We start from the raw sequence: 72,089 nt of genomic DNA, 5'->3' as shown, positions 1-72,089 counted from the left end.
TCAGTATCACTACTGACACTTGGACATCCCTTCAGAATATAAATTATATGGTTGTCACTGCACATTTTCTGGATAATGATTGGAAGTTGCATAAAAGAATTATCAACTTCACTAAAATCACAAGCCACGTAGGGGAAGAAATTGGAAAGTTGATTGAGATCTGTTTAAGGGAATGGGGAATAGAGAAATTGTTTTCAATCGTAGTTGATAATGCATCGTCTAATGATACTGCGATTGAATACTTGAAAAGTAGAATGAGGATTGATAAAACTTTGATGTTCGATGGGAAGTATTTGCATTTAAGATGTGCATGCCATATACTTAACTTGATTGTTAAAGATGGTTTGAAAGAGCTGAAATCTTCAATTAAGCCTATAAGGAAAGCTGTTTTGTTTCTTCATTCTTCGCCTGGAAGATTGAACAAATTTAGGGAGTTTGCTATACTAAGTTTTCTAGTACATCAACCGTTCCCATGGATGTGAAAACTAGGTGGAATTCTACCTATAAAATGCTTGATATTGCATTAAATTATAGAATTGTGTTTGAGAGAATGGCTGAAGAATGTGTTCCTTTCATAAAATACATCCGTGAGAATGATGAAAAGGGTAGGGCGATGATGCTTCCAAGTTCAGAAGATTGGGATAATGCAAAAGCATTTGTACACTTCCTCAAAAGTTTATATGACCTGACTTTACAGCTAAGTGCTTCTAAAACTCCTACGTCCCATTTGATTGCACTTTCAATGTTTGCTTTACAAATTGAGATTGAGAAAAAGTGTGGTGATTCAGATTTCACTCTCTCAAAGGTTGCAAAAGCAATGAAACTGAAATTTGAAAAATATTGGGAGGATTGGAGTAAAATGAATCCACTGATTTTTATTTCTAATGTCTTGGATCCGAGGAACAAGCTTCAAATGCTTAAAGTTAGTGTCAAAAAACTGAAAGTCAGGAGCTTAACAAATGTCGATCAAGACCAACAGCTTCAACACTTATGTGATCGATTTAAAAATGACTTGGTCAGTTTGTGGGGAGAATATAAGGGAGTAAATGATACCGTGTTGAATCAGAGGCCACTTCTAGAATGTGAGGATGTTGGAGACAATATTGGCCAAGGTGGATTGTATCTCTTTGATGAATTGTATAATGGAGTGCAAGAGGAAATTGAACAAGACCAACTGAATCAAATATCAAATGAAGTGGATAAGTACCTAGCTGATGAGATGGAGAAGAGGTCTAATCATACTTTTGATCTTTTGGAGTGGTGGAAATTAAATGCATCCAGGTATCCAATCCTTTCACTAATTGCGAAGGATATATTTGCAATTCCAAGCTCAAAGGTTGCAAGTGATTATGCTTTTAGCTTAGGTAAAAGGGTTGTGGATTCTTTTAGAACGTGTTTGAGTCCAAAAATGGTAGAGGCATTGGTGTGCACAAGTGATTGGCTTAGAGCTGAAAATTTTAGCTTATATAACGATCACATTGATGACGACCTTGAATTTTATAGAGAAATTGAAGAAATAGAAAAGAGTATGTTGCTTTACTCTTTAGTATCAATTATTAGCTTTATATCCTTATAGATGTTAATTATCCTTTTGTGTTTCTTTTGTAGATCAAAACATGGGCCAAGATGCTTCTCAAGTAACACCTCTACTTGAACTAATCCTTTGCCTATCACAATTCACAAGCACAAGAATTGCAATTCACAATCCTTTGCCTAATCCTTTGTGAGTTGTTACAGTCTGAAATCAGCTTGCAATTAGATGGGTGATGATCTTTGTGAGTAGTTACAGTCTTAGCACAAGAATTGAAAACCATAGTTGTATTAATTCTGTTCATAGGTCTTTTTGCAATGTTTTCATTTTTGTGTTATTTAGAGTTTATTTTCATGTTATTTCCAATGAGATTGTTTACATTTTATTCATTTTAATTTCTAGTATTATTCTAAAGTATGTGCTTTTAAACATTATCTACTCTCTGTTGACTGTTGAGAAACATTATCTATCTTTAGTCGCATCTTTTTACAATAATTCAACACTAGACCTGATTGGTAGTTTTGGCATGTGGTTTATGAGAAATCATTGCTTATTGTTTTGAACAGAGTATATTTTGCTTCTAAGTTGGTCTTGAATGAGCTTGAGAAAAGCCAATTTATCTTTCTGATATGGCTTGAGAAGAGTAGTATGTTATGCTTCATGTTTTCTATCAATGCTTTGGTATTTATCTTTCTGATATGAGCTTTCCATGTTTGTTATTTAATCTCGAACAGGTGTTGATGATGAATTGATGATTGATGCATAATGGAATGGCATCTTCTTTGAAGCTCAAGCATCACTTTCTCTACCCAAACCATGTTATTTAACCTTTTGGAAGTTGTATGAATATTGATGAACTATGTTTTGAATGTATGAACTATGTTTTGATTTTTGAATGACATGAATTATGTTTGATTGTGATGGAATTTTATATTTTGGACATTTTCTAGATAGATAAAATGTTATTTTCAATATTTTATAAATCAAACAGGTATGATTTGCTGTATACCGCAACACGGTACGGTATACCGAAATGTCGGTAAGGTAAAGGTTTTCAAAGATTGACATACCGAATTTTTTGTATACCGCAATGCGGTATACCGAAAGAATCTGTAAGGTATAGGTATGGCATTTTCTCATACCACAAATTGTGGTACGATATGCGGTATGACATTTTCGGTGCGGTATACCGTACCGTGCCACCCTTAATTTTATCTATCCATTCCATGTTTGTTTCATGTCTTTTATTCCCTTAATCAAATTCTAAGTTATTATTTCCACTAGTTACTTTATACTCCGTAATTACTAATCTTACTTAGTAAATCCTCAAATTTAGTTTAACATCCACAGTCATTCTAAATCATATTTCTTTTACCAAATCTTATAAATAAAACTCATTAACCTTATCAACTAAATTTCTTTAATCTCAATTATTTGCAATCGTTAGAATATGCTTCAATCATCAATTCTAGTCTCATTTCTATGGTTAATCCACTCACATAATCACACTTAGTTATTAGTCATTACCATATTCAATTCCTTACTCATAAAAAAGATCTTTCACTTCAATATTCCAGTCAATTTTCCAAAATATGTCAAATGACCATTATAAATTCTAATAAATTTATTTTAGTCACTAAATAAGATATATTATTCATTTTCAACAACCATTTGACCAATTAAGATTCATGGATTATTGCACTAAGATAGTCAGTTCATACCCAAAATCATACATAAGTTCAACTCAATTTAGTTCAATGGAAAAACTTATGTTTCCGACGTCTACGGACAAGGATTGATAGATAAACTCAAAAAGTAACACACACATTATTTGACAACCAACGAGGTCAGAAAATTTTTACCTCATAACCAATCATAAGTTTCAAATAAAAGAAAAATAGGATAAAAGAGAGCCCTACCTTGATAACCATACGTTGGTTCGACTGGTTCAAAGCCTCAACACAAATTAAGTGAAACTTTCATAGATTGCAACTTCTTCTTCCTCATTTGATTACTAATCGGTTGATTCTCCAAAGTGAGGTGAATAGTAGGCTTGTAGCTATATTTGATTTTATAGCAAGAGTCGCATTATTTAATTAATTATGAATAGTAAATGACAAATGGCACTATTTTGATCATTCATATTCTTTCTAGATGATTCCATGTATAATTGTCTTGATTGTAGTAAAAATAAAAATTAGAAACCTAAAAAAACCGTGCCTCTCGATGTTTTTTGGAGATAAAAATAAATATAGCATCTTTTATGCAAAATGACAATTTCTCCCTTCTATTATATACGCTATATAATTTCCGATTTAATTCTATTTTCTTGCTCAATCTTACTGACACGATACTTGTGTTACCCCAATACTATATAAAATAACATTCAGTGTTGTGCACAAATTATAAGAATTTCACCCTAAATTGACAAATTTGTGTAGAAAGGAATTTTCCAACTAAACCCTGATTTGGGGTGTTACAATTATGTCTTGAACTAGTCTTTTCAGCACAACTTTCTCGAAGCGGACTGCTATTTGTTCAACAATCGTTGGCCGCCAGCGGTCCGCTGGGCGGGTAGAATGCTCCAGATTTTCATCTTCGACTTTTAGCTATCTTTTTAGGCTCAAATTTGCACATTTCTTACAAAACACGTCAAAATACGAAAACAAATAAAATATGTAATTATTGGACATGTATTGCAACATTGATACTCAAAATGGACCAAATAAATGCCCTAAAATAGTGCATAAAGGCCATAAAATAGTGCAAAAACCGAGCGTATCAAAGAGTATGACTCCCATTTCATTAATATTTTCAATTCACTTTCTATTAACATTTTTTAAAATTCGTGGCGGATAAAGTGTGACTTTAAATAGCTAACGTAGGTTGTAGGATTTTCTTGTGGCGGCTTTTTCAAAATTTCATAGTTATGAGTTGATAAAATATGTAGATATTAAAAGCATGGAAAAAGAGAAAATGAAATACAGAGATATATAGTAGGAGGATAGAAATTTATTTTAGTAAACATGAAAGTAAAACACGCATTCCCAAGTTAATAGTAGATCAATTGTCATTGTTGCGGCTATAGTTGATCAATTGTCATTGTTGCGGAGCAAATACTTAGCACAGAGTAGCATGAGGCCAGTGAATGGTTTAATGGAAGCGATTTCAACATTCGTTGCAGCTTCCTCTTTGAGCTCGTACTCGATCGTAGATCGAGTTATACACTGCTTCTCGTTTCCCTCCACCTCGGTTCATTTTTACTATAAATGATAACAGGGTCCCACATTCTACCAACTTATTCCACCAACATTGCAATTAAAACTAATATATACAAATGAGACTTATATTCCCCTAACTTTTTTCCACCCACTTTTCTTAACATTTTCCGTAAAACATGATGACGGACGAAGAAGTAATTTATAAAGTATTATTTCAATTTTCTTTACAAATGATCCATGCAAACTCAAGTTTTGTTTTCTTAGTGAATTTAAACCACATGTTAAATATTTTTTTTTCTTTTCAATTTCTATGCGCATATTTTTTGTATTTTTACGAATATTTATCTCTTTTTATATTCGATGTCATTTGTATTAATGGAAACTTTTCACCCTTTTTTCTTTTTCCTTCCCTCTTGTAATTTACAGTTATCCTTTGTTTCTCTCTCTTTGTTACATTAACAATACGCTTTAAAACTTGTTTCGCTTACAAATGAGACTATTTTTCGTTGACAATGCTAATATACATAGTAGAGCTCCTTACCAAGAAAAACTCCTGTAGTAATTAAGTATGCCTTGACCTTCGTGTTGATCGTATTTGATGGTAATTTATAGTGTTAGCTTTTATATATACCGGTATCACACTCGTGCAATGCACAAAAGATAGTATTTTCAATTCGATTAGTAGAGGAACTTCCCTCTATAAAAGGCAAGGCCAAGATGCAAGGTATCAACTCAAGCTACAAACATTTTGAAACTCAGAAAAACAACCATGAAAATCGAAACAAGCCTCACCAACAATCTCCCACCATTGCTACTAGCATTGTGCTTAATTTCACTACTCATCTACAAACTTAAATCCACCGAGAAAAGTCCCACGTCCCCGCCTCTTCCTCCGGGCACCACCGCCTACCCGATCGTCGGCAGCCTCCCGGAAATTCTGTCAAACAAGCCAGCATTCCGATGGATACACAACCTCATGCAAGACCTCAACACCGAAATCTCTTGCATCAAGCACGGCAGAGTCCACGTCATCACTGTCACTTCTCCCGAACTTTCCAGAGAGTTCTTGAAGAAGCAGGAGCCGTATTTGACTCCCGGCCTGACGCCATATCAGCCCAGATCACCAGCGACGGCTACCTGACGCTGGCTCTGTCGCCTTCGGGCGACCAGTGGGCTAAAATGAGGAGGGTTATGAGGTCGGGCGTGCTATCAAATGCAGTGTTTCAATGGCTACACGAGAAGAGACGCGAGGAAGCCGATCACCTCGTCAGATATGTGTACAAACAGTGCAAGAATCCGGACAGCAACAGAAGTGTGAATGTGAGAGATACGGCGCGCCATTACTGTGGCAATGTGATAAGAAAAATGGTGTTTGGTGAGAGGTTTTTTGGGTCCGGAATGGCGGACGGGGGGGCGGGGGTTGAAGAGAGAGAGCATGTGGATGGATTGTTCGCGATTCTTTCGTGCCTCTATGGATTCGCCATTGCTGATTTTTTGCCGTGGCTGGAGGTTTCGGATTTGGATGGGCATAAAAAGAAGATAACGAATGCGATTAAGAATGTGAGAAGGTATCAAGATCCGGAAATCAAAAAGAGAATAGAGATGTGGGAGAAGGGCCTCAAGAGTGAGGAAGATGATATTCTTAATCTTTTGATTAACCTCAAGAAGTCAGGAAATGAGCCGCTTCTGTCCATTTGAGAGATCAAAGCATTAATTGTTGTATGTTTTTAGTATCTAAAAGATTGTGTACTCAACCGTTTTTATAAAAGCATAATAATCAGGAACGATTGATTTTACAGGAAATAATGATTGAGACGGTTGATAATCCATCAAATGCAGTTGAGTGGGCGTTGGCAGAAATCGATATTCTTGCTAAGGCATCTGAAGAATTGGATCGAGTGGTAGGTAAAGATAGGCTTGTTCAAGAATTTGATTTGCCTAAATTAAATTATGTGATGACTTGTTTGAAAGAGTCATTTCGGATACATCCATTAGCACCTTTCCATGTCCCACATGTTTCAAGCAAAGATACAGTGGTGTGTGGGTACTTTATCCCAAAGGGGAGCCAAGTGTTGCTTAGCCGTCCTGGCCTAGGGCGGAACCCTAGGGTTTGGGATGAGCCTCTCCGCTTTAGGCCTGAGAGACACGTTCATGATGAAGACTCAGTAGTCGTGCTTACGGATCCGGAGTTGCACATGTTGTCGTTTAGTACTGGAAGACGAGGATGCCCTGGAGTCGTTCTTGGTTCTACCCTGAGCACGATGCTTTTGGCTAGACTTATTCAATGTTTTGCATGGAGACCCCCACTTTCTACGAATACTATTGACTTGGCTGAGTCAGAAAATGACTTGGCATTGGCTAAGCTTCTAATTGCTCATGCAGTGCCGCGCTTGAACTTACAAATTTACCTTTAACTCAAACAAAATTAGGATCATATATATGTATTGCATCATATTTATAAGTGTGTGTTATCAATTGTTTTCTTTTCATATTAACTTGTATTTTATCATCTCATGTACTAATCAGCTGTGTGCTGGAAAGTTGAAAGTTTAGTAAGACTACGTTAATTATTGGAAAAATAATTTTGTCATTGCCAATGTAGAAGGTTTCAACTCTTTAAGAAATTTGTAAAAATAAAGTTAATTGGAACATACTACTAAATTAGCTGATTTTTTTCGTATAGTATGCACCTTCCATAATGCAAATTAGCATTTCTAACAAATTTATATTTATATATCAATCCAAATTTAAGTTGACATGGCAACATAGGTACAAGGCTTAGAAAATTCTCACCGTAGTCATTGCCATTCTAGATGAAATTGGTCGAATTTTAAAGCTTAGCAAAACAAAATGTCATAAACCAAATGCCTCATCAATGAGTCATTCTAGCAATTTATTCACATAATGCGCAATACCAGTAACATTATATTTCATCTTCTCATTTAAGTAACATATTTTTTAGAATGTCTAACTATAAATGATACAATTTTTTCATATAAAAACATAACTCTCTCCATTCTCTCTCCACTTAAACTCACAATGCAAAACTACGAAAAATTTTGTGCCGAATGAAAAATACTCAACTTAGAATGAAACAAATACTTTATAGGACAGGTTTGAGACGCAATTAGTTACTATGGAAACTTAAATGATTTAATTTTAATTGTGAGACCAAGATTGAAGACATTTTGTATAGTATAGGTGATGTCTGTAGAAACATTTATTAACGTCAATAATTGACTAAAAATGTGTAATTAGACAATATCTTTTGTGGTGTCTAAATTTATTTTATTTACTCTATTTATTACTACTATAATTTAAGAATTATTACCATGAATTCTACGAGGGGCGAATCTAATTAGCGCTAATTTTGCAACCTAGCAACTGATTAGGCTAGACTTCCCAGTATTGATTTTGTAGCAGTCATTCATTTCTTTTGTTTGCTCGATTCTAATAAAAGAAATAGTACTTTCACTCATTTTTGTGTGTGTACACAACCACACACAATTGTTCTATCTAATAATATGTGGTGTGAATGGTTAACCTTGGTTGAACTGTCTTATTCGTTCAGGAGAAACCATGCACAATTGTTCTAAATGAAAAACGTTACACATGCATCGCCCACAAAATGATCATATTTCTTTTATTTTAGATCGACCATCAAAATTATTCTCATATTCATTTTTTTCCTTTTCCTCTTCTAATTTATCTGTAGATTCTCTTTTTCTTCTACTTTTAAATCACTCTTTATCTTTTCTTATCATACTTTATTAACTTTATATTCCCTCCATTCCATGTTAATAAAGTCATTATTCTATTTTGGGAAATTCCAAGTTAATTGAATCATTTCTATTTTTAGCAAAAAGTAATTCTTATTTTTACTTTATTTTTTCATCTCTCTTACTTTATTTTCTTACTTTTTCCACCATCCATTTAACACACTGAAAGACAGGGATTTGCAGTGTGTTCAGTGTGTTATATCAAGCCTATCGGGTCCAGAGGATTCGCTAGATCACTGGGTCTAGGAACTCAAGGAACTTTCAAAGTCTAGGTCGTCGGACACATAATTTCCCGTTTCAAAACCCTCAACCAGCTATATTATTGGCTAGTACAGGGAAGTAGGGATCGATCCCACGAAGACGGATGCGCTTGGATGCATTTAGAGAGTTTTGGAAAAGGTTTTGGCTGCTGCCACGCAACTTTGGATTTTGAATTTAACTACTAGACTGGAAACGAAATTTACATACCAGCTAGACAAACAGACTGCTTAAACTAGCGAAACAGAGATCAAACATGCAGTAGGGACCATTTTCCCAAAACAGCAAGGTACGGATGAAAAGCTGCACATAACTAACTCTGAAATTTAACCAACAACGACCTTCATATCTTCAAACGATTCAAGCATAAACATGGAGAAAATAGAGCATAAACCCAGATCAAAATAGAGCATGATGATTCGAACGTCGGAAATAGCGATTAACCGGAAATTGAACAGATCTACATCTACTAGACGAAGCAACAGAAAAACAGAAACCAAACATCAGCAACCATGCAGAATTCAACAACTCTGCTCCAGATTCATACGTCGAACGCTTAATCCACTCCGGATCCAAGCAATCTGTCCGATTCAACAAATTCACTCTGATCGACAACAAATTAAACCACAATTCAACTCCAAACCAACAAATCAAGTGCGAATAGCATCCAAACGAGTAAATCAACTTCGAACTTAGAAATTGACATCAAACTCAGAATCAAACATAGCCATAACAGAAAATGAAACTTTCATAACCACGCGAATTAAACTTCACAAAAGCAAGAGGGTCGAGCTTCGAATCGCGAAGTCTCGGACGAAATTCCAAAAGAAATTAACTTCTCCCTTCGTGAGGATGGTGTTACACATCAACTAACTCAAAAACTCCCGATGAACCCCCATGAATTACCTATTGAGTGTGTGGAGAAGTGTGTGGAAAGTGAGCTAAAAGCGAAAATGTGATGCGAGTGATGATATCATGTGTGTCGCGTGCTCTCTATTTATAGATGAGGAGTCGATCTTCTAGAATCTCCTTTTGAATTCTCCACTTTGCCCTCCATCTGGCAATTTATTCATTTTCTGCTCACTTTTCTGCTGAATTCCTTCGCCAGACGATTATCTTCTTCCCCTCCTGGGTCTGGCGATTTTCTCCACACACCTGGCTTAAAACATGTGTTAGACCCTGGAAATCATTAAATTTAACCCCATAACCGATGCATGAAATTAGCCTTATCAAACTGCTCACACTTAAATCATACTTGTCCTCTAGTATAAAGACAAGAAGAAGAAATAAGGTGAATTTCAATGCATGGTTATCCTATGACCGACCCTAAAGACACGTACAAAACACAAACTCCTAGACCTAGACACATAAACTGACTCGACAAAGAAAAACAAACACTTAAAGAAAACAACATATTTGCATGAACTAGCTTCAACTTTTAGGCAGCCATCCCCACAAGCTTAAGGTCAATCTGATTGTCTACAATCTCCAAATCCCCCCTTCCCTTCTTTCACCTAGTTGGTCTGTCAGTTCGTCAAGATAGCCTACAACCTCACCAATTGTTGGATTCGCTCGATCACTCATTCCTCACCAGGGATGTTAGGATCGATCACTCTTCAATTTTTGCCACACCACTGATGCTTCGGGTTATGAGAATTCCCCTTTTAGAGCTTCCTACTTCCCTTAATTCCCGGGTCAGGTTACTATTGCTTCCTGCCCTTGGATTTCTTTTTGCTCCTTCTGGACTTCGGCCAGCTTATACCTCCTAATTTTCCTTGACTTCGTCCAGCTTATACCTCCAAAATTTATTATATATATATATATAAGATTGTGATCAATACCGAACCACTCTTAAACCTTAAACGCCGAACAACATCATTATATGATAACATGGAGATCATTATAATGAACTAATAACAAACATATAATGAACTTCAGATTTCTAAATTATGCATGAAGATGTCATTGTTTTTAAATCTCAGAATTCCCTATAATGAACTACAAATAAAGTTGTAATGAACTCCGCATTATTATATAATGATGTGTTTGGCGTTTAGTGTTTAAAACTAGTTTGGTATATAATACAACCCTATATATATATATATATATATATATATATAGGGTAGTGTTAAACTCCTTTTCTCCCCTTAGATTTAAGTTCCTTCTTAATCTGGACCGTTAGATCTCATTCATCAACGGTCCAGATGATCGCATTATTACACTATAATGGTGCATTATTAGTCGGTGTGCATTATTCAACTGAAAATCTGCATTATTACACTATAACGGTGCATTATTACACTATAACGGTGCATTATTAGTCGGTGTGCATTTCGGTGTGCATTATTCAACTGAAAATCTGCATTATTACACTATAACGGTGCATTATTACACTATAACGATGCATTATTAGTCGGTGTGCATTATTTAACTGAAAATCTGCATTATTAAATGACACGTGGCATCAATCTAACCGTCGGATGACAAAATCGTGGGGCTGAGATTAAGAAGGAGATTGGATTAATAAGGGGAAAAGGATTTGAATACAATCCTATATATATATATATATATATATATATATATTTTAATTCCTCCCGTGGACTTCGTCCAGCTTATACCTCATTTTTCCTGGACTTCTTCTAGCTTATACCTCCAGTACCCTTTTCCCAGGCCCACGAGGTTTTGCTTTTCACCACTATTTTCCTCCTTTCTATATTCTCTCCCTAAGCATCAGATGGCAGCCCCTCTTTTTACATGTTAGAGTAAAGTGTTTAAGCTTATAACTCACTTTTATGGTGGGGACTCACAACTAGGTCAGCTAAGGCATTCTCTATCGTCCTCACTTCATCCAAACCGATTTCAGTTTATTAAGGATAAGGGCCTCAAAGTTGACGTGCATCCTCTCTTCAATTACTCTCACTAAGGGAATCTTGCCTTATTATATTCACCAGCTCATGCTAAAAACACATAATTCCTAAAAAAATGACTCATAGACCTAACAACTTCTACTCATGCTGGACACAGACTGCACTAACTCCCTCCCCCCTCCCACTTCACTCAAGCTTGTCTCCAAGCCATCCTAGTGAAGGGGGGAAACATGGTGGTTGGTGCGCACACAAACCAAATCACAGAATTAAACAAACATGCTACACGAAACATATATGTACAAAACAAACTTCTCCCACTTAGACCGGGTACAGGGCTAAGTGGGAGAAGACACTATTGCTTAACAGAAACCAAACATGCTATATAAACCCAAACTTCTCACACTTAGACCAAGGATTGGGCTAAGTGGGAGATAACACATGTATACATAACAAAACATACTAAACACAAAAACACACATTCACAGACTCAAAAACACAAACATGCAAAATATACAAAAGACAAAATAAAACAAAAATTACTGAAATGTAAATTTACTTGGTCATTGGGGGGTATCAATTCTGAGTCTGGCCCCCACGGGAGCCAGACTTGGGTGGTACATTGGGGCGGTTCATCTTTACTTTCTTCTTAACCGGCGACAACGGTTCCTCTTCCTCGATCTCGGGTTGCTTAGACATGGGCTTTCTCTCGGACAGGGGCGCTACAGGCTTGGACGTGGATGTGGGCTTCTGGAGGGATGAGCTTCCTTGACCAGGTTACCTGGTCATACTGCTGGCTCCAGGAGGTAGCCTTTTCTGGGTCAAGGGAAATTTTTTCTCAAGCTAGTCAGCCATCTTCATCATTATTGTGACCGCATCAGCCATCCGATCGTTCTGCAGGGACGATTTCTCTGCCCAGTCAGCAATGCTTCCTTTCAGCGCTTGTATCTCTCCACGGACTTCAGTAAGTTCTTTACGAACTTCTAGCATCTCTTTCCTCAGCTCTTCACCATCCATACTTGTCGACGCCTCTGCTCCTTCCACCTCGCGCTTCACCACGGGCTCTGCCTTCCCTACTTCATAAAAGCACACATCCGAGCCATCCATGTACAGGAGACCTTTGTTAAAGAAGTACTCCACGCTGAATAGCTCTGGAGCTTCACACATGATCACCTCGGGTGCAGACTTGGCAATTTTCATCACAACATTACACTGGAGGTAGGCACCGAGGATATGGCAGGTGTACATGTGACGAGAAGGGTTTGCGGTCATCTGGTGGCACGCTTGGGCCAACCAGTAGCCTAGGTGAACCTTGATCTTCTTCCCCATACACTAAGTGAAGTAGAGGTCGGGGGTGGTGAGGGCAGAGCTTGCTGTTCCCATCAAATTATACCCGATGAAGACTTGAGCAAATCGGAAGACGCGGTTGATAAGCTAGACGAAGTCCAGAAGAGGGGATGGAAATAGACGGAGTAAGACCTTAAGGAACTAGCCTGCGCCCATGAACTCAAGGCAACAGTGGTATGGCAAAATGAATGAGAGAATGGTCCTAACATCTCTGGTGAGAAATGAGTGACCGAGTGAATCCAACAGTTGGCTGGAGTAGGGGCTGTCTTGACGAATGGACAGGCTGATTAGACTAAGTAAAAGGGGAAGGGAAGAATTTGAGACTGCAGAGTATCTAGAACGACCTTAAGCTTGTGGGGGATGCAGCCTGAAAACAAACCAGTCTCATTCATGAAAATTCATAGATAAGTGTTAATCTTAGGAGTCTGTTTAAGTCAGTGTTGTGAATAGTCGCTAGTCCGTAGAAATTGGTCAGGAATCCATGCATGCATCTTGCCCTTTAATTCTTTTTGATATTTCATATTTGAGGACAAACATGATTTAAGTGTGAGCAGTTTGATGGGGCGCAATACAAGCATGGCTTTATAGGGTTTATTTCACTAATGTTGCTGGTAATGGGCGAAAAGTGTGTTAGATTTGAGTGTGCAGGGCAGCAGCACGAGAAAGCACCAGGTTGAGCAGCAACTTGATCAACTCGGCGAAATGGAGCAGAAAAGAGAAGAATGAGGTCAAGTTGATCCACTGCGCTTGCGATCTGATCAGTTGAGACCCCAGCACTTAGAAGGATGAGTCGCAGGAGAGAGAAAAGACAAAGAGCATCTCAGAAGGGCATAGCGGTAAAAGTGTCATGTGGGCTTGCCCTAGAGATTTGGGCCAAGAAGTTGTCCTATAAATATAGATGAGACGCATTGAAGAACAGACACGTACACTCCTCACTTCAGTTACCTCAAGTCACCACTTTCCTTAGTATGGAGTAGAAGCCATTCGGGAGAGAAGGAGCCACATCTCAGCATGATGTCCTTGCTAGAGGAGGAGTCAAATTCAAGCCACCATCATTTACATCGTTTGCTTTCTTTGTTTCTCGAGGGGTTCAAACACTTAGTTTCTATTTTCGTGCTTAACATTAGTAGTTAGCTACTTATTTCAGTTTGTTCTGTTTTTAAGCTACTCAGGTTTCATTTCTAGTCTACTAGATCGTGCCATTTGAGTTATGAACTTCTGTTTGCTTATTTCCTTTGCCGATCTTGAATGAAATGGAATTTTTAGTTGTAGTCGTGTTGGATCTGTTGATTTCTTTCTTGAAAATCTTGATGCATTTGGTTTCAGCTCTTTTTCTATTCCTTGACTAGGTAGATGGTGTTTAGTTTAGTTTATTTGCAAGAAGAAGTAGTCAAAATTCTCTAGATCTGTCTCTGTTGCTTAAGAATTCATATGATCAGTTTTGAATCGGTGTTGTTTTATGTTTAATGCTTATGCTCTGTTCAGATCTGTCTATTTGTCGTTCAATTTTCATTTCTTAGAGAAGAAGACAATGGTAGTTAGTTATACTGCATGTCCCTGTCACCTTTTCCTAGTTTTCGCAGTTTTTGTAGTTCGCAGGTAGTGTCAGTGGTCCCAAGATGCTTTATGCTTTTTGCTTTCTTAGTTTAGTTGATCAGTTGGTGGTTTACGTTTATAATGTTCACGTTTGATTTGATCAATTTAATTTACCCGTTGAGCAGTTTAAATTCTTAGTTAATCTTAACCCCCTTTTAAAGCATGGCAGCAGCTAAGACCGCCCAAAATGTCTCAACCCCAACTCCATTCGCAACCATCTCTGTGGGATTCGACCCTTACTTCCCTCTACTAAGACGATAGTAGTGCGGGTTAAGGCTTTGAAAGGCATCCCGTGTTTCAATCTGGAACATAAAAGCTACGAGGGGCTGTTGCTCTCTGTTTTTACTTGTGTTTGTGTTTCCGGAAAGTTATAAGGAATTCGCTTATATGACAGCTTTTCATGAATCCACAAGGTTTTGTATGGTCTCAAGCAAAGCTCAAGACAGTGGTATTTGAGATTTGATGAGTGCATTCAGGAATTTGGTTTTGAAAAACCAAGATATTAAAGTTGTATATTCATAAAGAGAAAGGAGAGCATACCAGTAGCCTACCTGCTACTTTGTGTAGATGATATGCTCATTGCAACTCCTGCTACTTTGTGTAGATGATATGTTTCTTCCTTCCTTCTTTCGTTCTTATTCCTTGTAACCCTAGTATCCAATTCCCTCTCCCTCTTTAAATTCTATTTTCTCCACATTATTCACACACCCACATTTCAAATTCACATTTACTCAAAATTCTTAGGATTCTACCAATTGTTCTTTTGCATAACTGTCAATCAACACAAGGAACGTTCTTCTTTTAATTTCTGAGCATTGATCTTGAATTCTTTCATTGGATGACTTTGTTGTTGATATATATTTTGGTAGTTTGGATTGGAGTTTGATGGGGGATGATTTGCACAATGGTTTGCACAAGACCAAATGTGAGCCATGGTGTTGCCACAAATTGGATTTTGAGATATCTAGGAGGGACATCTAATTACAGTATTCTATTCTCAGACACTAAGGGCAGTGATCAAGATCCATTAGTGGGGTTCTGTGACTCTAATTTTGCTGTAATGTTTTGACACGAGAGAGTCACACACCTGACACATCTTTCGTTTATGAAGGAGAATTTTTGGTTGAAGAATCCCTCTCTGATTTTGGGATAAACTAAGAAGTCGTGATTGTTTCCAGTGACTATAGTAGTGCTTATCTGCCTCACCAAACACCAGACCTTCCATGAGAGAAGTAAACATGTGGATGTAAAGTTGCATTTCATTGGATATGAAGTGAAAAGGGGTTCTGAAAGTGATGAAAGTGTCCATAAAAGAGAATGCATGAGATATACTGACTAAGACTTTACCATGTTCCAAGCTCAAGCATTGCTTGAATTTGGTGGTCAGATTATTCAATCATGACCTAGGTGGAGAATTTGTAAGATATGTGGATGCATATTGAATAAGTCATAAACCGAGGACCAAGTTGAAAATGGGAATAAGTTTGAAATTTGTTTCCAACGGCTACTGTAGGCATTTGCAACCGAAGGGTTTGCGAGCTTAGATTGAGCTCAATCTTGTTGGGCGATATGTGTGCTCTCTCAGTTCACATACATATACAGATTCAGTTAGTGATAAGAAAGAGAGCAATAATCATTTCTATGTGAGGAGATTAATATTGTAGTTAAGAGCTCACAAGTTTAAGCGATTGTTTTCTTGAATGATTCTCGAGCGATTCTGACGAGCTTTTTTTTATTGTCATTGAGTGTTGAATAAATTGGTTGATAGCTTCTCTGTGGATGTAGGTCATACGACCGAACCACGGAACTATGTATTTTGCATTAATTCGTTTCTTTGATTTTATTTATTTTTTTCATCGATTACTAACATTTCTCGTGCTAAATTTACAGAACCAACAATAGGTGAGTGTGTGGGAATAGGTATATGTAAAGAACAATTTATTGGAGCTTGACGATAAACTTGCAAAAAACATATTTCATTACGTAAACCATGCACTGTTGATGAAACACAACATTCTCGAGTTATGGGCATGTATCATATGTCCGAGTTATATACTACAACAATCCAATCCTCCTTTCTTAAAAATAGCTATATCACTCAATATGAACTATAAAACCAATTATGTACGACATATTTCTAAACCACCATCATCATGCATGATCATGTGTCATAATATTTCACAGTCTAATGACTTAATTTAGTGTACAAATTATTTCACAACAAATACCTCAAATAAATACATACAACAATATAATACAAATACAAGCATATATTATTATTATTATTTTCACACATGTTGAAGATAAATTTGTGAGTCTAACCGAGGCACTGCATGAGCAATCAAGGGTTTAGCCAACGATAAGTCATGTTTAGACTCAGCCAAGTCAATAGTACTGGTATCAAGTGGTTGCTTCCAGCTAAAACCTTGAATAAGTCTAGCCAAAAGCATGGTTGTTGTGGTAGAACCAAGATCAAGGGCGGGGCATCCTTGTCTTCCGGTACTAAATGACAAAATACGCAAATCGTGATCCACAAGCGATACATTTGAGACTTCATCAACAATGTGTCGTTCTGGCTTGAACCGGAGAGGCTCATCCCAAATCCTAGGGTTCCGACCTAGGCCAGGGCGGCTAAGCACCACATGACTACCCTTTGGGATGAAATAGCCACCCATGACAATGTTTTTGCTTGAAATGTGAGGCAAAGTAAATGGTGATACCGGGTGGATTATCAATTGTTTCCAACATCATTTCCTATAAAATCAACATCATATTATTCCCATGATGAAGTCATAATAATATATTACAAGATTTTAATCAACAACTTTGGCCAAATAAATACTTACAAGAATGACTGCTTTTATCTCTCGAATTGACAATAGGGGCCTATTTTGTGAGTTCTTGAGGTTTATCAAAATACCAAGAATATCATTATCCTCGCTCTTAAGTCCTAGCTTCCACATCTCCATTCTCTTTTCGATTGCTTGATCGTGGTATTTTCTTACATTCTTGATGGCATCTGTGATCATCTTTTTATTTCCATCCAAATCAAAAACCTCCAACCACGGCAAAAAATCAGCAATAGCGAATCCGTAGAGACATGAAAGAATGGTGAACAATCCATCTACATGTTCTCTCTATTCAATTCCCGGGCCTCCGTCATCCATTCCCGACCCGAAAAACCTTTCGCTAAACACCATCTTCCTTATCACATTGCCACAGTAATGCATAGTTACATCTCTCACGTTCACAACTTCACTTTTATGTGGATTGATGCCTTGATTATATACAAATCTCACGAGATGATCGGCTTCCTCTAATCGTTTTGCATGGAGCCGTCTGAACACATCATTTGTGAGCACCTCCGACACCAGCACCCTCCTCATTTTCGTCCACTGGTTACCGGAGGGAGAGAGGGAAGGTGAAAGGTATCCATTGCTGACGAGGCGGGCCGAAGAGATGTAGGGCCGGGAGGCAATGACGCTGTCATGCTTCTTCAAGAACTCGATAGAGAGTTCCGGAGAAGAGACGGTGATGACGTTGACGCGGCCTAGCTTGATGCAGGCAATCTCCGTGTTGAGTTGCTTCATGACATTGTGTATCCACCGGAATGCGGGCTTCTTCCGAAGCATTTCCGGCAGGCTGCCGACGATCGGGTAGGAGGTGGGGCCCGGTGGAAGTGGCGGCACCGTTGAACTTTTGTTAATTGATTTGAGTAAAAAAAATCTTAGTGAAACTAAACATAAAGCTGTTGCTATTAACGAGGGAAGTTCATTGCTAAATCTTGTTTCTACTTTCATGTTAGAGTTTACCATGTTTGAATCTATGAGCTAATGTGTACGTAAGCTCTAAGATTGGGCTTGCAACTTTATAGAGGGAAGTGAGGAATTGGATGCAAATAGCCTTGAGATTAATTTAGACTTGTATTAGGTTTACGTATATTGGTTGAGGCATACGACGAGTAATGAGTTATTATTGAGTTCGGGGTGTGATATTGTAATGCACTGTGTTGACATTGATATTTAAAATGTCAACAAAAATTTGTGTTGACATTGATATGCGATCGTATAGACATTTTTAATATACTGCATCGATGAGTTAACAATTTTAGAAAACGCGCCCCAAGTTTCTGAATATGAATGAAAATTTAGACTATTGTATTGGTGAGTATTTTTATTTAATTCGATACTCATAAATCATAATCCAAATGTGAAAAAATAGGACCGTACATTTATAGCTTCAATTTCAAGTACTTGAATTTGTTGGATGAAATTATAAAATTTAATACTCTTATTAAGCTTGTAAATATCGCAAACAATTTAGTAGTGCTAGTTGTGAACGCAATACGAAAATTATTATTTCTCTGTCATGTTTTTATTTCTCACTTTTTTTCGGCGTCAGGCCACAACTCACACAATAATAACGTCTTTCATACTACCTCCGTCCCCCAAATATTGTTCCACTTTGACCCGACACGGGTTTTAAGAAAATGTAATGGAAAGTGAGTTGAAAAAGTTAGTGGATTATGGGTCTTACTTTAATGTCAGTAGAAATGAGTAAGTGAAATATGGGTCCACTACCAAAAATGGTAAAAAGTGAAATGGGACAAACTTTCTAGGACGGAGGTAGTATTAATAAACATATTACTTGTTTGTTTTTGTTGTAAAATTGAAATACGAGAAATAATAAAAAATTAATTCATTAATAACAGGAATAAAGTAATCCGTTGCTCATTGCTCGTTAAATGAATGGAAATTGACGAGGAAAAAACGAACGACGGAATCATTTATTCACATCCTTATTTATCAATCGTTATAATTGGTTTGTCCGAGACCAATAAGCATTTAATTGATTGCTTAGTTTTACAAAAGAAACCAACAGAGTGTGGCAAGATTCTATAGGAAAGTCGTCAAAAATAGTTCGAATTAAAAAATAGTTGCTATTTCATTTATTAATTCAATTTTTAAAAATTCCGGCGATGTTTTTCGACCCTCTCCTAATAGTTGCTCTAGAATTATGTTTTCTTTATTAATTGGAATTTTTAAATTTTGGGGAGTGTTTTTCGACCCATTCCTAATAGTCGCTATACAATTATATTGATACCTTATATAGGAAGCTAGAAGTTAGGCCATCGGTGTTCATTCTATAAATATTGTGGCTATATATCAAATTACCATAACAAACAAAACTAGATGTAATTATACCAAACATTTAGAGATATTTTCTGTTACCTAATCTAGTAACGGAGCCTTGATTCTCATTCTATATAAGTTATTCTACCACAAAATACTTTAGTAAGAGCCATCATTCCTCACTACGTACCGAGAAGCGCTCCATTTTATCAAGCATTTAGAGCATAAACGACTGGGTCGAAAGAGAGCACAAGTTTGAGAACTTTCCAAGCACGCCTATGCTCGGGTTTCTTCACAAATATCGAGAATGTACCAACCACAATATCATCTTTCAATAGGGATGTCAATGCACACTGAAACCTATAGATCGAATAGCCTGCTAAATTTATGCATTAAATTTTAGGATGTTACCCTCCGTTCAATAAAAATAGAGACTTTGTAGACAGCACGAGTTTTAATGCAAAATTCGTGAAGTATGAGAAATGTAGAAATAAAAGGTGATAAGAGTATTGTTATTGGAGACTGCGTCAGCCATAAAATGACTTTTTTATGGGATGGCATGGAGTTCAAGAAATAGATGTTTAATGTATTAAATAGATAGATAAAAAAGTAAAAGCGAGAAAAAAATATAGAAAATAGAGTAGAAAGTGAATAAAGTAGAGAGGATAAAGTAAGAGAGGGTAAAGTAAGAGTGGGAAAAAGTGTTATATATAGATAGAACTCAACCAACTACGAGAGAACATCCTAAAATGGAAAAATGACTCAACTATGAGGGAACAGAAGAAGTTGAGACGTGTTACTTTTTGGGTTGTCCCAACTAAATGACACATTTCATTTTGCAATAATTATCTGACTTCTCTCTCATACTTTGTCTTTTGTCCTCATCTCTTATACTTTATTATCTCTTCTATTTCTTAATTTATTATTTGTTTTACTTTACTATTTATAATTTAATTCACTAAACATAACTACTTGTATTCATGTGCCAAAATAAATGCCTCACTTAGGCTGGAATGGAGGGATTATTAGTTAAAAAACATTCAAAAAATGTAATACCCCAAATTTTTCTACCGTTTTAATTATTCTTCAGGACGTCGTTTGGGTACCTGAAAATTTTTCACCTTTGTCTTTTTATTGTCGTGAGAATAATTTTACGTTTGGACCTATTACAATTATTCTCTAACAAGTCCAATTATTTTTCTTGAGTAAGCCCACTTAGTTTTTGAGCCCAAGTCAATTTCATTATTTTTACAAATCAGTTACGGAAGGGAGATATGATAGTAGTATTTCAAGTGACAGATATATATGAAACTGCTGTAGATAGTCTTTCCACTAATAATTCCACCAATAATCAAGATCCATTGCGGCTGCTCATGACGGACAACAGTTATGATGACGGAGAATTGCGCTGAGGCGGCGACGGCGATCCCGGCAGTGGCAACAGGCTGTCGGCAACAACGGCCGTGACTCACGGTGGCGCTGCAATGTGAGAGAGAGAAGAGGAGCGGCGAGTGACAGAGACAACGGGAGTTTGGGGATGATACGGCAGCGACGGAGGTTGGACAGGGTGCCATTTTTCGGGGCTGCCGAGCCGAGAAAAAAATGAGGAGCCCGGCAACCTTTGCGGCGTCGAGAAGCCTGAGAGAGAAAGAATGAGTAAAGCTGATCGGGGCATGATAGCAGCGGCGTGAAGGGAAAGAGAGAGAGGAGATGACGGAGTCGGAGACAGAGGGATAGAGAGAGAGAGAGAGAGGTCTTGTGAGAGTGAATTAGATGGAGAGAAATAGTTGCAGATCGATGCGAATTGTGTGAGACAAAAGGGGAATTGGAGCTCTCTGATTTTGGGAGTTCATTGATAACGTAAGGTGAGAAAAGTTGAAGAAGTTTTGGGCTTTGTTATACTTAAATGTTGTGTGCAATGTGAATTAAATTATATATTTGGGCCTATTGTTTTTAGTAAACGAGATGGATTGGAATTTATCTAGTCTTTGGGCCAGAGTACATTAAATCAATGGGTGTCTTCATTGAATATTTGTCATGCCATGTTTTTCAAGAACGGAAAGGAATTCAAGTTCAGAAAATTTAAATTTACAAGGTGGGCTTTCTTTATAAATAAGGGCTATGCCCTAAGTATATTTTTATGCGAAAATGATGTTGTGAACCTATCTGATGTGACTTTTGTCATGCCATGTTTTTTTTATATATGGAACCTATCTGATGTGACTTTTGCCATCAATGAATAATCAAAATCGGGTCTGATTAGGGAGTGAGTCCCTACTCAGGCTAGTGTACACCTATGGAGATCTTGCGCCATCTTTCGAGTTGGCTGGTCTAGTGACTTGGGATGTGGCCGCATTCCTTGTCATCGATGGATCAGATATGGTAGACATCTATGGGAAAATGGTTGATCAACCGAATTTTACAATGGCAGTGACTTTAGTGTCTTGGGCATTTTCAAACGCTTATCCCGTGGGCTAAGTCAGGCCTTGTACATATCATACAGTACATAATGCTTCCTATAATGTTGACATAAGGGATATCTTGCACTTCTAATCTTTCGGCCTCTTTCTTCGGGATCTGCTCGAGTGATAGCTTAAAATGTTGTCCCAATGGAATTGACACTCTTAGAATTCTTCAAAACTTCTGAATCAACATTGTCAAGTAATCAGTCTAAGTCAGCCACAATTCCCCTTTACTTCTATCTCTATGAATGTCCATTCCTAGTATCCTTCGGGCTTCCCCCAAATCCTTCATTTCAAAGTCCTTTTGGAGTTCTTGCTTTATAGTGCTAATTTCTGTAAGATTCTCAGCTCCCACCAACATATCATCAACATACAAGACCAAGTATGCCACTGCCTTTCCATGCCTTTATAGTGACTTGATGTAAACGCAACTATCATAGGCAGACTTGACAAAACCAACATTCATCAGATGCGCATCAAAAGTTTTATACCACTGGCGGCTACTTTGCTTCAACCCATACAAGCTTTACTTTAGCAAACAAACTTTACTTTCTTGCCCAAGAACTTGAAACCCGAGAGGCTGCTCCATGTATATGGTTTTTCCAAATCACCATGTAGAAAGGCTATCTTTACATCCAACTGATGCAACTCCCAATTTCTTTGGGTGATCACAGACAATAAGATCTTGATGGATGTGTGTTTCACCACACGGGAGAAAACTTATAAGATCCTGATGGATGTGTGTTTTACTACAGACTGCAAGTGTTGTGAGCAATCGCTCTCCATTGATGGTGGAGGCCCTTTACACAATGAACAGGGTAAATTTGGTTTTGATTTATGTTGCCTACAATGATTAATACACTGCATATCCTTTGACATTGTTATTTGCATATGCAAACTCCCCCTGGTGTTCAACTCCCGATCTAAGGATATCTCCAAACCTTCCCACAGGTGGTGGGGCTTCATTGTACTCATTTCTCTATCCCCAAGCCTCTCGGTACTCTTCTATGATATGTGAGCTGATTAAAAACCGGTGTACCCCTTGATCTAGTGTGCGTTCACAATGGTTTTTTTTATGATATAAAAATCTGCACAACAGAAAAGAAACCAAGCACAAATACAAAGGTGGAGTTCAGTTACCATGACTAATGCCATGAGACTATCCATCTAGGATTAAGTTGTGAGATTATTTTACTTTGAAGGGAGAGGCTATGACTAATTATCATGAGACTATCCATCTAGGATTAAGTTGTAGGGGTCAATCTTATGAACCAAACATACATTTTTAATCATGAGATTTTATCTTGGCAATCGAAAACCCCCGTAGCATTCAATTTTGAAGGGGGCAGATCTATTGGATAGAAATATTGATAAGGCTAATTTCACGCATCGGTTATGGGGGTAAATTCAGTAATTTCCAGGGTCTAACACATGTTTTAAGCCAGATGTGTAGAGAAATTCGCCAGGGCCAGGAAGTGGAGGAAAATAATTGCCGGGCGAAGGAATCAAGCAGTAAAGAGAGCAAAAGAACATTATTTACCAGACGGAGGAAATCCCCAGAAGGGGGAAAATTGGAGATTTCAAAGAAGAATCTAGAAGATCAACTCCCCGTCTATAAATAGAGGAGCACGCAGCAGAAAAATCATCATCACACCTTCTCGCTTAGCTCATGCTTTCGCACACACACTTCTATACGCACTGCACAGAAACAATTTACTGTTTTTTAGTTAAATTTTTATTTGAATTCCGACCGAGACTTTGCTGTTCAAAGCTCGGCTTTTCTTACTTTTGTTGAAACTTGATTCTGATGGTTATGGAAGTGTTATTTTTTGTTATCGTTGAGTTGATTCTGATGTTGGATGTTGATTTCTGATGTTTGGAGTTAATTTACTTGTTTTGGATGCTTTTCGCACCTGATCTGTTGGATTGGGGTTGAATTGTAGTTGATTGGAGTGAATCTTTTGAATCGGCGTTGATGGAGTTAGGTTAACTGTAGTTGGATTCAGATTGCTTGGATCTGGAGTGGATTGAGCTTCCGACCTGTGGATCTGGAGCAGATTGATTGAATTCTGCATGGTTGTGGATGTTTAGCTTCCGATGTTTGCTTCGTCTAGTAGTTGTAGATCTGCTTATTTTCTGGCTAATCGTAATTTTCGACGTTCAAATCGTCATGCTCTGTTCTGATCTGGTTTAATGCTCTGTTTTCTACATGTTTGTTTGGAATGTTGAAAGATATGAAGATCGTTGTTAGTTACAGAGTCAGAGTTTCGTTGTTGCAATTTTTCCTTCGTACCTTTCTGTTTTGGGAAAATGGTCCCCACTGCATACTTTGTTGCTGTTTAGCTAGTTTAGGAAATCTGTTTGCCAGGCCGAGGAATTGTCATCGCTGTTTTCTTTGAGTTATTTGAGAAAGTTTAGTCCTACTGTATGCATGTGTATTTTCCGTTTCCTAGGTCTAGCTGTTAGGTAAATTTAGTTTCCCAGTCTAGTAGCTAATTTCTCAACCCCAAGTTCCGTGGCGGCAGCCAAACCCCTTCCAAAGTCTCCAAATGCATGCAAACACATCCATCTTCGTGGGATCGATCCCTACTTCCCTGTACTAGCCAATAGTATAGCGGGTTGAGGGTTTTGAAACAGAAAATTGTGTGTCTGACGACTTGGATTTTGAAGGTTCTCTGAGTTCCTAGACCCTGTGATCTAGCGAATCCTCTGGACCCGATAAACTTGACATAACAAAGTACACACAGTCCTTGAATCCCGTAGTTTCAAATGGCGCTTGTCGGGGATGGATGGCATTGTTTATGTTTGTGTTTAGAGGTTTTGGCGTATGTAGTTTCATTTTATATTGTCTGTTTTCTTTCCGGTTTAGTTTATGAGCAAGGGCTCAAGGTTCGGACACTGTAATTACACACCTAGTTGGAGAAGCGCCCAGTCTAGTTGGTAGTTCAAGGAAACAACATTCCCAGTTACCACCAGATCAGGGCTAACAATAGGAGATCCAGAACCGTTGAGTTCAGATAGTGACGAGGATCATAAATCGTCAGTCAAAGAGGAGTTTGAGTCATATTTAGATACAGAGGAAGAAAAGATCGGTGACATGGCACACGTAGTCGATCCCGATCCTGAGATCGGTTCGCTCACTGCCCATCTAGATGGTGAGCCAGCCTAGGCTATTTTTACAATTCAGCGTCAGAGGTCCATCGACATTAAGACGAATGTGCTAGGCGTTCTACCAATGTTCTATTGGCGAAGGAACGAGTGTCCATATGAGTTCCTGAACGAGTTTAGCAAGCTGTGCAGTATTCAGAAAAGGCCCAACTATGCAACGGAGGAGGACTATCGCCTACGCGAAATACCATTCGCTTTGAAGGGAGAAGCCAACACATGGCTGTTAAGGTTGCCACAGGATTCTATCCGTACTTGGGGAGATTTCACATTGGTCTTCTTAGACTATTTTTTCCCTTCGAACAAAATCAATGCCCTCAAGAAGGATATTCTGGAGTGTAAGCAGGATTATGATGAGTCCTTGAGTCACTATTGGTCACATTTTAAAAGGTTGCTCGATGCTTGTCCAAATCACAGGATGATAGAGGCTGAAACCTTTTATCTGTTCTACGAGGGAGCAAACCCTGAGTCAAAGGATCCGATGAATTCCTCGAGTGGGGGAAATTTTACAAAGAAGAAAGTAAGTGAAGGTAGAGAAACTTTGGGAAGGTTGATTGATGCAAAGAAGGCATATGATAACCCATGCAGCATTATGAGGAGAGGCTAAGCCAATGCGGTGATGGAACAGGGATGAGAGAGTGGAGGTCAGGATTGACAGGTTGGAAAAAGCACTTCTGAATGCGATCGAGAAAAGCAACCCCCCTGCCTCACAAGAAAAAGAGAAAACTCCAGGCCCAGAAGAAACTCCACCCCAGCAGTACTATGGCCCTCGAGAGGGAGAATACCAGGCCCAGGTGAATTCGATGGGAAGCTGGAATCCAGATGGGAGTTGGAACTAAGGGAAACAGAAGGAGGCTCCATGGAGAACTCACCCAAACTTTAGATGGTCCGACAACGATCCAACCCAGCCACCTCCACAGCAGAATACCAATTATGCACACCCACCAGAGAGGCAGTCTAACTGGTCAGGGAGAAACCAGGAGGGGCAGAACAACTGGGGCAATCGGAATCAAGGAGACCACCTAGAGGCGTACTTATTTTGATTTTCACGGTTGTGAGATACATAAATTGTTTTATGGTTGTTTGCGATTATGTATTAAGTATAGTATGTGATAAATAGTTTTTTTTCTTCTCATCCAAATTCTTAATAATGTCTGCGAACCTTAAAGAAATCAAACTCGAAGGCCAAAATTATGTAGACTGGAAATATTAAATGAATAAGATTCTCATTGCTGAAAACTTAAAGTTTGTACTCACTAATTCATGTCCTCCATTTCCTCAACAAAATTCTACAAAGAAAGTTTGAGAATGCATTTTATGCATGTACTCGATAAGTTCTTGAGGAAGAAGGTCAAACTACTTTCTTTTAAGTAGTGAGACAAGTCTTGGTTTATACCGATGATAAAGGAATATCCAGTGAGGACGTTGTCCAGATTCTATTGGAACATCCAAAAGAGATAGAAAGTTTTGATGAATCTTCTGATTCAGTTACTCAAATAGTTTCTACACTCAGTTCATCGCCAAATGTAATAGGAAGTGATTATATGAAGGTTGTTACTGAAAAGTTGGAAACCTTTGGCATTTTATTCACTTTATTACTATTGGAGGAAGATAACATGATACTTGACGAATTCATTAAGGTTGTATCTTTCCTATGTCTTAGTTCAATCGAACAGAAGACTAGCAATGGAAAGAGGGAAGAGCTAAATTGTCATCAATGCCTGCTGAAAGCAAGAAAGCAAGAAAATTTGGTGAAAAAGGCAAAGAGAAGATGCATTGTAAGTCGGATTGACCTCTTATATAGAAGGACAATGGCTTAGATAACAATGCAACTTCTAAAGGAGAGATCTTTCATTGGTACAATTTAGTTTGGAAAGAATTCAGTTTCAGTTTCTAAACTTGTTAATGATTAAATGATGTTCGATGTCATTTGATAATGCGTGCATTATTGAGAAATGTTGATCGAATATCTATCATAGTACCATAGAAAAACAAAGTATACATCATAGTATCTAAACAATATAATTGCAAAAAGATTGAGTTTAACACCACAGTTCAACTTCTTAAACAATGAATGATAAAGTATTTATGGTACTTAATCATAAGGCCAAGAAAGTACTTAGTAATTGTTCAAACTGATTTTGTCTAACTCAAGTGACTGTCGAGATTTTAACAGCTTACTTGTTAAATAGCTTGAAAGTCAGGTAAGTCTGGTTGATGCACAATAAGTTAGAATCTTTTGGTGGTTCAAGGAATTCAGAATATTTATAGAGGTGCGACATAGAAAGACTAGCAAGTCTTAATGGTTTATACCATAGGAGACGAGCAATGAGTTAAGATCAGTAGTGGGAGTTAAATCCTAGTTGACTACTCCAAGCATTCTTCTAAAGAATGGGATAGTCATATAAGAAGATATCGAAGTATCTCGAAGATAAGTTCGATAAGTGAACAGCTTTACTCAATAACACCTTATCATTGATGGGATATACGTTGGAAACAACGAGTTATACCTTAAAGAAACTACCATAACATCAGTACCTTCTACAACACACGAGTTGTGGACTAGAGGTAAGTTTAGTCCAGCACATCTCAAGGTGTGGAGTTATTCCAAGACATGTTTTGGAAAAGGTATCCAAGTAATTGGAGTTGTGTACTGAGGTATGTTTTAAGGTTGTCCCAAATGATTGGAAAGGTACATGTTTTATAATCTTCACGACAAGATATGTGTTTGTTTACACGACTACTAGATTCATTGATGAAGATTATGTGAAGAACTACAGGCCTAACAAGTATGATAATTCTCAAGAAAATGAGAATATCTATTTTCCATCTTAACCAAGAAATCATACCATTAGAAACTTATGTCGTAGTGGGAGGGTTCTTTGCGAACATAATAAGTTCATGGGTCTAAAAAATTCTTAAGACTTAGTCTTAGATCAACTTGAACATAATCCCTGTAACTACAAGGAAGCAATGACTTATTCAGATAATCATTCTTGATAAGATGATAGATTCTGAATAACAATCTTAAATAGACAAGAATGTTTGCAAGACTTGCGATACCACCCATAGACTATTTCAGTCAGTGGGAGCTAGTGGACCTGCAAGTGTAAGCATGGATCTCAAAAGGCTAGAATAATGGCAAAGGGTTATACCCAGAGAGAATTATATTCTCGCCTGCCATTTTTGCCTAAGTCGATCTGTATATTGTCTATTGTAGCCTACATAAATTAGGAATTTATGTACTATGATTGTCAAGACAGTTTTCTTTAAGTAGAAGTCTTGAGGAGATCATCTGCATGGAACATCTTAATGGTTATGTAATACAGGTCAAGAAAGTTGAAAGTGCACTATATTTGGTATTCTTGGTACTCTACGAAGATGACATCTATAAAAGTTGATGAACAACTAAGAGGGTTATCTAGCGTAGGAAACTGGTCGTCTACCCAGTTTAAGGATGATTGATTTAAGATAGTTTAGTTACATTCTAAGCATCTGTGTCATTAGATTGCTAGAAAAAGAATGTATGTTTTCTTAAAGAATCCTACATCTACACAATACTTAGACACTTTAGCATTGAAAATTCCAAGAAAAGGTTTTTCTTTTTTTAGACGGAATTATTTTATCTCTAGTCAAGTGTTTTTCGACATTGAATGAGATCAAGAAGAATGAGACAAGTTCCATAATTGGAAGTCTCATATATGCTATGATGTGTATTAAGTTAGATATTAGCTTTGCCGTTGGCATAGAAGCATGATATCATTTTAACCATGGCCAAGGACGTTGGATTGGGTAAATAATATACTATAGTACTTGAAGAAGACTAAACGGTATGCTCTAGTTTACCAGACATCCATGCTATGTCCTTTAGGTTACATCGACTCAATTTTATAATTGATTGATGGTCGAGTTATCCTCTGACTATGTGTTAACGTTAGGAGTTGAAAACTGAGTCATGAAGGAGTGTGATTACATCACAGACTCTATCATGAAAATTACAAGTGTGGTTTCATAATAAACTACTAAGGTAGTTGTTAATCTCAGTAACTTCCTAATAGCTTTGACCGTGATTCCGAGTATGTGTATGAGTATTATATTTTGTTATAATTACTCTAGTCATATGTCTAACTCAAGGGAAACACGAGCTGATGAAGCTTAAGCAATCACATAGAGATGAAGTATGAAATTAATTAAGGATTAAGTGCGTAGCAAGACGTTATGGTTTCCAAGATATCATCAGAGAACAACCTGGCAGAACTTTTCACAAAATGCCTATATGGCAACATGTTTTACACATGAGGTGAAAAGTAACACAATATTAGACTTATTATTTATTTAGTTTGACTAAAGTTTAAATTTTGTCTCGCATATTTATTTAAAAAGATATTTTGATCCACTGTTTAAAGATTTTGTCCATTAGGTCGAGTACTTGTATTTTAAAGTCTAAAATTAGGCTTGTATATTAAAAAAACATATTTTGTCCTATACATTAATAATTAGTAGAGTACTTGTATTTTAAAGTCCAAAATTAGGCTCGTATATTAAAAAAACATATTTTGTCCTATACATTAATAGATTTTGTCAATTAGGTAGAGTACTTTTATTTTAAAGTCTAAAATTAGGCTCGTTTATTAAAAAACATATTTTATCCTATACATTAATAATTAGTAGAGTACTTGTATTTTAAAGTCCAAAATTAGGCTCGTATATTAAAAAAAACATATTTTGTCCTATACAATAATAATCAATTAAGTGTCTTCGCTTCTGGTCCTAACCTATATATTTCAATTCATATTTAACATGTTAATCAAGTCAATCCATATTTAACTCATTCATCAAGTCAAAATGAGATTAATTAACCATTAGTTATTTACAAAATTAGTATTTTAATATGGCCAAGACATATAACCATATCTAGGAATGAACGGCGATTGGGGTCGAGGGGGGCCGACCGACCCCACCGCCGGCCCATGAATACCGCCAGAATCAAGCTTACGTCGTTGTGCTTCAAGTCTTCGACCCAATGATGTAGAAAGAATAGCAGATATGCAACGGCTAATGAAAAGGAGAGTGTTAATCAAGGATCAATTGAGAATTTATACTATATTTATTGGAGGCTATGAAGAAACTACACGTTTTGGCTTAATAAAGTGTTTATTTAGGCGCTATAAAGTTATTTATGAAGGTATTAAGACACTAAATGTTCTACTGTATTTTTTTTTCATAGTCATAACATAATTACATCACTTTATCTGTGTTCATGGATTAATGTGAAAATCACATTTTATGTGAGAATCGAGAATAATATTTTGAATGTATAAACTTGGATAATTCACGGTAAAAATTAACCGTATGAAAATAATATATTTATTCGTGACTAGTGGGATTTTAAAGCATATCTTTCACTTAATTTAATATATAAAAACGCCAAACTATAAACAAAGTTCAAGAAACAAAAGAATAATATAAGTAGGGTTGAATTTAATATACATCACATTTATTATAAATCCCTTCTGTGGATGTGCCTCTCTCCTATTACACTGGAATTCTTGGTAAATTTGTTTGTCAAATTAGCCGCCGTATGTATCGTGTCTGTGCATATTATTGTAGGATAATTTGCCTATAAATTTATAATATTTAATCAAAATATAGTTTTTGCATACAGACTTTACAATTCATATGTAAATTATCAAACTATTAATTTGTTCTATTTTGCAACCAAACTATTAAATTCACATGTAAACGATCAAACTATTAATTTGTTATGATTTTGCAACCAAACTATTGATTCGATTTGATTTTGCATTTAACTATTAAATGTGACATCAACCAAATTAATGTTAAATTTTATAGTTAAATAATTCATTGGTTGAATTATGGTTATAGAATTATATCAAACCATTTTAAACTCAAAATCTTAATCGGAAGCAAAATCAGAATAAATCAATTGTGAATTACGTGTTTTAAAATGTTAACAATAATAACACATAACCACATCATACACGCATCGCTAACAAAAGTATTAGACTTAAGTAATAATCTTTAAATGAAATTTTCTGCATCTATCACTGCATTTTTTGACGATCATTTTGTGAAGGTATGGCCGGTATCACTGCATATGTTGGATTTTACGAGATTTGCTCTCCAAAAAAGGGTGAACTCGTCTTTATATCGGCTGCATCAGGAGTTGTAGGTTAGCTTGTTGGCCAATTTGCTAAGCTATTTAGGTGTTATGTCGTTGGAAGCGCAGGATCACAACATAATGTCTTTTAATTATTCTTTTAAATTAATTTATAAAAATCCATTCACCAACTTCTTTTTTCAATTTGAATTTGCATAATTTGTTGGTGATTAAATGAATACGGAACATAATAGTAATAATTAACATAAATAACCATACAGTCAAAAGTCAACTCTAATTCAAGGTTTAAAATATTCAATAAGCATTATCTTTAATAAAAAATATTAATAAAAATAACCTCAGCAATTATCTTCATACTGGGGCTGTAATTACTTTATATTTTTTAGAGTTAATTTATTTATATATATTACTTTGTTCAAGGTTGACCTTTTGAAGAACATATTGGGGTTTGATGATGCATTCAACTACAATGAAGAATCGTACCTGAATGAAGCCATAAAGAGGTATATATATAAAGTGACAAAATTAATTAATTTCTTTTACATATATAATTAACTGATCTGACCATATAGATTATGGGCCAACAAGATATTGGGTCGGGTCGGGCCGGTCCAATCCAAAGATATATATATACATATAGCCCATATGGCCTTGGCTAGCCACATAAATAAACAAAAAAACATATATTTGTGATCAAAATTTCTCTTTCGGTCTAATGAGCACAACCCCGGCCCGTACTTTGTTATCTCTAATAAGTGTATGAAATTAATCACAACTATTTAGGTACTTCCCCGAATAGATCGACATATATTTCGAAACTGTAGGAGGCAAAATTCTCGATGCGGTGCTACCGAACATTAGACCCCACGGTCGCATCACCGCCTGCGGGACGATTTCGCTGTATGACGAGGAGGAGCCAGACGCGACACACAACTTGATGTATGTGATCGTAAAGAAAATCCGAATGCAAGGATTCGTCGCAATGTGGGAAAGCAATTTGTTCTTGTGGCTCGTGATTGATCAATTTGGTCCTATCGATCTTGATTTAATGGACGGTGAGGATTGATTTGTGTATTAATTTATATCTAAAATAATTTGTGTAAGCTTCAATAAAGAATTACCATTTTTATACATGTTAGAAACTTCTTTGTAGAATAAATCGAAGGCAACAATGAAATTTTCTTTGCTTAAAATTGTTTAATTCATTAAAAAAAATTCTCGATGACCTAGTCAAGAGAAATCGACGCTTGAATACACTAGTCATAGGGATAGAACATTTGAATTTGAGTGAAAGTAATGCCACTGAATAGTTCACATTTCGATCTCATACTTTGTATTCAGTCACAGCAGGAGATGTTGTTAGATACATAATAATTTATTATTCTTGAATTATAATATTATAATATTAATATTTCCATGTTGAAATTTTGTATAATAGTATAGTTTTATCATCTTTCAACCACCATTATATGGGCTTAAATTAAACTAAAATATCGCAGTCTTCTAAACGTTATATGTTGCATTCTTATCGAGGAACATGTGCCGAAAAGACTTCAACGACGTCCTTTAATTATGTAATATGTATTTTTAAACTAACATTATGATTATGAATCAAAATTTTATCTCTCATTAAAGTACTCTAAGATAAGTTGAGAACACAAATTTCCTATCCAAATTATATTTTGAATCCGCCGGCAATGGTTGATCAATTATTGATATTTATTGTACTAGTATTATATTAGTATTACTCCTACGCAGTCATTTTGTTATTAAAGGTCTGCTGCTATAAATCCAACATTTATTTTTCACAAGCATGGTCAATTTTATAGTACTCCTCGGACCATCCCCACACATCTAAAAATAAACGTATTTCACGCTTGGTTAAAGAAAATTATTCCTTTCAATTTATTGCACTTCCAAATTTTCAACACATAACATGAAGCAATTTTTTTCCAACACATATTGTTTTATAAAGGGATATCGGTCTCCAAAATCATCAAAATTAGGCCAAGATTTAGTATTTCCCAATAACTTAAAAAATGGTCTAAAATATAACAAACTTTACACTTAATTTGTTTGTTAGTACTACTATTTCCCATGGCAGGTCAATCACCATATCCAACCAACTTCCACGCATTTTTATCTTACTTGGCACTTACTAAATCATTGTGATTTTCAACGTAGCTTTTCAACGTATATCTAAAATATTATAAACACTTCACGGTTGCCCACGTATAATAAGATTTTTTCTGAAAATATCATATTTGTGCTGAGTTGTGAAATAACAATAAAATGTAAAGTTTGTGATACTTTAGACTATTTTTAATGTTCTTGGGAAAAACTAATACTTGGAAAGTTTCATGATATTATATGTCAAGATCACTTCAATTTAGAATATAAACAAAACAAAACACATAATGAAAAATGGAGGGAAACACGCAGATTGTATCGAAAGACTACGTGAAGGGTTTGATAAAGGAATCAGATTTGATTCTGAAAACCTCATAAATCAAACGGAATATTCCCAACGGTGCCTTTTTGGTGAAGGAAAAGGGAAAACACGGACCTCGCCGGGGGGCAAAAGAGTCAATATAATTGCGCTTCACCGGGGGTAAAATTAGGGTTGGCCCGATTTGTTTGACTCCTAATTCAACACTTCATTGATTATTTTATAATATAGATAACTAAAAAAAATAACTTTCAACTTTATATTAAATATATAAATTATATACTAAATTTTATTAATATAATAATATATAAAATAAATTGGAAACTTCAAATTCACTAAGAAAAACATTTAAAATTCTAAAATATGCTTTGAAATTTCTTGATGTTTATGTTTTATTTTGCATAAATCTCAATAGTATTTAATCGTGTTTATGTTTGAATTTAAGCATATATCTCAAATTCAATATTATTAAATGTTTTACATTTTATAAATATAACTAATTTTCAACATTATTTGATTGATCACATGTTAAATTTATCGGTAGCAAACCGATTAACCCGTTGGGCTAGCCCGAAACCCGAGTTTTTAGGATTAGGGTTGAACTTTTATAACCTGAAAAAAACCACTACTTGATTAGCCCGCACCCGAGTGACCCATAACTCGGGCAAGGTTGGCCTGAAACCCGCTGGGCCGACCCGATTGACATCCCTACCAGAGACGTCTATGGAAGTTAAAATTCAGAAATTTCGTATTTTGACTAAGTTTTATAATAAATATATTAAATAGAAAATGAAATAATGAGAGCCATGAATAGTGAAGGGAAGAGATAAATAAGAAATGGAGGATTGGAGGTGCTACCTGTTTAAATTAATAACAATACATCAAATTCATGTTCATATATTTATAATTCATGATTATAGCCTTATTTAAGTCCTTCCTTGTTTCCGATGGTAAAAACAGAATTACTCACGAGCAACCACCACCAACAGCTTCCCTACGTTGCGACCGGAGTATAAGCCAAAGAGAGCCCCATGCGCGCTTCCAATGCCTTCGGCTATGTCTTCAACGTATGTGATCTTCTCTTCCTTGATTAGAAGCACTACCATCTCCAGGAACTTGGGGTAGAGATGGTAGTGGTCGCTAGTGAAAAATCCTTCCATACGGACCCATTTTACTATTGCGTTAATCAAGTTGTGGACGCCTTCTGGCTGCTCAAGGCTGTTGTATTGAGAGATCATCCCACAAAGCGCAACACGACCGTTGAGTCTCATGTTGTTTAGCACCGCTTCGAGCATCTTCCCTCCCACGTTGTCAAAGTAGATGTCGATGCCATCGGGGAAGTACCTAATTAACAACAACACAAATTTGTGAGTATTATCTACATAACGATAAATTGCCGAAAAAACTATAAAATTTGGTCAAATTCTTTCAAAAAACTAACCAAAAAAATTATATATTTGGATTTGTTATCCACAGTCGTGGGATGATTGTGAACTGATCCATACTTGGTGGTTTTCTCAGCTGATTTACCAAACTTCGCAGTTTTTTGCTAGTTTTTATGAAATTTGTGTTGAATACAAACGGATTCTTTTGTTATATAAGAACATAAATATGTGTATTGTGTGTTAAATTACTAACTATTCTTCAATGTTAAATAAGTATACACATTTTTATAGCAATGATAGAACCTCTTCAACGCTGCATTATAGTCTTGCTCTTCTTTGTAGTTGAATGCTTCGTCAAACCCGAATTTGTTCTTCAAGAGATCGACCTTCATCAATCCAAAAGCCGACTTGTTCATCAAATGTGAAACATAAACTTGCCACAGAAGAAAAATAGCACATAAATCGACAACCAATCTAGCCAACAATCTAATAAGTTTTCGATAAGCCATTAGATTCTGACCTTTTCTTTGTTCCCCGCACTCCCAACAACGTAACACCCTGCGATCTTTGCAAACTGACCAACGAGCTGACCAACAGCTCCGGATGCAGTAGACCCTTTTTGGGAGAGCAAAACTTGAAAAACCCAACATAAGCTGCCATGGTAGGCATGCCTAAAATGATAACGCGAAACACGTTGATTTTCAGTCTCAAGTTCGTACATCTCCTATTGCTGTTTTTCAGAAACTATCAAGATAAACGTTACAAATCCAGCATTTCCCAATCTATTAATTCAAGCTTATATAGTTCATCAACAGCTCGTTTTCGTTAACAGTTTAACTGCATACATAACTTCTGCAGAATCACAAACAACTAGTTCTAGATCAGACAAATATCACTAGGAAGCAAGAATCAAGCGTGAAATTTGAAGTCGATAATCACAAGGGGCTCGAGAAACTCACCAAGAATCCCTGTATAATAAGAGAGGGGCAAATCTTTATCTTGAACCTTAAACAATTGGTCTGGATCTTTAATAAGGCTATACTCCTCCCAGTCAGTAAACCCCCAAACTAGCTCGCCCGTCTTGAAATTGGATGAGACGAATCCAGTACTTTCGACTCTCCAAATCCATAAATAGGCTGTCACCAGAAAAAGGTCAACAAACACAAAAAAGATGCAACCAACATTGCATCAATGGAAAGATAACATTTTTTATTTCTTTCCCCAAAATCTCAAACTATTCATCAAACAAGACCTCTGCAGAAACATCAAAAAGACATAACAAACATTTTATCAATAGAAAGATACAGTTTATATTTTTCTCCCCAAAATCTCAAACTATTCATCAAACAAAAAAATACTATTGTTATATTCCAATGAGATCATCTACACAATATTGTATTATAAGTCTATTTTTTTAATAAAATAAAAAATTAAGGGCCCCAATTTAAATCAAGACATGTATAAAAAATTCTATTCCAACCAGAAGAAAAATTAATTTCAACAAGAAAAATTTAACTTAAAAAAACTAAACTTAAAGAATCCCGCGTGAAAGAAGGTGAATCGAGCTCCTGATTCTTCATGAGGCCAAGAATAAAAGGATCGATGGATAAGTAGAGATTCTTCACCAAAACGGCATCGTCGCAACCGCTGGGAATTTTGATCTGAATTTTGGAAGTTCTCAGCGACATATCGGATTCTTTCATAGATGTTTTGACATAGTTGTTGAGTATCACTTGCTTGTTGCTAATTTCCTCACCCATTTTACCGTTAATTCTGGTGGAATTCTGGTGATCAGCTTCATTGTTTTATATTTGAAAATCCCTAGAAAAGCCCTTGGCTAATGGAGTAGAAGTTTTGGGTTGTGTGTAGTAGCGGCGCCTCTGTTAGGTGAGAATCATAGGGAGCTCTAATATTCTATGGAGGGACATCTTTTTTTTATATTATTTTAGATCCGTGAACTTTAAAAATATAATATGAGGTCCGTCAACTGTGAGTTAATATCACTTTTTTACTATTTTCAAGTTTTTTGAATGAAAATACCCTCAATCATATTTTTAATTAACCTATCACATACTCATATGGTTTTTGTAAATGATAATAAATAGCTAAAGTGGACATATGATAAAGTAAGAGAGAGAATAACGTAGAAGAGAGTCTTATCTACATTATTCTCTATCTTACTTTACCCTTTCTTCATTAATTATTTATTACTCCCTCCGTCCGTGAAACGTTTTCCAGTTTTTCCATTTTGGCCCGTCCGTGATGTTGTCCGCTTTGCTATTATTTTACTTTTTTGGTAAATGGTTCTCATATTCCACTAACTCATTACACTCACATTCTATTATAAATTCAATATATAAATATGGGACCTACATTCCACTAACTTCTTTCACTCACTTTTCTTTACATTTTTCAAAACAAGTGCCGAGTCAAACATGGACAACATTTTGCGGACGGAGGAAGTATCATTTGTTCAAAACGAGTGCAGAAAATGAAATGTGACAAAATTTCAGGGACGGAGGGAGTAGTAAAAATATGTATAAAAAAATATGGGTATGTGATAAGTTTATTAAAAATATGTACCCGGTATTGAGGGTATTTTCATCCAAAAAACTTGAAAATAGTAAAAAAATATTTCGATTGATATTAGCTCATAGTTGACAGACTTCAAATGATATTTTTAAAGTTCACGGATCTAAAATGATACATTGACAAAGTTCGTGGACTAAAAAAATATTCCTTCTTCTCAATAATAGGCGGGGGTATTTTCTTCAGCAACCATTTAATTAAAAAACAAATATTAACACCTAAAGCCCCTAACCAGCCGCAATTCTCCAACACTGAACACTTGAAAAAAGATCCAATTACGTGGGCCCACCAGGCCATATAAGGGAAACTGAACGAGTCTCAGTTTGTATTTCTTTAATGACTTTAGGTTATGGCTGGCAAAATTTATTGTATTTATAGGTCATTAGGTATTAAGTTCACTACATTTGACTAATTCACGCACAACATTTGTAAAGTTGTTTCAATACTTTCAATTTTTCGTAAAAATGCGACACAATATTAGACTTATTATTTATTTAGTTTGACTAAAGTTTAAATTTTATCACTCATATTTATTTAAAAAGATATTTTGATCCACAGTTTAAAGATTTTGTCCATTAGGTAGAGTACTTGTATTTTAAAGTCTAACATTAGGCTTGTATATTAAAAAAACATATTTTGTCCTATACATTAATAAATTTTGTCAATTAGATAGAGTACTTGTATTTTAAAGTCTAAAATTAGGCTCCTATATTAACAAAAACATTTTTATCCTATACATTAACAATTAGTAGAGTACTTGTATTTTAAAGTCCAAAATTAGGCTCGTATATTAAAAAAAACATATTTTGTCTTATACATTAATAGATTTTGTCAATTAGGTAGAGTACTTTTATTTTAAAATCTAAAATTAGGCTCGTATATTAAAAAACATATTTTATCCTATAGAATAATAATCTATTAAGTGTCTTCGCTTCTGGTCCTAACCTATATATTTCAATTCATATTTAACATGTTAATCAAGTCAATCCATATTTAACTCATTCATCAAGTCAAAATGAGATTAATTAACCATTAATTATTAACAAAATTAGTATTTTAATATGGCCAAGACATATAACCAGATCTAGGAATGAACGGCGATTGGGGTCGAGGGGGGCCGACCGACCCCACCGCCGGCCAATGAATACGGCCAGAATCAAGCTTCTGTCGTTGTGCTTCAAGTCTTCGACCCAACGATGTAGAAAGAATAGCAGATATGCAATGACTAATGAAAAGGAGAGTGTTAATCAAGGATCAATTGAGAATTTATACTATATTTATTGGAGGCTATGAAGAAACTACACGTCATGGCTTAATAAAGTGTTAATTTAGGCGCTATAAAGTTATTTATGAAGGTATTAAGACACTAAATGTTCTAGTGTATTTTTTTTTCATAGTCATAACATAATTACATCACTTTATCTGTGTTCATGGATTAATGTTAAAATCACATTTTATGTGAGAATCGAGAATAATATTTTGAATGTATAAACTTGGATAATTCACGGTAAAAATTAACCGTATAAAAATAATATATTTATTCGTGACTAGTGGGATTTTAATGCATATCTTTCACTTAATTTAATATATAAAAACGCCAAACTATAAACAAAGTTCAAGAAACAAAAGAAAAATAAAAGTAGGCCGGGTTGAATTTAATATACATCACATTTATTATAAATCCCTTCTATGGATGTAACACCCACTTTTTTTTTCTAACTTGTGGAAAATTGACTCTTTAGTGTTGTTATTTGTATCTAATCTCTTTTACCTCGCGTTGTGATCGAGTGATATGTTTAAAGTAAGTATCATGTCGTCAGCTGAATGAAGTTCTTTTAGCATTGAAGAACTAATAGCTAGTTGAGAGGTTCTTTCTACAAATAAAAGTCCAAAAGCGTTTTTACAACGAGTTCGATGCTAGAATAAAATAAGAACACGATTTCGGACATCACAAGAGTCGTGCCGGGACGGACTCGCGCCGGGCAGCCGTGCCGAGTGCCGGGCAGCCCCGGGACAGCCGTCTTCCGTCCTCCGGGTCTTGCTCGATCACCACATTTTTTTTACTCCCGATACCTACACGAAAGGATGGACCACGTGTCAAATCAACTTTCGACATCAAATTAAGACGAAAAGTTTGACAAGAACCGCATCACATCAAGCACGTATGGCCGGTATCACTGCATATGTTGGATTTTACGAGATTTGCTCTCCAAAAAAGGGTGAATCGTCTTTATATCGGCTGCATCAGGAGTTGTAGGTTAGCTTGTTGGCCAATTTGCTAAGCTATTTAGGTGTTATGTCGTTGGAAGCGCAGGATCACAACATAATGTCTTTTAATTACTCTTTTAAATTAATTTATAAAAATCCATTCACCAACTTCTTTTTTCAATTTGAATTTGCATAATTTGTTGGTGATTAAATGAATATGGAACATAATAGTAATAATTAACATAAATAACCATACAGTCAAAAGTCAACTCTAATTCAAGGTTTAAAATATTCAATAAGCATTATCTTTAATAAAAAATATTAATAAAAATAACCTCAGCAATTATCTTCATACTGAAGCAGCAATTTTCTATTTGGGGCTGTAATTACTTTATATTTTTTAGAGGTAATTTATTGATATATATTACTTTGTTCAATGTTGACCTTTTGAAGAACATATTGGGGTTTGATGATGCATTCAACTACAATGAAGAATCGTACCTGAATGAAGCCATAAAGAGGTATATATATACAGTGACAAAATTAATTAATTTCTTTTACATATATAATTAACTGATCTGACCATATAGATTATGGGCCAACAAGATATTGGGTCGGGTCTGGCCGGTCCAATCCAAAGATATATATATACATATAGCCCATATGGCCCTGGCTAGCCACATAAATAAACAAAATATAGCCCTCAGCCGTAGAAATATAAAAATCATCGTTATTAGTTTTGAAACATCACTTGAAAAGACTAGTTGAAGACATAATTGATTTATGTTTCATAGGTGAAATAATTCTGCGACAAATTCAACCATCACACTAATAAAAATATGAAACATCTATGTTACTAATAATTCCGCTGGTGGATAACTTCGACCTAAGGTCGATCAGGATGGTTATGCTAGGGGCGGCGCCCCTGGGGAAGGAGCTGGAAGCGGCTCTGCTCAGTCGCGTGTCACATGCGGTTTTTGGACAGGTGAAAAGTGAAAAATAACTGATATACCTAACTTCATTTTTCATGTCCTTCAAATGATCATTTAATACCAGAAACACTAAATTCAATTTAATTACTCCCTATATTTGTGTTGAGATTATAAGAATTATATTACTAATTGATTTACTTTGTTTTACTCTAAATTCAGTGTTAGGAAAATTAGTTGGGTAGGTGGAGGAATTTGAAGTTAGGTCGAATTAATTTGTCATTACTCCTCATTGATGTGATGCATATATATCTAATCGATTCGAATCTTTATCATGGTACCACTTGCATCTAATACTTTGACAATTTTGGATTATAATATAATTATATATTACTTACGAAAAAATATAGTATGGACAAACAGGCTAGGAAATTTATTTTTATTATTCAGCCCATGAATTTATTATTTTTTTCCAATAACATGAATTCCCTGTGGTCTATCTAACCCACCTATAATAATGGACAAACGGGCTAGGAAGTTTAAATTAATAACTAATCAATATAGTCTTCGTAAAAATTTAAAATTGTTAATTATATTCATAATGGTAAAAATTTGAATATTTTTAGTTAGGTGTTTCAAACCTAAAATGAGTATGAAATAATTTAATATAAATAATTCAATTGATTTAATTACTTTAAATAATTAATTTAATTAGGTATTTTTTTCTTGATTTATATTATGAATGCAATTAGATGTATGTATAAAACACTAAAAAGAAAGAAGAAAAAGAAGAGAAAAGTAAAAAGAGGAAACATAAACTAAGGAAAAAAAGTAAGAAGAAAGGAAGGTAAAATACTAAAAAGAAAGAAGAAAATGAAGAAACTAAAGAAGGAAAAAAGAAATAAGAAAGGAAGAAAAAAATCACATGTTTGGTACTATTTAATTAAAATTTCCAAAAATATCATCCATAACTAAAAAATCACATGTTTGGTACCCAGAGTTATTTTTGTTATATGGTACCAAAAACGATATAAAATAAAGATCACGTACCATTTATGTGCGAAAGTGAAAGATCAAGTACCATTTATGTAGTTCACTCTAAAAGAAAATTAAAAAAAAGGATTATTATTAATGGATATATACCATTTCTATGGAAGGACAAAAAAATATGGCGATACTTGTATAGGATGAAGGGTGAATATAGTATCAACAAATATTTCCGCCAGATAATTAGTAGTATGCCGATTTTTCCGTAAAGGAAAAGGCATGGGTGACAAAATTTCTTGTTAATTAACTCCATTACATTCACTAATTTGGATAGTATATCAACAAATATTTTCGTCTGATAATTAATAGTTGCCGATTTTGCCGTATAGGATAGGGCATGTGAGTTACAAAATTCCTTATTAATTAACTACATTACATTCACTAATTTAGTTAGTATCAACAAATATTTTCGTCTAATAATTAATAGTTGTCGATTTTGCCGTATTGGACAAGACATGTGAGTGACAAAGTTCCTTGTTAATTAACTACATTATATTCACTAATTTGGTCCACAGCCTCCACTCAATGGTAATTTATTTCACAAAACAGCATTGTACCAACCCAAGTGTCTTTCTTTTGATGAAGTGAAATCAATATATCTTGATTTATAAATTTTGGGCAAAATTCTTGAAGTAATCGTATTTAGAAAATCATGTCCCTAAATGTGACATTTTTTTACTTCTACAGAAAGAGTTACGTATTCTCAAAATGTGTAAGTAATCGTATTTAGAAAATCATGTCCCTAAATGTGACAAATTTTTTTAAAATTCTACAAAAGGAGTCAACGCATTTCAAAAATTTGTAAGAGCATTTACATTAGTGGATAATACACCTCCAATTTCTCCCGCCACGTTAGTATTTTATTATTTAGTCTATCCCCAAAGGGAAATTGAAATAGTTATAAAATTAAAACATCATGCAAGCATTCTTGATTACATATACGATAAAGGACCAATCAATATTTTAGCCTTAAATGTATTAATTTTTACTAATTTGGTCCACAACCTCCTCTACTCAATAATACTCCGAGTATTTTGTTATTTTTTTAATTTGTCTACTTGAGAAAAAAGAAGTCCTATATTCCACGTTTATTTCTTATGATAAAATGAAATCAATATCGTAAATTTGCTATACATATATATATATACCATATGATCATTAATTAATTCCAGGTCCCATATTGTATATTTTGATTTTAGTATACTAGCATTATATTAAAATATAAAAATATTAGTATTAGTTGAATTGGGTTATAAAAGGAGGCATATTAGCATACAAGGTTGCAAGGGAGAAGAAAAAGCAGTAGAAAATGGATTGCGTTTTGATTGGTGTTGTGATGGGTGTAATGTTGTTGGGTTTAAGGTGGTTTGTATACCTCCAGGGGCCACGGAAACGGCTCCCTCCGGGACCCAGACCCCTCCCGATCATCGGAAACATTCACCAACTAGGTAAAAATCAGACCGAAACACTGAGACAGCTGGCGAAAACGTACGGCCCTCTGATGTCGATCCGCATAGCCAGCGTGTACACGGTGGTGGCGTCCACACCGGAGATGGCCATGGAGCTCCTCCAACGCCACGGCCAGGTCTTCTCCGGTCGGACCGTCCCCCATGCGATGGATGTAGGCGGCTTCAGCAAGTTTTGTATTTTCTTCGGTCCGGCCGGGAAGGAGTGGCGCGACAAGCGCAAGATGTGCAAGGAGATTCTGTTCTCGGAACGGTGCCTCGAAGAAAGCGAGGCCCTCCGCCAGGAGATGCTGCAGAAGCTAGTGGATCACGTCGAGGGCCACTGCGACCGAGGGGATGTGGTCAACATCCACGATGCGGTATTCATGGCCAACCTCAACCTCTTGCTCACCACCATCTTCTCCATCACCTCCCCGGATACCGCCATGGAGTTGATGAAGATCATGGAAGATTTTTTCTCCTTATTTGCTCCCAATATCACCGACTACTTCCCCATTCTCAAAGTCTTGGATCCGCAGGGGATGAAGCGCAAGGCTGAGTTAAGCTTGGGTAAACTCTTGGCCAAATTTCGTGATTTTCTTAACCACAGGTTGGACCACAGAAGGAACTACCCCAACTATAATTAGTTTAGTCATATGTCTAACTCAAGGGAAACACGAGCTGATGAAGCTAAACAATCACATATAGCGGAAGTATGAAATTAATGAAGGAAAAGTGCGCAGCGGGACATTATGGGTACCAAGATATCATCAGAGAACAACCAGGCAGAATTTTTTTTACAAAATGCCTATATGGTAACATGATTTACACATGAGGTGAAAAGTATGGTAGTTCGATGTATCATGGTTCGAGACCTGCTTAGAGTATAAGTGGGAGAATTTTGGCAGTGGGTATACTCGAAAGCATGATTTTGAGTATAAGTGGGAGATTGTTAGGATTGGTATACTGAAAAGCATATTTCGAGCATGTTGCACGAATAGAATTGCTTGTATACAATAAACTCTACAATCCACTTTTAACCCAAGGCGAGAAGAATTAATTTTATCGCATTGGTGTTTGCTTATGCATTTATAAGATGTTTCTCAAACATTTAAATGTATAAGAAGCAAATAAGTCTAATTCTTCTGCATAGTAGACTGGTCGTGAACGACGTTCACAGAAGGTGACGCAGTCGGTCCTTTGTAGAAGAGAAATAGAATTTCACAACCTAGATAGGCTTTGGCTACCTATCGTGAAAGGTTGCAGTGTCAGTCCGCATGTTTCCTTACCTTAGGAAATAAACGACACTAGTGTGGTATAGCACTGAAGGATCTAACAGTTGAGATAAGTCTTTCTTGCTATTTACTGAAAGACGAGGTCTCGGTGATTGTTATTTCTTAATCATTTTTGATATAACATTGAACATACGATATTGATTATGCACTACTTTGATTTATCAAATGGTGCAGATTTTTCGCAATCCAAGAATCCTGATATCTTGGGTAGTGGTGATTAATGTCTAGAGGTGCTAGTATTGTTATTGCAATGAATCGTGTGCTGGGTGAGTCCAGTTTGATAATATCCTCAAGAGGTGTTCGAAAAAGGTTTTATTATTCATAAACCCGGCTGGTTGGAATTTATTCCAGAATAATAAATAAAGATTTTGAACTAGACAACTCTTGGAAAAAGATATTAATTAATTAAAGTCAAATAGCAGGCTTAAATTAATTAATGGATATTTATATTTTAAACACGGGAAATAATAAATTAAAGAGGTAAGGGCCAGATTACTCGTAATTTGGGATTGGACGGGTAGTCAATATTATTATAATATAGTGGATGATAATAATATTCTATTGGACTTGTATTAAATTGGGGCTCAATTTAATTAGTAAAAGTCCAACCTCCATGGATCCCTAATCTGGCCCATCATAACTCTATATAAAGGAGACTAGATAGAAGACTAAATTAATTGATTTTTATTATAAAAATTCGTGCTCCCTCTCTCCAGGGAGTGGACGAAATTTTCAGTTTCACGGAACTGAAGTTCAGTCTTCTGCCTAGTTAAGTCCTTTCGATTCTGACAAGCTTTGCCCACCCAAAGGTCAGATTCTGAGTTCGGGATACAGATTAGAAGGTTCGTGGTTGAGTACGAAGAACATCACGTGGAGAAGCCGCAAGCAATCGACGATTCTTTGGAGAATCAGATCGGTAATTCTAATCCATAGGAAATTCATGTTTTAGGTTTTAATTCCTTTTACATGATTTATGTGCGTTCTAGCATGCTTTTTTGATTGTTTAACATGTGAATCAATTAATCCCATAATCGGTCAAATAGATCTGTATGCATGATTTATTTGTTTATGCATGTCTTCCGCTGTGCAAGGGGCTTCAAACCCCAACACAACCTATCAGATTTTTGTGTGGTTGTAAACTACTGATAATCCAAGTCTTATTCTTAATGGGAAGAGCATAAATTTCAGCTAACGTGGTTGCCTTCCAAATAGGAATTGAAGTGTCTCCACGATATGTGCAACATAGAAAGAAAAAATAGAAGAGAGAATGATTTGGGTTTGAAAATACATGCTTTACCTTTAGTAACTATGTGATGGAACGCTTAGTAGCTGGATCAGACTCATAAGATGAATACCCATAGAGATAGTGGTGAGAAAGGAGTGGGACAATAAATATGCAACTAAATTTGAAAGGAAAACAGACAAATCAAAAATAATATCTCTAGTTATGATCACTTTTCCATGTGGCAACAAGGCTTTGTAGCCTTTCTGTGAAGCGAAATAGCCAATGCAATTTAAAGATGGAGAGGTCGTAGTGTAGGGGTAACAAAGACACACAAAAGTTTTCAAGGAAGTGTAGTACGGTTTTTGGTGATTATTTTTTTCATTATGTGAGAGATTATCAATAATCTTAGATGAAAGAAAGTTGATTAGAAAATCAGCTGTGCGAAAAACTTAAAAAAAAATTGGGCAAACTAGACCGATTTATGTGTGTCATCTTCTCGCAGGAGCAATGCTAATCTTCTCTGTCTTCAAATGTATATCGGACATAGTTAGGAAAATAGAGGAGAATAGAAGTGTTTATTGAGTATTCCTTGATGATTTTGTTCTACATAGACTGCCCCCTTTTATAGGTATTACACAAGGTACATGTATGGAATATTATCAATAGTATCAATCTAATTTAATGCTATCAATCTATCCCTCTAATTGTGTTCAACTATTTTAATTGTGTTCAACTATTTCTGGAGTATCATTGTGATTGATCCTCTTCCATCTTCCCTTGTTTAACACTCCCCCTCAAGTTGAGTGGTGGGATCTCCTAAACTCAACTTGCACAACACATTCATGAGACTTCTCGAGTTAACAGCCTTAGTGAGAATATCAGCCAGTTGATCTTCAGATCGAACAAAGGGTAGCTCTACTGCTCCACTTTCAATGTTTTCCTTGATGAAGTGTCTATCGACTTCGACATGTTTTGTCCTATCGTGCTGTACTGGATTTTCGGATATGCTGATGGCTGCTTTGTTATCACAGAAGAGTTGACTCTTTTCTAAAATGAGTCCAATCTCCTTCATTAGTCTTCTTAGCCACAATATTTCCATTAGCCCACTTTTGATCCCTCTGAATTCTGCTCCGGCGCTGGATAATGCTACTACTTTTTGTTTCTTGCTTCTCCAAGTGACTAAATTACCTTTAACAAATGTAAAATAGCCCGCTGTAGATCTTCTGTCAACCGGGTTGCTTACCCAATCAGCATCCGTGTATCCATGTACTCCTCGGAGTTCATTCTTCTTGAACATTATTCCATGTCCAACTGTTCCCTTGAGGTACTTAACTATTCTCAATGCGGCTTCATAGTGATCCTTCTGTGGTCGATGCATGAACTGACTCACGACTCCGACGGCGTAGGCAATGTCAGGTCTAGTGTGGGATAGATAGATGAGCTTCCCAACCAGACGTTGATATTGGCCTTGGTGTGCTAGCTCCGCCCCCTCGGAGATTCGCAGTCCATGATTAACTAAGATTGGTGTATCCGCAGGTTTGCAATCTAGAAGTCCTGTCTCAGCCAGGATGTCCAGTATATATTTCTTCTGCCTCAGAAAGATCCCTCCTTTAGATCTTAGTACCTCTATTCCCAAGAAGTACTTAAGATTTCCCAAGTCCTTCATCTCGAATTCTTGGGACAGACTTCCCTTGAGTCTTTCGATTTTCTCTGCGTCGTCTCCAGTTATGATCATATCATCTACATAGATGATCAAGCATGTAATCCGGCCTTCTCGCTTCTTCAGGAATAATGTATGATCAGAGTGGCTTTGTTTGTACCCATACTTTGTCATTGCCTCAGTGAATCTTCCGAACCAAATTCTGGGGGACTGCTTAAGTCCATACAAAGTTTTCTTCAGTCTACATCCTTCTCCTTTCTTGTACCCCTGTGAGAATCCTGGTGGTACTTCCATGTATACTTCTCTCTTTAGTTCCCCATGTAGGAAAGCGTTTGTGACGTCAAATTGATGTAGTGGCCAGTCTCTGTTCGTAGCAACGGATAATAGCACTCGAATCGTGTTCATCTTCCCTACTGGAGAGAATGTCTCATCATAGTCTACTCCATAGGTTTGGGTATACCCCTTTGCTACCAACCGCGCCTTGTACCTTTCTATGGAACCGTCTGGTCGACGTTTGATAGTGAACACCCATTTACACCCGACTGCCTTCTTCCCGTCTGGTATCATGCACTTTTCCCAAGTGTTGTTCCTTTCTAGTGCACCCATTTCCTTTAGCATTGCCTCTCTCCAATGTCTGTGTCTCCAAGCCTCTTCCACTGTGTAGGGAATTTCTTCTTCCTCATAAAGTGCTGCTTCAAATGCATGCGCCATTTCGGAGAGTTGCCCTTTAGCTTGGCAATTGAATACTTAGCCTTCTTGCCTAAGGTTTCAGGGCTGTATCTTTTTGGTGGAATTCCTCGGTTGGATCTCGGTGGAAGTAGTTTATATCCTCCGACTCCTTCTTTCATCTGTTCTTCCAGTAGGTCGCAGATTTCTGGTTCAGTTCCGTTGTCTGGTTCAGACTCAATATCTGTTTCAGGGTCAGTCTCACATAATGTAGAGACATTATCACCAATAGTCTGAGTATTCTCACATTCAGAAGAAGTATCGGGAATACTTACATCAGATATCAGTAAAGGGTTCTCTTGGGCGATGTCACTGATCGGTGGTGCGGGCTGTATTTCAGGGGACTGTGCTATTATGTTGATGACTTCCTTTGGTGGGTCTGCTGCTGCCGCCGCTGGATTTAACCGCCTAAGTAGGTCATGGTCACTCTCCCCCTGACCGCTGAGGTGGTTAAAGAAGTAGTCTGTTTCAAGGAAATCACAGTTCATGGTGGTGAACATGCGTCTAGATTTAGGATCAAAGCATCGGTATCCTTTCTGGGAAGCCCCATATCCCACCAAAACACACTTTATGGCACAGGCGATAATTTGGTACGTTCATGCTTAGGGATGTGGACAAAAACTGAGCATCCAAACACTCACGGCTGAAGAGTTAAGGGTAAAGGGATTTGGGCTTGTGTGGAAAGGACTTCTAGTGGTGTTTTTAGATTCAGCATGCCAGAGGGAAGTCGGTTCGTGAGATAGACAGATGAGGCAATAGCTTCGGGCCAGAAATTTCTGGGGGTGTTGGATTCAATTAGCATAGCACGCGCCATTTCTAGAAGGGTACAGTTCTTTCTCTCAGACATACCATTTTGTTCCGGGGTGTATGGGCATGTAGTTTGGTGGACTAGACCCTTATCGTGACAAAAGGTCTTCATGCTCAAGTTTACAAATTCTCCCCCCGTTGTCGGATCTAAGTGTCTGTATGGTTTTCTGAAATTGGGTTTGTACCAGGGTGTGAAAGTGTTTAAAATGTTCAAAGACTTCATTTTTGTGTTTCATAAAGTAGACCCATGTCATGCGAGTGCAATCATCTATAAAGAGAAGAAAGTATTTAAACCCTTGTCCCCCTATAACCGGAGATGGACCCCACACATCAGAGTGAACTAGAGAAAACAACGAATCAACTCGGGTATTATTGGGTTTATAAGAGTGTCTATGGCTTTTGGCCAACACACAAGTCTCACAATACATTTCTTGACTAAATTTAGGAAAGAGAATTTTTAAATAACCCGAGGATGGATGTCCTAAACGACGATGCCAGAGCCAAGCTTCCCTCTCGGACGATCCACGAGTTAGCAAGGCAGTTCCCGGTTGATCTATTTCGTCCACATAATACAGCCCGTTCCTCTCAGTGCCACGTCCAATGATTACCCCTGTTCTGATATCCTACAAAAGGCAAAAGTTGGGTTGCATCAGGAGAGTACAATTTAACTCTTTTGTCACATGGCTGATTGATAATAATTTGTGTGACATGGAAGGAACATATAAGCAGTTGGATAAAGTCAAAGCGGACGAAATTCTGACAGTTCTTGCTCCTTCCACTGAGGTACACTCTCCACTGGCCGTTTGGATATGAGTTTTTGGTGCCCTATGCATGTTAGAAATATCAGCAATATCATAAGTAATCGTGTCGGTGGCTCCACAGTCAAAAATCCATTTGTCATTTTTATTTCCAGATGAAGCTGATAGGGCGTAAGATGTGGGCAATTGTTCGAGGATCTGAAATCTATTTTCACAAGGTATATGGGCTGTTTGGGAATATCTGGAAGTTTTAGGATCAGATTTGGCAATTTTTTAAATTCTGGACTCGATTTGGGGTCTTTTAAGAGTCCGAGGTCTCTTTTGCAATTTTCCAGGATCATGGGTTTTTTGCAATATTTTGTGTGTGGGGTTCCTGGTGTAGTAAATTAGAAGGTTGAGGGCTTGGGAATAAATTCCCACCCCTAGAATTACCTCCGTCTAGGTTTGGCGCCTCCACTTCTGGATCGGTTTATCCTCTGGCGATCGACGCCGTCCCGACCGCCGCTCCCTCCGTTCCGTTCCGGTTGGTAGTAGCGGAGGCTGGGACCCCTTCTCTTCCGGCCACTGCTGCAGCCGCTCGACCCCCTTTGAACGGCACCGGAGACGAGTTACTCTTTGATTTCCTCTCCTGCCACCATTCCGGGTAGCCGTGTAGCTCGAAACACGTCTCCCGTGTGTGCTTTCACTTCCCACAGTGAGAGCATAGCATCTTCGCTTTGTCTTCCTCTGGTCGTCTATTCCAATTTTCGCCATTCTCCCCGCTTCGTTGAGGGGGGTTGCGGTGTGCTACCAGGATTTTCCACGGCTGGGTTACTGCCAATCCGGCCCCAATTCCTTGTGCGCTGGAGTCTCCAATTTGTAGGACGGCGGATCTGGCGTCTTCTCGCTGGAGTGCTGCGTATGCAGCCTCCACCGAGGGAAGTGGTTCTTGCCTCAATATCTCCCTTTTTATGCCCTCATACTTGTTGTTTATGGCTATGAGTAATTGGAACAACCTTTGTTCTTGTTTCTCTTGTTGGTAGATTTCAATATCTTCGGTATACTTCATTCGATTCGGTTGTCTCTGGTCAATGGAGATCCATTGATCATTCAACGTCGTCCATATGTCCTCCAGAGATTCTTCTTTCTGTTTTAATGTTATTGCCTTTGCGTACAGGTCGTACACTTGAATCTTGTCTCCTCCGCTTGCATATGTGATCTCCAAACTGGTCCATATATCCTTGGCGGTTGGATACTGAGTCAGACGGCTGACTAGCTTTTGTTCGACATTTTGAATCAACCACGTAAACACGCAGTTGTCTGCCTGCTGCCATCTCTTGAAGGCTTGGTCGGTCCTTGCGGGGGGAATTGGGACTCCCTTAAGGTGAGATATCAATCCTCTTCCGCTGACTGCCGCCTTCATGACGACGGCCCAGATGGAGTAGTTTTCGCCGTTTAGTTTCTCTCCGATAACTAACGGTGATGAATCGATTCTGTGAGGTTCAATCTTTTGGTTTGGTGAGGCATATGTGGTAACTATTTCTTTCTGGCTATGCGCAATACTTGTGCGCATGAATTCGGCAAACATTCGAGCAAATTGCTCTGTTTCCGATGGTTTTGGTGGTTCATTGTTTTCTGACATGGTTTATGGTTGTTGGCAGGATCTGCCGGATTTTAGTCGAGGGGTTCGGGATTGGTCCGAGACAGTGATGAGACTACTCTGAGTCTCACCCCTGCTCTGATACCATCTTCAAATGTACATCGGACATAGTTAGGAAAATAGAGGAGAATAGAAGTGTTTATTGAGTATTCCTTGATGATTTTGTTCTACATAGACTGCCCCCTTTTATAGGTATTACACAAGGTACATGTATGGAATATTATCAATAGTATCAATCTAATTTAATGCTATCAATCTATCCCTCTAATTGTGTTCAACTATTTCTGGAGTATCATTGTGATTGATCCTCTTCAATCTTCCCTTGTTTAACACTCTGTATCGTTCCAAATTTATCGTTTCTGTGTTCCTTTCAGATAGGCCATTATGTTGTGGTGTGTGAGGGCAACTGACTCAATGATGTATTCCACCCTCTTTAAGGAAACCAGATAGGGCCTTATATTCCCCGTAATAAGTTTAAAGCCTCAATGATCTTACATGAAAACATGTTTTCATTTTGAAGTTTTAAAAGACAAAATATACATCACTCTTTTCTTTTTAAGACAAGATCCATGCATATCTGTTGAACTGATCAATAAAAGACACATAATAGAAGTAACCGTATTTGGAAGTTACTTGAACTGGGCCCTAAAGGTGTAGAGTATGCAAATTGAGAATGAGTTCAAGTATATGTGCTTTAGATACACAACAAGAATGACAAAAAGGCTTAGTTTTCAATGATTGAAAATGAATATTACAACGATTAAGAACAAGTTTGACTATATCAAAGTTGAAGTGCCCAAGTCTTTGAAGCCACAATGCAAACTACTCCCTCTGTCCCACTTTAGGAGTCCCATTTGAGTTCGGCACGAGTTTTAAGAAATATTAAGGAAAGTTGGTGAAAAATGATACTGGAATGTAGGTCCTACTTTTACATATTAGTTTATAATAAAATTTTAGTTGAAAAAGGTTAGTGGAATGTGGGGTCTATTACCATACATGGAATATTAAAACCGGGACTCTTGAAGTGGGACACCCAAATATAGTCAACTGGGACTCCTAAAATGGGACAAAGGGAGTACTAGCAACGGACTTGGAAGTGGAAGGCTAAAATCTTTTTGAGTACACAATATGTAGACTCTAAGCTGATTGAATGAAGAAATCGGATATAACTTGTGGTTCATAGTTGTCTGCTTGACATGATACTCAATCGGGTGGTCGCTAACGTAGGTATGGTTGTTCACCTCATATTTGTTTCCAAATTTTTTGCCCTATATTTAACCTTGCACATAGGGATGTAAATCAGGCCGAGCCGCTCGGGTTTTGGCTAATCCACTTGGGTTGTTGGTCTATTTAGGTGCAAACTATTCAGGTTGAGAATTTTCAACCATGATCCTAACTCTAACCCGTCTGGTCAGTAGGCTCTAATATTTTTGTCACGCCCGCATTTTCTAAGGATATAAAACATGGTTGATCACAATCAGGGGAAGGTTAAAGAAGCGGGAAAGAAAGGGGAAAACAACACAACTCGACACGAATATTATCTGAACATTACTTTAACTCAAAAGAAACAACATTTAGCGGAAGCATTCGAGAGAAGAATAATATTATGTATGAAGACACAATATATTCAGAACATTCTATTTACTATCTTCATTCACTTTAATGCTCAACACCCTCTGCGCTCGTCATAGCTCAACCTGCACATAGGGAAAACACATGCAGGGCTGAATACTTGATGCACTTAGTGCACTTCCAATGTAAAATTCGGTTGATCAACCATTTTCCCATAGATGTCTACCATATCTGATCCATTGATGACAAGGAATGCGGCCACATCCCAAGTCACTAGACCAACCAACTCGAAAGATGGCGCACGATCTCCATAGGTGTACACTAGCCTGAGTAGGGACTCACTCCCTAATCAGACCCGAATTTGATTATCCATTGATGGCAAAAGCCACATCAGATAGGTTCCATAGATAAAACAAAACATGGCATGACAAATATTCACAACATCATTTTCGTATAAAAATATACTTAGGGCATAGCCCTTATTTATAAAGAAAGCCCACCTTGTAAATTTAAATTTTCTGAACTTGAATTCCTTTCCGTTCTTGAAAAACATGGCATGACAAATATTCAATGAAGACACCCATTGATTTAATGTAGTCTGGCCCAAAGACTAGATAAATTCCAATCCATCTCGTTTACTAAAAACAATAGGCCCAGATCTATAATTTAATTCACATTGCACACAACATTTAAATATAACAAAGCCCAAAACTTCTTCAACTTTTCTCACCTTACGTTATCAATGAACTCCCAAAATCAGAGAGCTCCAATTCCCCTTTTGTCTCACGCAATTCGCATCGATCTGCCACTATTTCTCTCCATCTAATTCACTCTCACAAGACCTCTCTCTCTCTCTCTCTCTATCCCTCCGTCTCCGACTCCGTCATCTCCTCTCTCTCTTTCCCTTCACGCCGCTGCTATCATGCCCCGATCAGCTTTACTCATCCTCTCTCTCTCAGGCGACGCCGTAAAGGTTTCCGGGCTCCTCATTTTTTTCTCCGCTCGGCAGCCCCGAAAAACGGCACCGCTGTCCATCCTCCGTCGCTGTCGTATCATCCTCAAACTCCCGCTATCTCTGTCACTCGCCGCTCCTCTTCTCTCTCTCACATTGCAGCTCTACCGTGAGTCACGGCCGCTGTTGCCGACAGCCTGTCGCCACTGCCGGGATCGCCGCCGCCGCCTCAGAGCAATTCTCCGTCATCATAACTGCTGTCCGTCATGAGCAGCCGCAATGGATCTTGATTATTGGTGGAATTATTGGTGGAAAGACTATCTGCAGCAGTTTCATATATATCTGTCACTTGAAATACTACTATCATATCTCCCTTCCGTAACTGATTTGTAGAAATAATGAAATTGACTTGGGCTCAAAAAATAAGTGGGCTTACTCAAGAAAAATAATTGGACTTGTTAGAGAATAATTGTAATAGGTCCAAACGTAAAATTATTCTCACGACAAAAAAAAGACAAAGGTGAAAATTTTTCAGGTACCCAAACGACGTCCTGAAGAATAATTAAAACGGTAGAAAAAGTTGGGGTATTACATTTTTTGAATGTTTTTTTAACTAATAATCCCTCCATTCCAGCCTAAGTGAGACATTTATTTTGGCACATGAATACAAATAGTTATGTTTAGTGAATTAAATTATAAATAGTAAAGTAAAACAAATAATAAATTAAGAAATAGAAGAGATAATATAGTATAAGAGATGAGGACAAAAGACAAAGTTGAGAGAGAAGTCAGTTAATTATTGCAAAATGAAATGTGTCATTTAGTTGGGACAACCCAAAAAGTAACACGTCTCAACTTCTTTTGTTCCCTCATAGTTGAGTCATTTTTCCATTTTAGGATGTTCTCTCATAGTTGGTTGAGTTCTATCTATATATAACACTTTTTCCCACTCTTACTTTACCCTCTCTTACTTTACCCTCTCTACTTTATTCACTTTCTACTCTATTTTCTATATTTTTTTCTCGCTTTTACTTTTTTTATCTATCTATCTATCTATCTATCTATCTATCTATTTAATACATTAAACATCCATTTCTTGAACTCCATGCCGATTTTTTTTTTTGGGCTTTCCCATAAAAATAGTCATTTGCTTTTTTGGTATGTATTTTCTCTTTTATGGCTGACGCAGTCTCCAATAACAATACTCTTATCACTTTTTATTTCTACATCTCTCATACTTTACGAATTTTGCATTAAAACTTGTGTTGTCCACAAAGTCTCTATTTTTATTGAACGGAGGGTAACATCCTAAAATTTAATGCATAAATTTAGCAGGCTATTCGATCCATAGGTTTCAGGGTGCATTGACATCCCTACTGAAAGATGATATTGTGGTTGGTACATTCTCGATATTTGTGAAGAAACCCGAGCATAGGCGTGCTTGGAAAGTTCTCAAACTTGTGCTCTCTTTCGACCCAGTCGTTTATGCTCTAAATGCTTGATAAAATGGAGCGCTTCTCGGTACGTAGTGAGGAATGATGGCTCTTACTAAAGTCTTTTGTGGTAGAATAACTTATATAGAATGAGAATCAAGGCTCCGTTACTAGATTAGGTAACAGAAAATATCTCTAAATGTTTGGTATAATTATATCTAGTTTTGTTTGTTATGGTAATTTGATATATAGCCACAATATTTATAGAATGAAGACCGATGGCCTAGCTTCTAGCTTCCTATATAAGGTATCAATATAATTGTATAGCGACTACTAGGAACGGGTCGAAAAACACTCCCCAAAATTTAAAAATTCCAATTAATAAAGGAAACATAATTCTAGAGCAACTATTAGGAGAGGGTCGAAAAACATCGCCGGAATTTTTAAAAATTGAATTAATAAATGAAATAGCAACTATTATTTAATTCGAACTATTTTTGACGACTTTCCTATAGAATCTTGCCACACTCTGTTGGTTTCTTTTGTTAAACTAAGCAATCAATTAAATGCTTATTGGTCTCGGGCAAACCAATTATAACGATTGATAAATAAGGATGTGAATAAATGATTCCGCCGTTCGTTTTTTCCTCGTCAATTTCCATTCATTTAACGAGCAATGAGCAACGGATTACTTTCTTCCTGTTATTAATGAATTAATTTTTTATTATTTCTCGTATTTCAATTTTACAACAAAAACAAACAAGTAATAATGTTTATTAATACTACCTCCGTCCTAGAATGTTTGTCCCATTTTTCCATTTCCGTCCGTCCCATAAAGTTTGTCCCATTTCACTTTTTACCATTTTTGGTAGTGGACCCCATATTTCACTTACTCATTTCTACTGACATTTTATTATAAAACTAATATATATAAGTAGGACTCACAATCCACTAACTTTTTCAACTCACTTTCCATTACATTTTCTTAAAACTCGTGTCGGGTCAAAGTGGAACAATATTTGGGGGACGGAGGTAGTATGAAAGACGTTATTATTGTGTGAGTTGTGGCCTGACGCCGAAAAAAAGTGAGAAATAAAAACATGACAAAGAAATAATCATTTTCGTATTGCGTTCACAACCAGCACTACTAAATTGTTTGCGATATTTACAAGCTTAATAAGAGTATTAAATTTTATAATTTCATCCAACAAATTCAAGTACTTGAAATTGAAGCTAACACAAGTTGAAGCTATAAATGTACGGTCCTATTTTTTCACAATTGGATTAAGATTTATGAGTATCGAATTAAATAAAAATACTCACCAATACAACAGTTTAAATTTTCATTCATATTCAGAAACTTGGGGCGCGTTTTCTAAAATTGTTAACTCATCAATGCAGTATATTAAAAATGTCGATACGATCGCATATCAATGTCAACACAAATTTGTGTTGACATTTTAAATATCAATGTCAACACAGTGCATTACAATATCACACCCCGAACTCAATAATAACTCATTACTCGTCGTATGCCTCAACCAATATACGTAAACCTAATACAAGTCTAAATTAATCTCAAGGCTATTTGCATCCAATTCCTCACTTCCCTCTATAAAGTTGCAAGCCCAATCTTAGAGCTTACGTACACATTAGCTCATAGATTCAAACATGGTAAACTCTAACATGAAAGTAGAAACAAGATTTAGCAATGAACTTCCCTCGTTAATAGCAATAGCTTTATGTTTAGTTTCACTAAGATTTTTTATACTCAAATCAATTAACAAAAGTTCGACGGTGCCGCCACTTCCACCGGGCCCCACCTCCTACCCGATCGTCGCAAGCCTGCCGGAAATGCTTTGGAAGAAGCCCGCATTCCGTTGGATACACAATGTCATGAAGCAACTCAACACGGAGATTGCCTGCATCAAGTTAGGCCGCGTCAACGTCATCACCGTCTCTTCTCCGGAACTCTCTATCGAGTTCTTGAAGAAGCATGACAGCGTCATTGCCTCCCGGCCCGACGTCTCTTCGGCCCGCCTCGTCAGCAATGGATACCTTTCACCTTCCCTCTCACCCTCCGGTAACCAGTGGACGAAAATGAGGAGGGTGCTGGTGTCGGAGGTGCTCACAAATGATGTGTTCAGACTGCTCCATGCAAAACGATTAGAGGAAGCCGATCATCTCGTGAGATTTGTATATAATTAATGCATCAATCCACATAAAAGTGGAGTTGTGAACTTGAGAGATGTAACTAGGCATTACTGTGGCAATGTGATAAGGAAGATGGTGTTCAGCGAAAGGTTTTTCGGCTCGGGAATGGATGACGGAGGCCCGGGAATTGAATAGAGAGAACATGTAGATGGATTATTCACCATTCTTTCATGTCTCTACGGATTCGCTATTGCTGATTTTTTGCCGTGGTTGGTGGTTTTTTGATTTGGATGGAAATAAAAAAGATGATCACAGATGCCATCAAGAATGTAAGAAAATACCACGATCAAGAAATCGAAAAGAGAATGGAGATGTGGAAGCTAGGACTTAAGAGCGAGGATAATGATATTCTTGGTATTTTGATAAACCTCAAGAACTCACAAAATAGGCCCCTATTGTCAATTCGAGAGATAAAAGCAGTCATTCTTGTAAGTATTTATTTGGCCATAGTTGTTGATTAAAATCTTGTAATATATTATTATGACTTCATCATGGGAATAATATGATGTTGATTTTATAGGAAATGATGTTGGCAACAATTGATAATCCATCAAATGCAGTTGAGTGGACTATGGCAGAGATGATCAATCAACCCGACATTCTTGCTAAAGCATGTGAGGAGTTGGACCGAGTTATAGGTAAGAACAGGCTCGTTCAAGAATCAGATTTGTGGAAACTAAATTACGTGAAGGCTTGTCTAAAAGAGTCATTTAGAATCCACCCGGTATCACCATTTACTTTGCCTCACATTTCAAGCAAAAACATTGTCATGGGTGGCTATTTCATCCCAAAGGGTAGTCATGTGGTGCTTAGCCGCCCTGGCCTAGGTCGAAACCCTAGGATTTGGGATGAGCCTCTCCGGTTCAAGCCAGAACGACACATTGTTGATGAAGTCTCAAATGTCTCGCTTGTGGATCACGATTTGCGTATTTTGTCATTTAGTACCGGAAGACGAGGGTGCCCCGCCATTGAGCTTGGTTCTACCACAACAACCATGCTTTTGGCTAGACTTATTCAAGGTTTTAGCTGGAAGCAACCACTTGATACCAGTACTATTGACTTGGCTGAGTCTAAACATGACTTATCATTGGCTAAACCCTTGATTGCTCATGCAGTGCCTCGGTTAGACTCACAAATTTATCTTCAACATGTGTGAAAATAATAAAAGTAATAATATATGCTTGTATTTGTATTATATTGTTGTATGTATTTATTTGAGGTATTTGTTGTGAAATAATTTGTACACTAAATTAAGTCATTAGACTATGAAATATTATGACACATGATCATGCATGATGATGGTGGTTTAGAAATATGTCGTACATAATTGGTTTTAAAGTTCATATTGAGTGATATAGCTATTTTTAAGATAGGAGGATTGAATTGTTGTAGTATATAACTCGGACATATGATACATGCCCATAACTCGAGAATGTTGTGTTTCATCAACAGTGCATGGTTTACGTAATGAAATATGTTTTTGCAAGTTTATCGTCAAGCTCCAATAAATTGATCTTTACATATACCTATTCCCACACACTCACCTATTGTTGGTTCTGTAAATTTAGCACGAGAAATGTTAGTAATCGACGAAAAACAATAACTAAAATCAAAGAAACGAATTAATGCAAAATACATAGTTCCGTGGTTCGGTCGTATGACTTACATCCATACAGAAGCTATCAACCAGTTTATTCAACACTCAATGACAATAAAAAAAAGCTCGTCGGAATCGCTCGAGAATCATTCAAGAAAACAATCGCTTAAACTTGTGAGCTCTTAACTACAATATTAATCTCCTCACATAGTAAATGATTATTGCTCTCTTTCTTATCACTAACTGAATCTATATATGTATGTGAACTGAGAGAGCACACAAATCGCCCAACAAGATTGAGCTCAATCCAAGCTCGCAAACCCTTCGGTTGCAAATGCCTATAGTAGCCGTTGGAAACAACATTTCAAACTTATTCCCATTTTCAACTTGGTCCTCGGTTTATGACTTATTCAATATGCATCCACATATCTTACAAATTCTCCACCTAGGTCATGATTGAATAATCTGACCACCAAATTCAAGCAATGCTTGAGCTTGGAACATGGTAAAGTCTTAGTCAGTATATCTCATGCATTCTCTTTTATGGACACTTTCATCACTTTCAGAACCCCTTTTTCACTTCATATCCAATGAAATGCAACTTTACATCCACATGTTTACTTCTCTCATGGAAGGTCTGGTGTTTGGTGAGGCAGATAGCACTACTATAGTCACTGGAAACAATCACGACTTCTTAGTTTATCCCAAAATCAGAGATGATTCTTCAACCAAAAATTCTCCTTCATAAACAAAAAATGTGTCAGGTGTGTGACTCTCTCGTGTCAAAACTTGCAGCAAAATTAGAGTCACAGAACCCCACTAATGGATCTTGATCACTGCCCTTAGTGTCTGAGAATAGAATACTGTAATTAGATGTCCTCCTAGATATCTCAAAATCCAATTTGTGGCAACACCATGGCTCACATTTGGTCTTGTGCAAACCATTGTGCAAATCATCCCCCATCAAACTCCAATACAAACTACCAAATTATATATCAACAACAAAGTCATCTAATGAAAGAATTCAAGATCAATGCTCAGAAATTAAAAGAAGAACGTTCCTTGTGTTGATTGACAGTTATGCAAAAGAACAATTGGTAGAATCCAAAGAATTTTGAGTAAGTGATGTGAATTTGAAATGTGGGTGTGTGAATAATGTGGAGAAAATAGAATTTAAAGAGGGAGAGGGAATTGGATACTAGGGTTACAAGGAATAAGAACGAAAGAAGGAAGGATGAAACATACCTTATGTGAAAATTTCGTGTTTGACACGCCTTAGCTGGCACTGACTGCAGTGCAGCGGATCGCTGAGGATGGTCTATCCCCACTGTTCTTCTTTCGGCGGGCCGTTGAGTTGACCCTGCTCCAATTATTTTTTTTTTAACAAAAACGATCAAAACAATTTTTTTAAATGAAAAATTGAAAAATGAAATAATTATAAGAACGAAAATTAAATCAAAGGCAAAAAAATAAAATAAAAATAAAAATAAAAATAAAACTACTACTACCTTTAGCTCTACGGAGGAAAAACAAACTAAATTAGAAAATTAGCAAAAACAAGAAAGCTAACATGGAACTTTATATCTCACCCATGCTCTACGGAGCTTATCATGTGTTGCAGCAAAAGATTGTACAAACACATAATTGAACAATGGACACATAAGAATAAACCCACACAGATTGTACCATAGATGATTTCTCAATTTGAATTTATGTTTTTCAGCTTTGTTTCTACCGTCCCCCAATGCATGACTTAATTGTGGATCTTCAAAATTAGTTTCGTCAGCAATACAAGGAATAACTTTTCGGAAACACAAACACAAGTGAAAACAGAGAACAACAGCCCCTCGTAGCTTTTATGTTCCAGATTGAAACACGGGATGCCTTTTAAAGCCTTAACCCGCACTACTATCGTCTTAGTAGAGGGAAGTAAGGGTCGAATCCCACAGAGATGGTTGTCAATGGAGTTGGGGTTGAGACATTTTGGGCGGATTTGGCTGCTGCCACGCTTTAAAAGGGGGGTTAAGATTAACTAAGAATTTAAACTGCTCAACGGGAAAATTAAATTGATCAAATCAAACGTGAACATTATAAACGTAAACCACCAACTGGTCAACTAAACTAAGAAAGCGAAAAGCATAAAGCATCTTGGGACCACTGACACTACCTGCGAACTACAAAAGCTGCGAAAACTAGGAAAAGGTGACAGGGACATGCAGTATAACTAACTACCATTGTCTTCTTCTCTAAGAAACGAAAATTGAACGACAAATAGACATATCTGAACAGAGCATAAGCATTAAACATAAAACAACACCGATTCAAAACTGATCATATGAATTCTTAAGCAACAGAGACAGATCTAGAGAATCGACTACTTCTTCATGCAAATAAACTAAACTAAACACCATCTACCTAGGCAAGGAATAGAAAAAGAGCTGAAACCAAATGCATCAAGATTTTCATGAAAGAAATCAATAGATCCAACACGACTACAACTAAAAATTCCATTTCATTCAAGATCGGCAAAGGAAATAAGCAAACAGAAGTTCATAACTCAAAAGGCACGATCTAGTAGACTAGAAATGAAACCTGAGTGGCTTAAATACAGAACAAACTGAAACAAGTAGCTAACTACTAATGTTAAGCCTGAAAATAGAAACTAAGTGTTTGAACCCCTCGAGAAACAAAGAAAGCAAACGATGTAAATGATGGTGGCTTGAATTTGACTCCTCCTCTAGCAAGGACAGCGTGCTGAGATGTGGCTCCTTCTCTCCCGAATGGCTTCTACTCCATACTAAGGAAAGTGGTGACTTAAGGTAACTGAAGTGATGAGTGTACGTGTTTGTTCTTCAATGCTTCTCATCCATATTTATAGGACAACTTCTTGGGCCCAAATCCCTAGGGCAAGCCCACATGACACTTTTACCGCTATGCCCTTCTGAGATGTTTTTTGTCTTTTCTCTCTCCTGTGACTCATCCTTCTAAGTGTTGGGGTCTCAACTGATCAGCTCGCAAGCGCAGTGGATCAACTTGACCTCATTCTTCTCTTTTCTGCTCCATTTCGCCGAGTTGATCAAGTTGCTGCTCAACCTGGTGCTTTCCTGTTCTGCTGCCCTGCACACTAAAATCTAACACACTTTTCGCCCATTATCAGCAACATTAGTGAAATAAACCCTATAAAACCATGCTTGTATTGCACCCCATCAAACTGCTCGCACTTAAATCATGATTGTCCTCAAGTATGAAAGATCAAAAAGAATTAAAGGGCAAGATGCATGCATGGATTCCTGACCAATTTCTACGGACTAGCGACTATTCACAACACTGACTTAAATAGACTCCTAAGATTAACACTTATCTATGAATTTTCATGAATGAGACTGGTTTGTTTTCAGGCTGCATCCCCCACAAGCTTAAGGTCGTTCTAGATACTCTGCAGTCTCAAATTCTTCCCTCCCCCTTTTACTTAGTCTAATAAGCCTGTCCATTCGTCAAGACAGCCCTTACTCCAACCAACTATTGGATTCACTCGGTCACTCATTTCTCACCAGAGATGTTAGGACCATTCTCTCATTCATTTTGCCATACCACTGATGCCTTGAGTTCATGCGTGCAGGCTAGTTCCTTAAGGTCTTACTCCGTCTATTTCCATCCCCTCTTCTGGACTTCGTCCAGCTTATACCTCCGAGTTCTCCCTGGACTTCGTCCAACTTATACTTCCTCAAAGAGAATCCTCTTTTGCTTTTCTTTTTACTCCCCTCCTTCTTCTCTGGACTTCGTCCAGCTTATTCCTCTAGGTTCTCTCTTTTTTTCTTCTCTCTTTTCTTTTTCTCATCTCTCTCTCTGGACTTCGTCCAGCTTATACCTCTGGGTTTCCCTTTCTCTCCTTTCTATTTTTACCCACTTCTGCTAAAAGATTTTTCTTTCTTTTCTCCCCTATTTTTTGTGGGTTCTAAATATGGTCCCTTTGGTTTTAATTGAAGGTTCAGTTTCTCATTTAGGAGGCTCTTTTGTTTCGAAGGATAATCAGTTTGAATGCGTGCATCCTATTGCCTTTAGTCCTCACTAGCCTAGGTCCTTTCCCCTAATCATCAAGTGGTAGCCACTCTATATATATAGTAGAAAGAATTCAATTACAGCTTATAACTCACTTTTAGAGGGCTGCACAGTTTGCTAAAGCTAGGGCCTTTCCATTGTTCTTATTTCATCCAGGCTGACTTCTACTATCTTAAGGGAGAGGGGTTTCTTAATTCACATGCAATTTCTTCTTCACTCGCTCTCGCTAAGGGTTTTATGCCTTCTTTTCCACCAGCTCATCCATATTTTCTTTAACATAAAATTGGGACACAAACACACACAAAATGCAGACTCTTTCACATAACTCATTATTCTGGACTCATGATTAACCAACTGATCAATTTAACATTCAGCATGCTCAGCTTAATTGACTCAGAGATTTAGAGCAGACAGATAAAAGTGAGTTATAAGCTGTATGCCCAATTTTTCACTACTCCCCCCCTCTCACTTTATCATGGATTGCCCTCAAGCTATGCCAATAAAGTGGAAAAGAGGAGTTGTGAAGCACATAGATAGTAAACATGAAAACAAACTTCTCACACTTAGACCGAGCATCGGGCTAAGTGGAAGAAGGTAACGGACTCAAACAAAGACACACAATCTTCTCACACTTAGACTGGACACCTGGCTAAGTGTGAGAAAAGTACATATGTACAGACACTGCAGAAATTTAAATTACTTGGTCATGTGGGGGGGGTTCATCTCCATGGCTGATCATGCTTGGAGCCATCCGGTCTGGGTTGGGAATAACCCTTCATGTTGGACGCCTGCTGTTCGCACCATGCGGGGCTCCTTGCTGCAGTTGCCTCAACTCCCTTGCCATCAGGGTCACCATGTCTCGGACTGTGATGACCGCTGTTCTCATCTCCTTGTTGTACCTCGCTTGGGCCTCAGAACTCTGGGCTATTCTGTCAGTGTTCAGGGACATCTTCTCTATCAGCCCTTCCAGTCTCGATCTCCACGGGTCCATCTGTTTAGTTCTGTTCGTGGGGGTAGCTTGCGCCGACGAAGCGTTTGGTGCAGTGGAGGTAGAGGACATCGTGTTATCACCATGTGCGTGCGGCCACCTCAGTTGGTGCGCTCATCTCCATTTCCGTTCCAGTCACCACTAGCTCCAAATGCTGCCTTTTACTTTTCTTCTTCTTTGCACCTGTCGGTTGTGATCCCGGTCTTGTCGCTTCATAGAAGCGATATACTCCCCCTCTTAGTACCAACACTCCTACTCGCATGAGGAAGTTCTTGCCGAATAGTTTTGGTTGCGGACAGTATCTTTCCCTACAAGGAGATGACACATCTTTCCGAAAACCAGTCGATAGGGTGACATGCCAATGGGAGTTTTGTAAGCTATGCGGTAGGCCCACAAAGGCGCCTTCGAGCCTCTTGCTCCAGTCTTTCCTAGTAGGTCCTACTGTATCTCGAGGATACTCTTGATCTCCCTGTTAGAGATCTCAGCTTGGCCGTTACTCTGAGGGTGGTATGGGGTGGACAGACGGTGATTCACCCCGTATCTCTTCATCAGGGCCTCTATCGTACGGTTGCAGAAATGGGTGCCTTGGTCTGAAATGATGGCTCTAGGTATGCCATACCTGCAGAAGATGTTAGATTTTAAAAATTTTGATACCTCTTGTGCTTCGCAGGTTACGGTTGCCTTGGCTTCCACCCACTTGGACACGTAGTCCACCACTACCAAGATATAAGAGTACCCATAGGATGGGGGAAAGGGCCCCATGAAATCCATGCCCCATTCGTCGAATATCTCACAGACCACTATGGGCATCTGTGGCATCTCATCCTTCTGTGAAATCCCCCCAGTTAGTTGGCATCGACTACACTTTTTGCAGAACTCATAGGCATCCTTGTGTAGGTCCGGCCAGTAAAATCCACTATCGAGCACCTTTCTTGCTGTCTTTTTGGGGCCGACGTGACCACCACAGGCCAACGAGTGGCAATGATCCAATATGTCCTCCTGATCCCATTCCGGTATGCACCTCCTGATGACCTGATCAACTCCCATCTTCCAGAGATATGGGTCATCCCAGAAATAATACTTCGCTTCACTTTTGATTTTCAATTTTATAGCTCGCGTCATTTTTGCTGTGGAGGGCAATTCTCCGGTCACCAAGTAATTGGCTATATCAGCAAACCAGGGCTCGGCTTGTCTCTTGCTTACTTCATTCGAGAAGGCAACTGGATCAGTTGCTTCCAATATGTTTTCTCAGCTGATCAAGACATTTGATGATTGGGCGAAATATAGGTGTACTTCTGGGAATGCGTCTGGAACTTCCTCTTTGTCTTGCCCTTGGTTTATTCTGCTTAGATGGTCAGCAAAACGGTTCTCCTTGCCGGCTTTATCCTTTGCTTCCCTGTGGAATTCTTGCAGCAACAACACCCAACAGATCAATCTGGGCTTTGACTCCTTCTTTGCCAACAGATATTTGATGGCCGCATGGTCAGTGTATACTATGACTTTGGAGCCCAACAAATACGGCCGGAACTTCTCAAAAGAATACACGATCGCCAGCATAGAAGATCACATAACACTTCCCTTCTATCCTTTGTCCCAAAACTGCTCCTACCGCAATGTCGCTCGCATCGCACATCACCTCAAAGGGGTGATTCCAGTCGGGAGCTCTTATGATTGGGGCAGATACAAGACGGATCTTTTAATAGCTGGAAGGCGTGTTTGCATTTCTCGTCAAAGATAAACTCGACATCATTTTTTAATAGATGCGTTAGAGGCTGTGCGATCTTGGCAAAGTCCTTTATAAACCTCCTGTAGAAGCATGTGTGGCCTGGAAATCCACGTATCTCCTTTTGATTTGTAGGGAACGACAGTTTTGAGATGACATCCACCTTCGCCTTATCAACCTGTATTCCCCTCTCGGACACAACATGGCCTAGCACTATTCCCTCGGGTACCATGAAATGGCACTTCTCAAAATTCAGAACCAAATTCTTTTCTTGGCAACGCCTTAGTACTAGATCCTGATTAAAGAGACAGGACTCAAAGGAATCGCCATACACCGTGAAATCATCCATGAAAATTTTGATGCATACCTCTAACAGATCTGAGAATAATCAGTATTTCTGTTTCCTTGATGGGTACAGTGGCTATTTCCAAATTTACGTGGATCCGGAGGACCAGGAGAAAACTACCTTTACTTGTCCTTTTGGGACGTATGCATACCTGATGATGCAACTGTAACCCTAAACCCTAAACCCTTACCAGCCAACCTTTCGAGCATCTGATCAATGAAAGGTAGCGAGAAATGATCCTTCCTTGTGGCTTCGTTCAGCTTCCGGTAATCAATGCTCGTCCTCCAATCGGTTACCAGTCTCGTCGGCACCAACTCATTTTTATCATTCTTCACCACTTGAATTCCTGACTTCTTTGGTACCATGTGGACTGGGCTGACCTATTTGCTGTCAGGAATAAATGATCCCCAGGGCTAGTAGCTTCAGCACTTCCTTCAGTACCTCCTCCCTCATGTTGGGGTTCAACTTCCTTTGATTTTCCTGTAAGCCTTGGCACCCTCTTCAAGGCGAATGTGGTGCATACACATGTCTGGGGCTGATCCCCACCAAATTTGACAGTGTCCAGCCTATGGCTTTTTGATTCCTCCTTAACACTCCCAGCAGCCCTTCTTCTTGATCCTTAGTCAGTCGGCTGTTGATAATTACAGAGAATGTCTCGTTATCTCCCAGATAGACGTACTTCAAACCTGAGGGTAAATTCTTCAACTCTTTTTTTGGTGTGATTCCTTCTTGTGGCAGCGGATTTTTCTCCATAAATTTTTCTGTAAGTTTTCCCAAGTCGGGCAACTTTTCAAGGCTGCGCACTCTTTTTAAACTGTTCAGTTGAGCAGAGCCACCTGATCCGGTAGTGTCTGTCCTGTTGCAGAATCCCATGATAGCCATGTTAATTTCTTCATCAGTCATCTCCTGCGTGGCTAATGTTTCGCACCAGTTCGCAACCTCCCTTTCCATAACATCATCTATCTCGGAAGACTCAAGCTGCTCTTTCAAGAGTTCAGTTTCTAGAAACTCATGGACCAAAGGCGTGATCACATCGAGGGAGTTTCGATTCTCCGTATCTAACGGTTTCTTCATGACTTCGTTGATGTTAAATGTAAACTTCTCGCCATGGTAATCAAGACATATCGTGCCATCACAGACATCAATAATAGGCTTTGCTGTCCTCAAGAATGGTCTGCCCAATAGAACTCCACTCGACTCCCCTGTTTCTGACTCATTCATTCTGATCATGTGGAAGTCTGCCGGATATAGAAAATTGTGTACCCTTACGATCACATTCTCCAGAACTCCTTCAGGGTTAATACACGAGCGGTCAGCCCGCTGAATGACTACCTTGGTTTCCACTAACCTAACCCCTGTCAGTTTCTTGTAGACCGAGAACGGTAATACGTTAATTGTGGCTCCCAGATCACACATCGCATGCTCAATATTGATGTTCCCAATGACTATGGGTAACGTAAACATCCTAGGATCAGTCCTCTTCGAAGGAAGTATCTTCTGGATCACAGCTGATACGCTTTCCCCGATCACAATCTTCCCATCAGCCTTTGCCTTTCCAGCTATGAAATCTTTAATAAACCTACTGAAGGGTGGCAACTTGAGTGCTTCCAAGAAAGGAAGATTAATCTCAAGCTTTTTGAAAATCTCAAGGAAATCGGTGGGGTCCTCCTTCTGCCTCTTAGGCTCTCCTCTATACGGGTAGGGCTTGGTGCGCTTGATGGTATGGCTCGTTCCTTCATTCCTCTCAACGCTCTCCTGCCCTACTTTCTTATTACTATTATTTTTGGGTTCCTCATTCGGAAGCACAGGGTCAGAATGATCCGGAGGTGGCTCTTCTTCAACGTCCTTTGGGGCGTTTGTATCCTCTGGTGCGTCGACCATCATCTCACTGCTCTCTTCCAACCTTCCCATGGGTTCAGCATAGTCTCGTCCCGATCATAGAGTGATCTTGCTAATATTAGCTTGATCGGGCATTTTGACCGTAGCGGGGAGGTGTCCATTGTTCCCGCGCAATTCACTCAGCGTAGTTGCTATCTGTGAGATTTGCTTTGTGAGCATTTCCAGGGCTGCTTTATGTTCCGCCTGGGAGTCGTGCAACCTATGCACAATATCATTGTTGGCTTGCATATTTCCTTGCATGTGTTGCTGAGAGTTTAATAGGTCGCCAATCAGTTCCTCTGTTCCCCTAGCTTGTTTACCCATTGATTGATTTGAACTTGCCCCGGGTGGAAATTTCCATGCGGTCCTTGACCTCCCTGCTGCTGCGGGGGTGCGTTAGCATTCTGATTCTGATATCCTCTCTGGTGAGGTGGCACATAAGAGACCATTTGATTATTCTGATTTCTGTTCTGCCAATTGGAGGAATTCCCTTGTCCTCTGTTGTTGTTCCAGTTGTTGCTCCAGTTGTTGTGCCCCTCTTGGTTCCTATTCTGCCATTAAAGTTGTCCATCTTGTAGCTAGCGGCTACGGATAAGTAATAGCAAGGGGCTGCTGATAAGTGTTTACCGGCTGTGGCATCTGGTTCTGATTCTGATCAGACCACCTGAAGTTTGGATGGTCTCTCCATGAGGCATCTCTCTGCTTCCCAGGAATCCAGTTTCCATTGGAGTTATAATGCCCAACAACATTCACTTAAGCCTGAATATCCGGATCTCCTTGCGGTCCATAGTTGGGTTACACCCCCTCCTGGCTCACTACCACATTCACTTTCTCTTGTGGCGGTGAGGAACTGTTCTTCTCTACCGCTGGCAGCAGTGCATTCTCCATCTTTTCCATCCGGGCATCCATCATCTCTTCGACTGTGTCAGCATAGACATTCACCGGTGTCCTTTTCAGGATTGTGGTTCGAGGATTGTAATACGCCCTTTTTGCGTTGATCAGTCTGTCTAGCACCTTCTTGGATTCGCTCACTTTTAGCTTCGAGAAGTCACCCCCACTTGAGGAGTTTACTAGATCTTTACTTTCAGGGGTGAGTCCCTCAGAGAAGGTGTTGTAGATGTCAGCCTCCACCATGCGATTGTTTGGGCATGCGTCGAGTAGAGCCTTATACATTCCCCAATACTCGTTCAAAGTCTCTTCAACATCTTGTCGGACGCCTTGTATTTCCTTCCTCAAGGCGTTCGTCTTAGTGGCAAGGAAAAAATAATCCAAGAACACCTGTCGAAACTCAGGCCAGGTTCTTATGGATCCCGGGGGTAACCTCATGAACCACATGTCAGCCTCTCCTTGCAGTGCGAAAGGAATGGCTCGTAACCGATAATCTTCCTCAGTCGACCCAACTGGTCGTTTTTGGATCCTACAGATCTTGCAGAAATCATTTAGGAAGGCATGTGGGCTCTCCATCTTCCTCCCATAGAAGTTTGGCATAATAGTCAGCACATTATTCTTAATGTTTATGCTTGACTGAGCTGGGGTGACTACAATTGCCTGAGGGAGCTCGCCCTCCACATGGGCATTCAAGGATCCAATCTCTGGATCATCGTCTCCTCTGTCCGCCATATAGAATGGATTCTCTTCTGGTTCGATCTCTTCCTTTATCGGAATAACAAACGGGTGTGTTTCTTCCTCCCCTTCGGAGCTAGATAACGATGGACCTCCTGTGTTCAAATCGGATCTGGTGACGACCGGCACAGACGCTGTTCTTATCCTCCAGTTCTCTTCCATGTCTCTCCAGTTGACGGTTTTGTTCCAGCGTCCAAAGTAAGGGCTCCGGCACATAAGTGTCTCAAACACAAGCACATAAAACGCCATCCATCCCCGGCAACGGCGCCATTTTCAAAAGCTGTCATTTAAGCGAATCCCTTATAACTTTCCGGAAACACAAACCCAAGTGAAAACAGAGAGCAATAGCCCCTGATACGATCATGGAAGCCGTGCGTCAAGGATTTCAACTAAAGCTGGATTCAACCGGAAATCGTCCTATACAAATGATATTCGAAAGCTATGAAACTGCCACCATTGTCTTCCTCTTGAAATCTGCTTCGCGTGGGTATCTTGCACATCCCAATCGGAGTCCGGATGAGGGAGTTATGGCCATTTTACAGAAGTCGCGCAGAGCTCCAAAAGGAACATGCAAAACACCCGACCGGGTGAATCATCCGAGACTTAGATTTTATGGGCCTTTTCTTGGAACTTGGCCTTCAACTATAAATAAGACTTTATCTCATTTTCTTCTTAGAGTTGATTGATGAATTAAGATATCTCCTTTGTGAGTTTTTCCTCTTTTAGGATTGTATCCAATCCCAAATGATGGCCCAAAAGATGGCGGATTTTAGACGTGATCTCCAACAAGATATCCAAGCTTCCGGAGGTCGCACACGAGCCATCCAAAACACTCTACTTGAAGAGTTCAAAACTTGGAAGGAAGGCCACACGTCTAGGACTCCTACTTCTAGGGGCAACCATCTACCTCATGTTGTGACGGAGGAGCATGTTGAAGAAGGAGGGTATGATGAGTGGCATGGGGATGTTGAAGGAGGGAATATGAGAAGTAGGGATGAACATGGGGGCTATTGGAGATTCGGGATGGGGAATGTTGGTCGATGGCCTTTTGGAGGAGGATATGGGGGGAATGAAAGATTTGGGATGGACAACCAATGAGGGAAAGTTGACCTCTATGGGGATAGATTTAGAGGTGACTACGAATCAAGGTACCATGAAGATGGGCTTGATAGGAGAAGTGGTGGGAAACAAGCTCCAAAGTCTCATGGAGAGTGGCATTCTAGGAGGGATAGAGAAAATATTAGCCATAAGGGGTTTGAGAGGCCAATGGAAGAGGAAGTCCCATATAGAGCTCGGTTGAGGCCTACCCATCGACATGGTGGTGTTGACACAAACCAAATGGGTACCCCATCAAGTCATTATACTACATCATCTTCTTTCCATTTCTCACATGAGCCTCTTGTTGTGTATGGAAATGTCTCCTCTTCGATGAGCTTAAGCCAAATTAGTAGAGAAAAAGAACGAGAGAGAGAGAAAAGGCTTGAGAGTGAAAGTGAGTATAAAAAGCCAAGAGAGCGTGATAAAAGACAAGAGTGTGAGGTGCAAAAGTCAAGAGAGTGTGGTGGGGGTGAGAGAAAAGAAAATTATCAAATGAGAGAAAAACCACAAGCATAAGTGAGTAAAGGGTGTTTTTAGATTCTAAGGCCAACCTTAGGTGGGCACCGAATGAGCCTTTACCTCTTGCCCTTGGTGAGGAAAATAAGTTTTTACCCACTAACACTTCTTGTATGTCTTCTTGTGTTGATGGCTTTGTAGTGAGTAAATTTGAAGACATGGAAGCGAAGCATCAAGTGATACATGGATTGGAAACTACGCTCCCGGAGAAGGAACAAGAGGAACGAAGGCAAATGGATGAACTCCTTGCCCAAGGTTCAAGTGCACTATCCTTGTCTCCTTGTGATGTCCCCTTGGATATGATTGTCTTAGAGAAACCTACTTGTGTTGATAAATTTGATATTGATGACTTGTGTGATATGTTGCCCCATGAGCTTGAGTCTTTGCATGCTAAATCTATCTTTGCATCATATGTTGATCCTTTCTTGATA

The 72,089-nt window shown here is 38.0% G+C and overlaps 2 protein-coding genes, 1 non-coding gene and 5 pseudogenes across 3 annotated transcripts; 4 read left to right on the top strand and 4 right to left on the bottom strand.

The window, feature by feature from the left end:
* The first annotated feature begins 5,521 nt into the window (after nt 1-5,521).
* On the top strand, nt 5,522-7,166 carry LOC121768172 (annotated as a pseudogene).
* Nucleotides 7,167-17,377: 10,211 nt separating this feature from the next.
* LOC121768285 lies at nt 17,378-18,396 on the bottom strand (annotated as a pseudogene).
* Nucleotides 18,397-30,861: 12,465 nt separating this feature from the next.
* On the top strand, nt 30,862-32,563 carry LOC121766992 (annotated as a pseudogene).
* A 2,194-nt stretch (nt 32,564-34,757) lies between these two features.
* On the bottom strand, nt 34,758-37,182 carry LOC121767836 (annotated as a pseudogene).
* Nucleotides 37,183-43,413: 6,231 nt separating this feature from the next.
* LOC121766991 (ferruginol synthase 1-like) lies at nt 43,414-44,196 on the top strand. Its single transcript, XM_042163211.1, has one exon. The coding sequence runs from the start codon at nt 43,414-43,416 to the stop codon at nt 44,194-44,196; it is 783 nt and encodes a 260-aa protein (XP_042019145.1).
* Nucleotides 44,197-46,524: 2,328 nt separating this feature from the next.
* LOC121769622 lies at nt 46,525-46,628 on the bottom strand. The gene has a single exon (XR_006043643.1). It is a non-coding gene; the product is annotated as a U6 spliceosomal RNA (small nuclear RNA).
* A 10,674-nt stretch (nt 46,629-57,302) lies between these two features.
* On the top strand, nt 57,303-58,986 carry LOC121766990 (annotated as a pseudogene).
* Nucleotides 58,987-67,044: 8,058 nt separating this feature from the next.
* On the bottom strand, nt 67,045-68,454 carry LOC121766988. Its single transcript, XM_042163210.1, has one exon. It carries the CDS (start codon nt 68,452-68,454, stop codon nt 67,045-67,047), a length of 1,410 nt encoding a protein of 469 aa, XP_042019144.1.
* Between the last annotated feature and the right edge of the window lie 3,635 nt (nt 68,455-72,089).

Source organism: Salvia splendens, chromosome 15, assembly GCF_004379255.2.
Source record: "Salvia splendens isolate huo1 chromosome 15, SspV2, whole genome shotgun sequence".
Lineage (NCBI taxonomy): Eukaryota > Viridiplantae > Streptophyta > Magnoliopsida > Lamiales > Lamiaceae > Salvia > Salvia splendens.
This window is presented reverse-complemented; position numbering and strand designations above follow the sequence as displayed.

Bases quoted from the DNA above. Each gene is read 5' to 3' on its own strand.
- LOC121766988 (XM_042163210.1), bottom strand. From the start codon at position 68,454: ATGGGAAGGTTGGAAGAGAGCAGTGAGATGATGGTCGACGCACCAGAG.
- LOC121766991 (XM_042163211.1), top strand. From the start codon at position 43,414: ATGGATTGCGTTTTGATTGGTGTTGTGATGGGTGTAATGTTGTTGGGT.